We start from the raw sequence: 72,089 nt of genomic DNA on the forward strand, positions 1-72,089 counted from the left end.
CAAACTGCTGCGTTTTGGCTAGTGCCGTGACCGGGAAACATGGGCTGCTGATGAGTGGAGTCATGTTGTGTTCAACAATAAATTGTGTTTCCGCCCTACCCTGGATGTGTATTCTCGGCGGTCAGTGAGAGGTCCCAATCATCTAAAATTTTGGAGACGCACAGCGACGTTTCTCCTTGGGTCACTCTGATGACAATAGATGTTAAGTCCCATAGTGCTCAGAGCCTTGGGTCACTGTGTGTAGAATCAGCGGGTATTTGCTTATTTACTTAGCCCTTTGTTCATGTACAGTACAAATTAACATTGTGTACCACTTCAGGTCATAGCCGGCAGTAACTGAGGGAACTCTGATGTCACAACGACACGTCCCGGACATCTTGCGACCTCACATGTTACCTCTCATGCGACAGTGTCGTAGTGCCATTTTTCAATGGGGCAGCGCTGGTTCATACATGACGTGTCTCTCTGAACCGTCTAGGGGTTACTGGGATATTCCAGTGACCAGCTAGATCACCAGATCTGTCTCCAATCGAACATGTGTGAGATCAACCCTGATATCATCTCTGTTCCAGTACCAGCATCCAGGATACGTTAATGTAAATTCCTCCTCCAGGTCTTCATTTCAGGAACGATTACATTGCTTTCGTCTACAAGAAGTTCATGAATTTGGGAAAACATGCTTGAGAAGCACAACCTCATGCTGTAATATACTGTAGTTTCTTTTTCAGTATAACGATATTTCCCCCCCCCCCCCCCTGAACCATGGACCTTGCCGTTGATGGGGAGGCTTGCGTGCCTCAGCGATACAGATGGCCATACTGTAGGTGCAACCACAACGGAGGGGTTTCTGTTGAGAGGCCAGACAAACATGTGGTTCCTGAAGAGGGGCAGCAGCCTTTTCAGTAGTTGCAGGGGCAACAGTCTGGATGATTGACTGATCTGGCCTTGTAACATTAACAAAAACGGCCTTGCTGTGCTGGTACTGCGAACGGCTGAAAGCAAGGGGAAACTACAGACGTAATTTTTCCCGAGGACATGCAGCTCTACTGTATGATTAAATGATGATGGTGTCCTCTTGGGTAAAATATTCCGGAGGTAAAATAGTCCCCCATTTGGATCTCCGGGCGGGGACTACTCAAGAGGACGTCGTTATCAGGAGAAAGAAAACTGGCGTTCTACGCATCGGAGCGTGGAATGTCAGATCACTTAATCGGGCAGGTAGGATAGAAAATTTAAAAAGGGAGATGGATAGGTTCAAGTTAGATATAGTGGGAATTAGTGAAGTTCGGTGACAGGAGGAACAAGACTTTTGGTCAGGTGATTACAGGGTTATAAATACAAAATCAAATAGGGGCAATGCAGGAGTAGGTTTAATAATGAATAAAAAAAATAGGAGTGCGGGTTAGCTACTACAAACAGCATGGTGAACGCATTATTGTGGCCAAGATAGACACAAAGCCCATGCCTACTACAGTAGTACAAGTTTATATGCCAACTAGCTCTGCAGATGATGAAGAAATAGATGAAATGTATAACGAGATAAAAGAAATTATTCAGGTAGTGAAGGGAGGCAAAATTTAATAGTCATGGGTGACTGGAATTCGTCAGTAGGAAAAGGGAGAGAAGGAAACATAGTAGGTGAATATGGATTGGGGGGAAGGAATGAAAGAGGAAGCCGCCTTGTAGAATTTTGCACAGAGCATAACTTAATCATAGCTAACACTTCGTTCAAGAATCATGAAAGGAGGCTGTATACATGGAAGAAGCCTGGAGACACTAAAAGGTATCAGATAGATTATATAAAGGTAAGACAGAGATTTAAGAACCAGGTTTTAAATTGTAAGACATTTCCAGGGGCAGATGTGGACTCTGACACAATCTATTGGTTATGAACTGTAGATTAAAACAGAAGAAACTACAAAAAGGTGGGAATTTAAGGAGATGGGACATGGATAAACTGAAAGAACCAAAGGTTGTACAGAGTTTCAGGGAGAGCATAAGTGAACGACTGACAGGAATGGGGGAAAGAAATACAGTAGAAGAAGAATGGGTACCTCTGAGGAATAAATTAGTGAAGGCAGCAGAGAATGAAGTACGTAAGAGGACGAGGGCTAGTAGAAATCCTAGGAAAACAGAAGAAATATTGAACTAAATTGATGAAAGGAGAAAATACAAAAACGCAGTAAGTGAAGCTGGCAAACAGGAATACAAACGTCTCAAAAATGAGATCAACAAGAAGTGCAAAATGGCTAAGCAGGTATGGTTAGAGGACAAATGTAAGGATGTAGAGGCTTATCTCATGAGGGGTGAGATAGATACTGCCTACAGGAAAATTAAAGAGACCTTTAAAGAAAAGAGAACCACTTGCATGAATATCAAGAGCTCAGATGGAAACCCAGTTCTAAACAAAGAAGGGAAAGCAGAAACGTGAAAGGTGTATATAGGGGATCTATACAGGGGCGATGTTTTTGAGGACAATATTATGGAAACGGAAGAGGAGGATGATGAAGATGAAATGGGAGATATGATACTGCGTGAAGAGTTTGACAGAGCACTGAAAGACCTAAGCCGAAACAACGCCCCTGGAGTAGACAACATTCCATTGGATCTACTGACGGCCTTGGGAGAAATAGTCCTGACAAAACTCTACCATCTGGTGAGCAAGATGTATAGACTGGCGAAATTCCCTCAGACTTCATCAAGAATATAGTAATTCCAATCCCACAGAAAGCAGGTGTTCACAGATGTGAAAATTACCGAACTATACGTTTAATAAGTCACAGCTGCAAAATACTTTACAGACGAATGGAAAAACTGGTAGAAGCTGATCTTGGGGAAGATCAGTTTGGATACCGTAGAAATGTTGGAACACGTGAGGCAATACTGACCCTACGTCTAATCTTAGAAGAAAGATTAAGGAAAGGCAGATCTACGTTTCTAGCATTTGTAGATTTAGAGAAAGCTTTTGAAAATGTTGACTAGAATACTCTCTTTCAAATTCTGAAGGTGGCAGGGGTGAAATACAGGGAGCGAAAGGCTATTTACAATTTGCCCAGAAACCAGATTCAGTTGTAAGAGTCGAGGGACATGAAACGGAAGCAGTGGTTGGGAAGGGAGTGATACAAGGTTGCAGCCTCTCCCTGATGCTATTCAATCTGTATATTGAGCAAGCAGTAAAGGAAACAAAAGAAAAGTTCGGAGTAGGTATTAAAATCCATGGAGAAGAAATAAAAACTTTGAGGTTTGCCGATGACATTGTAATGCTGTCAGAGACAGCAAAGGACTTGGATGAGCATTTGAACGGAATGGAAAGTGTCTTGAAAGGAGGGTATAAGATTAACTTCAACCAAAGCAAAACGAGGATAATGGAATGTAGTCAAATTAAATCGGGTGATACTGAAGGAAATGAGACACTTAAAGTAGTAAAGGAGTTTTGCTATTTGGGGAGCAAAATAACTGATGATGGTCGAAGTAGAGAGGATATAAAATGTAGACTGGCAATGGCAAGGAAAGCGTTTCTGAAGAAGAGAAATTCGTTAACATCGAGTATAGATTTAAGTGTCAGTTAGTCATTTCTGAAAGTATTTGTATGGAGTGTAGTCATGTATGGAAGTGAAACATGGACGATAAATAGTTTAGACAAGAAGAGAATAGAAGCTTTCGAAATGTGGTGCTACAGAAGAATGCTGAAGATTGGATGGGTGGATCACATAAGTAATGAGGAGGTATTGAATAGAATTGGGGAGAAGAGGAGATTGTGGCACAACTTGACTCGAAGAAGGGATCGGTTGGTAGGACACGTTCTGAGGCATCAAGGGATCACCTATTTGGTACTGGAGGGCAGCGTGGAGGGTAAAAATCGTAGAGGGAGACCAAGAGACGAATACGCTAAGCAGATTCAGAAGGATGTAGGCTGCAGTAGGTACTGGGAGATGAAGAAGCTTGCACAGGATAGAGTAGCATGGAGAGCTGCATCAAACTAGTGTCAGGACTGAAGACCACAACAACAGCAACATTGCATCAGTACTATGCTCACCCAACAGAAATGCGCATATGTGGTGGCTAAGCTCTAAGCTTCCAACTTGGAGATAGGGAACATCCATCTCTGCAGAATTGCGCTGGCAGAGCGGCACAAGGAGCGGAACAAGCACGTACAACGCCACTGGGAAATAGCGCGACGAAGTTCTGAGGCAGTAATAGGAAATTTCCTGCGGCTAGACACCCGTGGTAGCCAGAAATGGAAATTCCGATCACAACCTGTTTCGGTGGACTTTATTTGGCGCGTGAGAAAAGTGGTACATGGGTAATCTAATGCAGTCTACAAGTTTTTAAGGTCCACCCACTGGCAGGATCATCTGTGGCTGACGAAGCAATGTCAGGAAACCCTTTGAGAAAAAGAACAATGTCTGGGGAATGCTCTGTGGGAGAATTCAGTTTGACTGGAGTCTTGGAGAAGAACACACATGCTGTTCCGCAGGAGTTTTGGAGGAGTCACGATGCTTCACTAGCCGTTGCTGCATTGAAATTGTAGCTTTGCCAATGTCCACTGCAACCTTCTCCCCACTGTGCTGCTCGTGGCATCGTAGATCTTTCTTCCAATGGAGAACTCGATGAGCTGCCTTTGTCAATGCGTCATGGACCTATCTCAACAATGGTGCTAATCCTTAGCCTTTTCGGAAGCTCGTCTACGTCGGCAGAGCTGTCCAGGCCAAAATTGCGCGAGCGAGCACCTTCCTCCATGAAAGACAGTCAATATTTATTTTTCTAAACTAGTAATTCCTTACAGAGATTTGATCATATCTTTCATGCCTAATTCTAGTGGTATATTACATGTAGCGGCGATGGATAAAAGGAATGGAAACACGGCGAGAAGTGCATACTTGAACATAAATGCCGGATGCTAACCAAACCTGCGATTTGCGCTGTTGTATTTCACCACGGAAGGCAGCTGTCCAATGTGATCAATTCGCTGCTAGTGTCAGTCGGTATCAGAACGGTGTTCTTTGTTGTTGTGAGTGCTGTATATTGTAGCACAGTGCATTCAAACATAATCAGTTGTAACGCCGGAAATGCATATCCTCCTATTTCCATCTATTGTACTATAAATTTGTTTTCCTTATTTTTGTTACCTGAATATATAACATTTCAGTGTCTTCGTATATTGTAATTGTTTTACTATTTGTGTATATATATTTATGCATTTTTGTCGATGTATAATTGGTTTGTTTCGTAAATATTATTTGTATTTTTACGCTGGGTCTTGCCTAGGGAAAACTGCTATCGAACGATTACATCGATAGGTCGTGTGAAGAACGAAAGTGTTTAGGATCTTTGGTAGTGTTAACTCTGCCGCGTGGAGCGTGGGCTGAGCAGAAGGAGTCTGGCTAGAGTAGCGAGTGGAGCAGGTGTGTTGTGTGACGCTCCCGCGAGTTGCCGCGCTTTCGGGGTTTGGCAGCGTGTAATTGCGCTCGACTTGCGGTGATAGTTTCTGACATGGTGTCGCGGACGGGAAGCATTAGCTGGCGCATATCAAGAGCCCGTTTCGTCTGGTGACCGTGTCGAGAAGAAGGCGCGCCAACATCCAGCTTCCGCAACAGCGACGGCCGACAATGAGTGACTGTCGCAGCCTCCTCGATCGACGGCTTCAAACATTCAATCAACCAACAAGGAAGACTGGACGCACGTAAAGTTTTAGAAGTGTATGGCAGACCTCAGCTTTTAAAACTGTAGAAATCACAAAATTACAGCAACGTAGCATGAACCTTTGTTGCTCATTGTCCCAGTTGCATTACCAAGCAGGGTCCTTTCCTTTTCCGAAATGAACCCGAGTGTCGTCGAAATTTAAACGCCAGCATTAAAGTAATATAGCTAATTCTATTTCACTGCTTTAATTTCAAAGTTGAGTTAAAGTATTCATAGCTGGCTGGCTACAATATTCAGATTACACAAGCACAAATTAAGAGTGCGAGTTTTTTTACCATATTTTAGCTTACCTGTGACTGCAGCTCAGCTTGGTATGTACTAAATTTTACTATTGTTAATTGTTCAGAATCATTTAATTCAAGTTCAAAGTTAAATCTCTTATTTCTAAATTGCGTAGATTCAAGTAGCTTTTGAAATGATTGTTGAGGTAGTCCAAGACTAACCGTATTTTACTGAATTTCGATGTGCTTCAGAAAGAAAGCTCACTATTAACCTCAGTCACTAAATTAACTTTCGATTTTCCGGTTTCATTAATTCTTTTGCTAAATTATGTCAGAGTTTAGCGAAATTTATTACTTCTGGTAAACTTTCAGTTTTCACACTACACGTGTAAACCTTCAGTTGCCACGCTTCTAGTGCTAATTATATGTGTAATAACCTTTCTTTTTCAGTTAATATAGTAATTGTCCTTAGGACTGGCGACCGTAATTTCCCACCAAATCTCAAATATCTAATTACCGCTAGTTAATTGTTGACGTAATGGCCGCGCATTTACTTTCTTTATTACCTTTACCCCTTTTCAAAATTAATTTCCACCAGTTTCATTTGCATTTTTCCTTTCAGTTAGATGTAACCCTTTCCTCCCTCTTTACCGACAGATTAACTTAGGTGACGATTGCTTTTCCCAAATTTCCATTAGGTACACGCGGTTTAATTTTTCACTGTCATTAAGGTCGATAAGTGAGGGGGAGGTTACACAGTCTGTTGGTGCCTGTATAGTGGATACTTCAGTAACAAAGGCAGCCGAAGTGTTTAGTATTTCAAGGGACACATCATCGCAGATTTGCACCGCAAACCTCGTCCGCTGTTCACGAGGTGGACGAAAATGCACGTTGAGTGATCGAAACTGGCGCTCATATGAAGACTGTAACCAAAAACTACACTCGGACAGCTGCAAAAGTGTCTTCAGAACTGAATGTCGCACTCGCGAACACTGTCAGCACCAAAGCAACAGAAAGGGAGCACACAACCGGTGAATTAGCTGGCGAGCTGGAATTCCAAGCCCGTCATCAGTGACGCAGATGCATGTAACAGGAATACGTAGTGCCGGAGCCATAACACCAAGCCCATGGAGCAGTGGAAAGGAGGTTATTTGGTTGGGTGAGTCTTGTTTCACACTGTTCCCAACTACTGGGCGAGCTTACGTCACAAGTGTGAAATATGGCTGGAGTTCTGTGATGGTTTTGGTAGCCACACTGGGGTAATCCATGCGCCGCATAGTTACTCTGCAAGGTCGCAATATTCGCAAGACCTATGTGACCATTTTGGCTGATCAGGTTCATCCCATGGTACAATGTGTGTTCCCCAATGAAGGCACTGTGATCCAAGACGAGAAGGGCCCTGTTAACAAAGCTCGCATCGTCCAAGGTTGGTTTCGCCATGATGAGAACGATTTGTCGCATCTTCGCTGGTCACCTGATCTCATTATTATTCAGCCTTCATGGTCTGCTCTGTAGAGAGGCGAAGAGTGATCTTATCCACCTCCATCATTGTCATCTTAACTTGCCACTATTTTGCAGAAATAACAGCCTAAAATTCCCTCGAAAACCGCACAGGACCAGCATTTACCCATTAAGAGACTACTGAAAGCTATTCTTAATGCCAACAGTTTTACTACACCCTATTATTCAAGGCAATGAAATCTGTTTTTAGTTTTTCCATGTTGTTGGCTACCCCTGTACTTTACAACGATAATACTTCATTTTCCAATATCTTTTATGTCACTGTCTGATTTCCAGTGTATTCTGTTTTAGAAATTCTGTACACTACAACATATTTTAATAAGCTTGTAGCATACAACTTTGCTCCCTGATCAGTGAATTAATTCAACCCCTTAACCATATGTAACTTCATGCATACTAATTATGCTGCAAATTCAAGCCTTATGTGCATTTAAGATGCAGAACTTTTGTGTCCATTAGGGGATAAGACACAGTATTTTGGCTTCCTGTATGGTCTTGAGAAAATATCCTGAACTTGAACGTAGGGTGAAACATAACAACGTCAAATCAACACCTTTAATTGGCAATTGTGTTCGTTTTGTTCCTGTTTTTTAGTGAAAATAAATATATTATTAGATTTACCTGTTCTGTATCACATCATATTCCAACTAGTAGAAATATTTAATAACTCAAAATATTACGCACTAATCATGGTAACTGCACAGTCTAATATATACAGTCGCGACACTCACTGCTGTGAAAGTTGTTACCATTTGACAGTTCAAGTGACACTAGTGCCCCTAGCGGCTAGATAGCTCGCCTTCCTCTGACGGCAGATGCGACGTAAAAATCATGTTTGTTTTTAATTCGTTTTGTGCGTAATTTACAAAATAGTTAGTATATTTTTGCGTCACAAGTGTTAGTAGAACAGCGAGAGACATAAATGATCGTGAAATATAAGTAAAAAGAGCACGAACTATTGAATGAAGTGACATAATGTGCAACATATTCTTGAAGAAATAATTAAGGAGTAGCATACAGTCGCACTTATTCCACTGAAAGTAAGAGAATACACAATGTATATCCCATATATGAAGTATAAAGATGCTCTTCCTTGTGTAAAAATGAAGCGACACATCACTTTTCATTACGTTCTGCTTTGCAGGAAGCCTATTTCCAAAAATACAATTTCCATCTTATTCTTTGTGGTATCAGGTTATCTCAATGAAAAGCATGACTGTCTTAAAACTTTCTTATATCCCATTGATACATTTAACGAAAATAAAATTAAATGAATGAGTCAGTCCTAACACTTTATCAACCCAAATGTGCCAGCTTCACCACTTTTTTCTTTCTTCTCTTCCTCCTACAGAGTAAGTCTCGATCCTGAATTTAATAATGGAAAAGAGTCTCACTTTCATAAACAGTCTTATTAACAGCAGCCTGGTTTCAGCACAGCACCCAGGTGGAAAACTGGGGATGTCCATCAACATGTTCACAAAGAAAGCACCACAATTTCTTATGTGAGCGTATTCATCAAAAGTAGAGGTCATCTTAGTCTCACAATGAGTTAAGAATTCTTTGACATCTTGTGTACAAATAAATAGGCTTCCAAAGTTGCCTTCATAACTTTTGAAATGACAATAAACTTTTTCATTTGCATCTAAGTCTTGGCTTTATTCTTACGATGGGCACTTTCCTAGTCACGTAGTAATTTTGTAAGAAGTCTAATGGTTTGCACGTTTTTACTATTTCACACGAGTTTCCACCACGCGAATAATTTCACGTAATCTGAACATTTCGTCTTCAAAAGATATCTGTGTTGCAGATTCTGCTGTTAGTGATTTTATATATGTCTCTCGTGTAGGAACACTTGTGGTAGCTGTTCCTTCTGTGTCAGGAGACAGTTTTATTGTATTCGCAGTAACACTTTCACGTTTGTATGGCAATTTTCTCTTCATCGTCACTAGTTATGGCTTTATTCGGCACGTCAAATAACATAGGAACTACATTCCATACCAATGTCTTTTTTTCCGCGCTCATGCACTAGTTTGACTCGGAATGTCATGCACAAAACTTCACGTTATTGTGCAAATCAACGACATATTTTTGCAGCAGGTCCTGTCTTCTACTATTTATTAACCATTTCTTACTCCTAAAAAAGACAAACAAATACAATTCAATACAGTTTAGAAAAAAAATCGTAAATAAAGAGCGCTCTAATGTGATGTTTGATACTTCTCATGGTTCTTAGGAAACCTGAAGAATGACAAATGTTTTGTCTTCTTCCTATAATTACTGCAGTTGATTGCGCTACATACGCTGCCTTTCGTAGAAACCATGTTAAAAATGAATATAAACGATACTGTTTACATTTACTGAATACCGCATTCAGCAGCGTAGCTTCTCCACCGCTTGGGGCGCTGTTGTCGCAGTGTATAACAAAAATCAGCGAGAGTGTCACGGCTGTATATATTAGACTGTGGTAACTGTTCGAATCCCGATGGATGTAAAGCCGTAGATCCGACAGAGCGCACTGTCTGCTGGGACACCAGCGCCGCGCTGCGTCCATCCCGCACAGGAAGCGGAAGCAGCGGCGGCCATGCATAATGCAGGGCTGCCAACGGCGCGCGCACAACGGACGGACGCCCTCTGACGCCTCCCTCCCTCCCTGGCCAGCAGCGTTCAATTACTCCACCGGCGCGTATAGGCCGGAGGGCGGTTGACTGAATGATGGCACGCTGGCGCCCTACCATTGTTCCTTTTCGCCCTTTTGTCCAGGTCAGTGGGCAGTTGCGTTCCTAAAACATTGCATGTTCTGACTCACAGATCGGACGCCCTAGCATAAAAGGACTGCTGAAGAGGAAGTTTAAAATTTGAAAGGCCTGAAAGATGATACACAGGCTGCTATGCATACTGGCTATAGTACAGGAGAGAGAAAGTACACTACAGAACAAAGTATCCAGTTGCCCATACATGAATGCCGGAAGTATACAGCTAAATGTACATGTGAAACGCCATACTGCAAAAGATTAAAAACGTATAGTTCGGCCGATGTATATTCACATTATGGATCTCTTGCAGCTATCAGCATACTGATTGAAAACAACAACGAGCCTAATGTATGGGATGTGAAACTTACAGTCCTCAAACTACTCACAAAGGGCAATCACAAGTAAACGCAAACACAGGCTTTTAGTTCACAAAGATTTATTACACATATCGCTAAAAACAGTTTTACCAAACCTTTTACAAAACCGGTCTTCCAATAGCCACCAATAACAAATATAATTAAAAGGTTTTTGCAGTCTTACAAAAGTATAAGGAATTAAACAGTTAAATAAAGATCCTTCCTTTTAAATAAATAACAAATAGCCCCAGATAAATGTAAATCACAAGCATAATTGCCCAAAAAACGTAACAGGAATTTACCGGGACCAAATCCCCATTGGTCAAACAAGCAACAGTACACAATATTAAATAACAAATTGTAAGTAAAAGAGCAAATTCCCAACGGGAACCTTAGACCAATAAACAGATCACAGAACAACGGAATTCCACGATCTATATAGTGATTTGTTCCACTGAACTCACTCGTGAAATCCCTTTCAAGTATACCAACAATATCTAGGCAGCAAAGACAGTTATCTCAATAGTCAATTTAATTTCCACGTAACAGCGGTCACAGCCCAACGGATGACCAATCTTAATACAAGAGGACCAAACTACTAGGAACAAGGGACGCACCTTTGCGCAGCCAGAACACATTAACGAGAGGAATCTCCAAACAATTACAAGAGAAAATACTCAACTTTCTGTCAACCACTAGGGCGAGCAGCGACTCTTGAGAGGATAAAGCCCCAGAGGCACAGATCATTGGGCTGAGATCGTCGTCAAATTCTGGTAGAATGGGGTGGTTCTGAGAACCTGTTCCAATTCATCAATACCTGGCCACTGGCTACCCGACCACTTAATTGGTTCTCCATCATGATGAAGTTGGTTCAAAGGACGAGCTAGTTGAAGAGAGTTCAGAATGGACTTAATGCAAAAGTTCACCGTGTCCACGGAACGCGCAGTTTACATCTTATGCTGAGGATATGAAGAACTGGTAGGTCATTATCGATCTTAATGCCAGAATCTCAGCACAGGCTAAATTAACTTTAGCTGGTTTGACAGCTAAACCACACATCCACGATACAGGTCAACACCTGTCGAATATGTTGCAGATGCTGATCAAAGGCCTTACTATGAACAACTGCACTGATAAGGTGATATTGGACACACCTGAATTGCACCTCATCGAAAACGGAATCTGGAAAATGTGATAAGACTTTGTTCTAGTTGATAAACCCAAAGGAAGTCTAATGAACTGAGGCAGTTGCAGTCTGCGCAAAAACAGTCAGAGGCTTCATTTCGTCCACTAGAGGTGCCTGGCGGTAAGCCTGATTCAGATCAAAAAACGTAAAAGAGCGCGAACCAGCAATTCAAATGGATCACATGTGAAAATCGGGCAAGAGCACCGACTACAACGTTATCTTCTGATCTAAGACTCTGTAGTCGACCGTGGGCCTACTCCCTTCACCAATGCCTTTGCGAATCAAGTACATTGGTGAGGGATACAGGGATATAGAACCCCTATTCACTCTTTCTAGCAACTTTTCGACGATCTTCAAATGGTTCAAATGGCTCTGAGCACTATGGGACTCAACTGCTGTGGTCATCAGGCCCCTAGAACTTAGAACTACTTAAACCTAACTAACCTAAGGACATCACACACACCCATGCCCGAGGCAGGATTCGAACCTGCGACCGTAGCAGCAGCGCGGCTCCGGCCTGGAGCGCCTAGAACCGCAATGCAACCGCGGCCGGCCGACAATCTTCCTTAACTCCTGGATCTTTGATGGCACAACAATTAAATGGAATAGCAGATTGGAATCTGGCCAGTGAGTTGGATCGAAACACATTTTTGTCAGCTGCATCCAACTGTTCTCTCAGAAAATCCGAAAATTGGCCTAACCAAGTTAATAACCTCTGGGCTTCACTCTCCCGCAAATGTTCGACGTCAAATGGGCAATACCTTCCCTAGCATTACTATAGCATGAAGTTGGCCATGACTACATAATGGATAATGCTTATTCAGATTAAACTTAAATGTAAACTGATTTCCCGATTTGTCTAAAACACACACCATTTTCTGTGTAAAATCACAGCCCAATAACAAATCGACAGATACATCTATGGCGAAGATGATTTTAATGCTAGTAGACCATGAGACTTTCTGAATTTTTAAGTTGGCTCATACCTCGCCTCACAAGGATAACAACAGGAATTAACAGCATGAAGCTGTTTTTTAAGTGGCTATGAAGCTGAAATTTACAAATATGCATGTTACTTAACTACAAAGAATAACTGAGCAAATAAATATTAGTTTGAGACTGGACCACTGTTAAGGGTGGCACAGATAAAAGGAAGGGAGGACTTACAAACTCTGCTTAACTTGCTCCAGGCCGCAGATGACCAACCTCCTCGTCTTATCCCAACCCAATTTCCGTAAATATCATCTGCCACTGCTCTCTTTACTGCCTACCGGACACCGCCGCGCGAAATGTCCTGGCTTTTCTACCTGAAATAAAAACCGCTAACTTGTCAAGGCTGGCTACTCCCGTGATATGGAGGGGAAGGGATATCTTGCAATCAACATTCTTGGACAGAAACCCCTCTTTTCAGATCAGCAAAAATGATACACTCTGTTTCTCGCACCATTGGACCATGTCAAGGAAACTACTAAGTCTATTACCAAAACCCAGTCACGTGCAGTATTCCAGCCACACTCCTTCAATTGTATTACCGACAGCCTTAGTTTTGCTGCACTCAAAACACAAAATTAACTGAGAACATCTAATACTGTCAAGGTAACTTATGAAGTGTCTTGTTTACCCTGTGCCCGGAAATAATGTTTGTTTTTTCTCAGTCCATCTGACAAACGTCGGTTAACAAACAATTCTGCTGCACAGCAAACTCAATGCAGCCCTTTTTGGAATAACCTGATCAACAACATCAACCATCCTGCCGCTGATAAGAGAGTAAATAGACAGAAGAACCATAAGTTCAGGACCCTCAAATACAGTAGTGTCCTGCTACAACTTAACAGATAAATAAAAATATTCTACAATTTGTTCACTAGTCTCCACTGACAACTTCTTAATCCATTTTATAATAGACATAATACACTTAGACTCCTGATTATCCACTACCATTTCTATTCGTCGTTGGAATTCTCTTTCCCTTGCAATGGGTTAACGCGTTGTTGAATTCAGTACTCTTTGATGCAGGTCTTCAATTTCTGCTTCCTGCTTAATATCAGTTTCACTCTTACGTAAAGAGTGTGCTCGATTACGTAAATGATCAAGACGTGCATCCACCGGAAATAACTGAGTCCGCGAAGAAAAACTATCCTAAAGCTGTGAGTACCGGGCGCGAGTCGTGTTTCGGTAGCTCAGATGGTAGAGCACTTGCCCGCGAAAGGCAAAGGTCCCGAGTTCGAGTCTCGGTCGGGCACACAGTTTTAATCTGCCAAGAAGTTTCTTATCCTAAAGGACTCGATGTTATTCTGCACACGGGCTAACGACTCCCGACGAAGCGTGCCTTGGCTTGTCCCTCCAAGAATAACGAGTGCAACCTGCTTCAGACAGCCGACCGGGCCCCCGAGACGATAGAACAACGCGTTAACGCTGCCTTCCAGCTACTCCCCGTGAATCTTTAACGCATGGAATAGATAATCGTTCTTAAGATTTCCGATTCCAAGCGCACCCGTGGCCTCCATAATAGCAAACGAAATCATCTGGGTAGTGTAAACATTCGAACAGTTTACATAACCAAACACACAAAAAGCAAAGAACTTTACAACCATAAATTTAATCACTTATGTCTTTTCTAGTATTACAATTCCGATATGTTCTCAGAACAATTTCCTGCCACCACTAAAAGAGCGTAGCTAGCGAGGAGCCTGAAGTAGCTTGGTGTTGGGTAAATAGACAAATAACATTTGTACCAGGATAAACATTTATTTATAAACACCAAATACAAACACCCACAACAAGTATGAGAGCTTTAATACGTGCAGTCACGTAGATAATAAAGTGTTGCAACTTTAAATTCTACAGTTTAACGTCAGGTGATTTAAACTAACCCTGACTGACTCTTTATTGGGCAAGCCATATGCACTGCAACCAAGAGGGAAGTATCTTCATTAGTAAATTACCTCCTAATGAAGCTAATACAAATGGACGTTTGGTCATCGGCTGAGACCACACATTGATCCACAGTTACCAATACTACAAGGACAGCAGCAATGATAAAACAAATACAAATAAAATTCACAACACAGCACCTAGTTATTTTCGTGACAAGTCATGGACACTAATAATTAACTTTAAACAAAAGAGAAGTGAAGGCAAAATGTATAAAGGTGCGCACTTACAATTAACTTGAACCAGTGCGCCCACTTAAACGCCCACCTGGTTTCACTGGCAAGCAATTAGCAACTGCAATTAATTTGAACTGAGCCCCACAAACTTCCAATTAACAGAAAACAGTATTAAATTAACTGGGCAGGTATAAGAGACATATCAATAATTCAGAAACACCCAACTGCCTTCCACCTAACCGAATATTTGTAACATAAACAAGTAAAACAGTTAGTAACGTATGCCAAACGCTCTCTTGACAATTTAATAAAGATATATAAACACAATTAATACCAGACCGCCATAATGGGCTCCATTGACCGTTTGAGTCCTAACCATGTAAAAAAAAAGTAATTTTAACAATTTTCACTAATTTGACCATTATCATCACAATAATCAACGAACACAAGGAGAAGTTGGCAAAAAGTTAACAATCAGTCGTTTTAACAGTGTAATTTCACTTTCGAGCCAATGGGACAATAGCCACTAATCATTTCATTAGATATGTTTGAAAGAAATTTCGCGTGTTTCTTTGACACAATCCCACATCTCGGAACGTCCAGTGTAGTGTAATATACATCAGTGAAAACTTTACGCTAAATAGTTTCACTTGAGACGCTAACTGAAAGAGTCAATGGACGCACATGAAAGAAATCAAAGCAAGTCTCAAGCTACTTACTGGACGTGCAACTAATGTAAATAACGAGTTAACCTCAAATAAGTGCTATGAAACACTGCATACATAAACTGATGCGAATCGAAACGATACCTTTATTGTAATATTAGCTGAATTATAATAATCACATTTGTAGATCATAGAGGATATGACACGTTTGGTTAAAAGCAATAATAACATTCGCTAGCAAAATACCAGTGGTAAGTACTCTTATCAACGAAACAAACCATTTTACTTGATTACTAAGAAGATTCGCGGGAATTTCCCGCTTTTACAATGTCGTCATTCAGATAGCCATGTTCCAGCTCCAATCTTGCTCCTCTTCATTTTTATGTGACACATGAAATGACTTTAATTACGTAGATCACTGAATCATATTTTTCTTGCTTCGATCACCGTATGGAAGAAAAGAAACATAAGTTTCCTAGAAATTTCTCAGCTGATATATGGACGCGGACTCGCAATATTTTTTTGGCTTAATACTTCCGGAGCGAGTTAAATGGCCAGTAAAACGCAGCAAATGTGTTGGAAAAGTAGCGAGAGCGGAGCAGCACGCGAGATAAATTAGGTTTATCTGTCACGTGACGGCTTCACCGAGGCCTGTGGCACCCACAAAGGAGATATGTGAGCCCGCTGCCAGCCCCAGACATGACACGGCACTCCACTGGGGTCGGATAGGTGGGTACCACCAAGCCGCACAGACCATCTGTTTGGCGTGAACGGAGATTCAAACATCATAGCCTGGATTCCACGCGGCGAGGATGTAGCAATTATTGCCGAGTTTCCTTATTACGAACACCACTTTTATTACTGATACGCCTACACCTCCGTTGCCAAAAACGGTATCAAGTGGTTGGCACAGGTCTCCGAAGTCGTCGCAGTTAACAGCCAAACGTTGTACCAAAAATCAGAGCACCAAATGCACAGCTTCAAAATAATTTGTAAATCTGTAGTTGTTTGAATCCACTAGTCCATCCCAGAAATTACTGGTACAAACGGAGAGAGAAGACTGGAATACATATAGAAGGAAACAGCGAGTATCGAAGCTTTTGAAAGGTCCTGTTACAGCGTAACTTTCAAAACTAAGTCTACTTTTGAGTTAAGAAATGAAGCTGTCTCTGCAGAATTGGAAAAGTAAAGAATATGCGGAAATAGCTAACTACAAAAATGGACATTGTGTGAAAACATCACGAAGTAACTTGCATGGTTCTATTGGAAGCCAGGAAGGGCAGGAATCGTCGGAGAAGGCATAGATTGGAATACGCACAACCAACAGTTGACGACGTTGGATGGGCGAGTAACTGTCGTTGGCGTGGATGAGGGGTTATGGTAGCTAGCATATACATATTAAAAAACTCCCTGGCTAAAATGATTCCACACCGCCAAGGTGTATTGATGGGTGAAAGACACGAGACTCATATCACAGCTTGTAACAGTTCTCTCTTATGACTGCACTGCTTCGTTATTAAGGGTATTTTGCTATACTGACCTGCATTAAGACTTCTTATTACTAACACACTTGTTTCCACTTTATATTAAACCACATACACTGACGCGAAAACGTCGGAATACCAAAAGGTAATTAATGTACAGAAATGAAATCACGGGAATACGTTTGTCTAGGTGACATATTGAAGTGGTAACACTGCAAGATCACAGCGAGAGATAATTCATTAAAAATGTGAAATTATGGTACTTTAATAGCCGGTGTAACCAGAGAATGTTGAATACCGACCGCGCGGAATTAGCCGAGCGGTCTTGGCGCTGCAGTCATGGACTGTGCGGCTGGTCCCGCCGCAGGTTCGATTCCTCCCTCGGTCATGGGTGTGTGTATTTGTCCTTAGGATAATTTAGGTTAAGTAGTGTGTAAGCTTAGGGACTGATGACCTTAGCAGTTAAGTCCCATAAGATTTCACACACATTTGAACATTTTCTTGAATACCAGTATGCAAACGTGCACACATTGTGTTGTACATGCGTCGAATGTGAGTTTGTGAAAGGGAGTTCCATGCCTGTTGCATTTCTTCGGTTAATACGTCGACTGTTAATGCTGTTTGTGGATGATGCAGAAGTTGAATGGTGGTATCCCATATATGCTCAATTGGAGACTGATGGGACGGTGGACTAGGCCAAGGCAACATGCCGACACTCTGTAGAGCATGTTGGGTTACAACAGCGGTGTATGAGCGAGCGGTATCCTGTTGGAAAACACCCTCTGGAATGCTGTTCACGAATGGTAACAAAACAGGTCAAATCACGAAATTTAAGTACAAATTTGCAGTCAGGGTGCGTGGGATAACCACGAAACTGCTCCCGCTGTCATAAAAAAATTCACTCCCGACCATAACTATACGTGTAACACCAATGTATCTAGCACGCAGACAGATTGTTTGTGGGCCTCCGATGGGCCCTCCTTCTATTCAACACACGGCCATCACTGGCGCCAAGGCAAAACGAGCTTTCAACAGAAATTAAACAGATCTCCACCCTGCCCTACAATGAGATCTTGTTTGACAACTCTAAGGTCGCAAATGGCGATGGTATAGGGTCCGTAGAATAAACTCTACATGTCATCTTTCCTTGAAGAAATCGATTTATAACAGTTCGTTGTGTCACTGGGTTGTCACATACTACACAGTTTGCTGCTGCAAATGCAATAGTATGCGTCAAATCCAAACGCCAAAAAGATGGTCTTCCCCCCTTGGTAGTGCCACGTGGCCGTACGGAGTCCAATGTTCTTCAACTTGTACACTGGCAGCACTCACGCACAGTGGCTAAATTCCTGCCGGGTCTTTCTGCAGTATCGCAGAAGCAACATCCAGCTTCTCGTAGCCCTAATACACTAGCTCGTTGCAAGTCAGTGAGCTTTTGATAAGGGCGTCTTTGTCGTCTTTAAGACGACATCAGCTCACCATGTCCAGTCTCAAGCGTCACTAACGCTCACGATCATTGCAGCCTGTATTAAAAGCAAACCTGATTTACATCCTTGTAGTGGCACTACTAGTACCACTCTTAAGCGACTGCCGCGGAATCTGAATACACATCATCATTTCAGATGTAGAACCACTCCAACCAACTTTCGTTTACATTGCACAACTCCTTCTTTGAGTTGCAATTTTTTTTTCATTAGGGTGTATGGTAGTTACGCGACTTTCACTCATTTTGTCTGAGTTTTGCTATCACGTGCTATTTTATTTTGTGTATACTCAAGGAACAGGGAGCTATTCACATACAAGTTGTTAACGTTCATTAGATGTATCTATTGAAGGAACGTTTGAAAATAACGTTTTACGTGTCACATTGCGAAGCATGGAATTTACGCGTTAGTCAGCGTGGCTACGGATAGTATTGCTTTCACAGTTAATGAAGACCTCAATTACGTGCATCATCTACTACATCGACTGTCCGTAATGTGCTTCATATTGCAAAATTTTAGAACTGGTTAACCGTGTCTGTAAATACCATTTTAGACTCGAGGGAAGGGTATCATACATCGTAAATAATATTATGGCCGTTTATCGAAGCTTTTCACCTTTACATATACTTCTTATTTGAAAACAGTTTCACTCACATCGTTACATAGATTTTGTGCAGTGCAGCACACACGTTCTGACACTGAACCCATTACACGTAGCGTTACAGATTCCACCTGATAACTTTGTCTTATCGGAAAATTAACCAAATCATTCTCCTCGGTGGAAAAGTTTGAATAACATAGTGAGACCAAGAGGAGAGGATTTGGAGATTTTGACGTTAGCCCAAGCAGTAGATCGAGCATGAACAGAAGTTTCCATCGCCTATTGTAAAGAAACGTTCGATGTTTCCAGTCGCCCGAGAGATTACTTGTTTTAGGTGTGAGAGGAGGCCATCATGCATAGAATTGCAGTATGGGGTGGAGAGACACATCAAGAAAAGAGCCGCCACCCTGCCCATTTGCTGTGGAGCAGAGAAATGGGCACCCCATCCTCCAACACCACCGAGAAGAATAAACTCTATGCAGAGAACATCACAGAGAATTTGCAAGCATGAAACCGACTGTGTGTAGTCAACGCGATCTTCAAGGCCATCCAGGACCACGTGATAAGGTGACCCACGTCATATATTACGTTTGTAAACAACCAGGACGCTTAGTCCGACAGCGTAATACTGATGCTACGCTAGCTATTACGAAACTCAGAAACGGGGAACCGAAAGGACGAACGAGTATGCGGTTCACCTGTGCTGCAAAGTACTCATAGACAGCAGGGGCATGAATGATTTCGTTAGTATATGTTACGCTGAGGACACTGGAGGAAGCACGAGTTTCATAATAGATATTGCCACTCAGGTCAGAGTAATAAAGGAATCAGCATTGAAGAATATGCTGGGCAGAAACCTTGACAAAATATTGAAACTTAGACGGATCAATAAAGAAGTACTAGCGAAGCCTGCAGCTGTGTAGTTAATGCTGAGGATACCCGACTATGTGTTTGTGTGTGTGGAACAGAAGTTTCATATAGTGGAGGACAGATGTCCCGTATGGAGGAATCTTAGGCAGAGACATCTGCGGGAGTTTAAAAACATTTATGGATTACGCAACAGATCTACTGGGCAAGGGAAGACCAGTATGGTTACAGAAGGAACAGGTGCCGAATGGTCGAACCAGCAGGCCAGGAGAGACTTATGAGGAGAGGAGTAGTTTCCCCGTCGAGTAACGCTGGGCAGCCGGTGGAGAGTGTTTGCGAGGGAAACTGCAGCGCTAGAGATATCGGTAGGAGTCCAGGTAGGATTGGAAAGAGATCTGAGAGAAAATAGAGACGTCCAGAATGAGGAGCGTGTACCGATCCAGATACACACAGCTAACAAAATTAGGACCTAACCTGCTACTCTATCTAGTTCAGTTATGAATCAAGCCATCTGAAGTGATCGTGACTCAGCACTGCCACTAAAATTTCGCCAAAAAAAAAAAAAAAAACACAAAACACAGAGTAAATGCTGCTCGTTGCAAATCTGATGTGGAAAAAAAATACTCTCTGATTTCTCTTAAAAAAAAATTTTAACGTTTTGCCTAACATTTATCTCAGCATACACAGTTAGGTACTGTACAACTGCATGCATATACTGTTATGATGATGTGCCAATAGGACATTTACTTCCAGGTGAACACACAGTGCTCAATCTGACACTTCTTATTACGTTTTCTCGCATCTGCGTTTATTGCACCAATTGGGTGAAAGCAGCTCTACTGTCATTGGCTGTTGCATTCAGCCTAATGGTGGACACAAAAATTCGAACAAATACAATGCTTCAATAATTGCACAATAAATTCGTTCACAGAAATTACGGTGCACACATATCTCACACTCACCAAAAGGTATTTAAAATAGTAGGCAGTGGCAACAGCGCTAAAATCATGAACGAAAGAAATAGGCATAGGATTGGAAACAACTACACTAATATAGGTCAGCAATGTTTACACTAATAAAAAAATTTTCTAACATGACTTTTCATTTAAAGAAGAAGCAAATTAAAGACTAGTTTCTTTGATCAAGTTCCAAATAGAAAGTTTAAAATTTTAGTAGTTGTTTTAGCCTTTGACGAGAACTACAACATCTACTCTTATCTGTTAAAACGAAGGCGGTGAGGTGCAATGTCGTTGTCAGCTTATCGTCACAGACGGGCTGTTGAAATCAGCTCCGTCGAGTGTAGATTCTGCAGAAGGATTATCTCAATTTGGAATTTTATTTTCCACTCGGCGACGATTTCATCAGTGGCGTATTATAGGCCACTGGATAGTTGGACGTTGTTGCTGTTGTTGCAAACACTCAGCTTTACACGAGCGATTTATTATGTCTCTCATGCACAACGATGAAGAAACTCTGTTCATTAGAGGGTTTTGAAGTTATTTCAGTCGTGGAATTAGTCTGTTAATTCACCACGCGAATAACGCAACCACGAACTCGCCACTGTTGGCGGTAACATGCACACACATAATAAACAGTTTTGCCGCCAGTTGTGGTCGAGCGGTTCTAGACGCTTCAGTCCGGTACCGAGCTGCTGCTACGGTCGCAGGTTCGAATCCTGTCTCGGGCATGGATGTATGTGATGTCATTTGGTTAGTTAGGTTTAAGTAGTTCTAAGTTCTAGGGGACTGATGACCTCAGATGTTAAGTCCTATAGTGCTCAGAGCCATTTGAGTAAACAGTTTCTACACCCCTGTGACACAGTTAACAATTAATGCACACGCTAGTCAGCAACGGCGCGAATATGCGTTGAAATTATAAAGTATTTACACAGCACATAGCATAGTCACAGTGAACACAGTTTTCTCCAGAACTCCGTAAGTACAGTGTCGTCTGTGCGTAGCATTATTCTCATAGTTACGCAGCACAGTTCGTTTGACTGTTTTACACAGTCCAACTTGTCTGTCCACTTTAATCATTTTTACATTCCATTACAGGAAGGAGCAGAAAGATATTTCATTGTTAATCAGTTTCGTTCGCACCGACTATCTCACGACACGACATAGTCACCATATTTTAACCTCCTTCCTCCTTCTCGGCAAGAACATTAGTGCTACACACTCTCTATTCACACTATTCGACCCTCAAATTCGATATTCTGATCGCTCTCGCTCTGCTTGTACAATATCTCAGTATACATTTAACCTTGGAAGCTCATTCCAATCCAAATTAATGTCAAAAATGATAAACGAAAAATCAAAATATTTTACATATTCAGTAGACAAGAAAACTTAATTACTAATTTCCAAAAAGGGAAATAATATCAGTTAGGGTATTAATATTTTCAACAAATAATTATTCATTACGTTATAGAACAAAATAAACACTGTGATATATCATCAGAAATTCACGTACAACTACGAAAAAAAAGAAATCAAGAAAGAAAACAAAAAAAAAACTCATATAGGTCGCTACTAGCGATGTCTTAACAGGCCGCAAGAAATAAGAAGCGTTGGGGGCCGCATCTAAGGGAGAGAAGGAACAAAAAGCAGCACGAAATGGAAAAGGAAGGTGAGGTTTTGTGAAGCTATTTGTATAGGCCCACAAGAAGAAAAGATTTTAAGTATTTAAATGCAGAACACCAATCTGACCGAAGGAATAATGGGGAAGCATCAGTTGCGAACAGGAATATACAGGGTGATAATGAAACCGACAAACTGCAGGGACAGATTCGTGATTGGAAATGGAAGAAAAAAGGTCCTATGAAAATGTGTCCGGATTGCATCGTTGCCACGTTATACGTGGCTGACGAATGACAGTTCCCATGACCAAGTGCCGAGTGTTCCCTGTGTGTTGCAGGTGGTATTATTGATATAGCGTACTTTAAGCGGGAGAATGGTCCGGCATTCGTGCCGAAAACATGGAGAGATGGGGTTTGTGTACGATCAAGCAGATGGAAACTGTCGAGAGACAGAGTGGCTATACCTAAACAAGTACACTCACAGATACCAGACACATCAAACAACATTTCAGTCCCTTTTTGGACGTTTGTGTGATCGAGGATCCATTCAGACATACGAACGCGCAAGGAGGCAGCGGACTGTGCGTACACCATATTTAGAGGACAGGGTTCTATAGGATATCGAGGTAAACTCTAGTACAAGCTGCAGGCAAGTAGCGCGCCAACATCGTGTGAGCCAAAATACAGTTATGTGGGTCCAGCTTGATATTGCATCCCATGGAAGCCACTCTGAACAGGTATTGTGACGTGGACGCGCTGCAGCTCAATCTTTGTTCCAGGACGATTTGTTGACGTTGCGTGCACACCGTCCATTTCCAGATGCATGTTCATAGGACCTCTCTCCCTCCATTTCCAGTGAGGAATTCGTCCCTGCAGTTCGTCGGTTTTATTAATGTTCACTTTATTTTCGCCAGCAGCCTTTGTGATCGTACACAAAACTCTTGCGCCACGGGTATTCAGACTACCGCAGAAGTAGTAGTTCTATAGGTTATATAGGAATGTCCCAAAGTGAAGATACCTGTCATGTGAGAAGGCGTTGGTCGCAACATGTGTAATATAGTTTCGGTGGATCAAGAGACAAGGTCGCAAATTAGATTAAAGAAAATGCTTCGAGTTAGACAACACAATGAAGAAAGGACTTAGATTACTGAATAATGTGTATTGCATATCTTCATGTTTTTCACCTGCCTTGACGAAGATTAACGTGCAATGAGATAGTGAAACCGAAAAGTTAAGTTGAAACTAGAGACGCAAGCAAAGACGATAAATATCCGGAATTATCGACTACCAGAAGTTCAAAAGGAAGCCATCCAAAATGAGACAGATACAGTGTTAAGGGAAGATATCGTTATGCAGAGCACAGATGGGAGTAATTTACTGTTATCTTTGATTAGAAAGGAAATGGACGCTTCATGGAAGTGCAACTGGGAAGTAGTTGCGGACCACTGAGAGTTGAATGAGAACTGTACTAGCACTGTAATTCTGCTACCTGGCATTCATGAGATTTTATATAGTTTAGAAAAAGTCAAGTACCTCGCCAGTTGAGACTATACAAATTGTTGATACCAGATGCTGCCGAATGACGATGGCAAAGATAAAACAGAAGGCCATTACAAATCAAAAGTTTACCGATGCCAACGACAGAAAGCGGAGCCATCTTTTCTGAGACTAATGAACACAGTGCTAACCCTAATTCATGGCACAAGATGTTCATATACAAATACAGATGACGTGGCTGTGTTCAGAGCTATGTTGAAAGAGCTGGAGACGCGTTTCAGGTGTTCTGATGGAACATTTAAAAGTGCGGGTTGACAAGTGTGAGTTCCATCTGTGCTTCAGTAACCACCACTACCCTCGTAATCGTAGTAGTGGGCTTAGACATCTCAGACGCAGCATCCAGGGTAGAAAGTCGGAACAAGAAAAGTACCTTGACCATCTGTGTGTGAAATGTGATCCAGCTCATGGGAAAATCTCACAAGATGTGCACCTCGTAAAGCGAAATTATTTTTGAACCCTGTGCTTCATCACCAGTTACAAAGGATCGCAGATGGAGGTTGGAAAATGTGTGATTAGCTTATTGTACATATTTGCGTCACAAGGTATAAATTAATTTGTGTATGTGTATTTATGTGTTAAAAGACAACAGAAGTACATGTATCTATAAATGCATTTGTACATACCAATAGAACTTCTACAAGTAAGAGATGTATAATTAGTGTACATTATTTGAGGAAAAGTCTTCTTCCAGTATGTGAGGTGTAATGAATCATGAAGGGTTTCCGGAAAGAAAAGCAAAATCATCTAAATATGAATGTTAGCACTAAGCCTTACAACTTACACAGAAACGTACACTGGAAGCCGCTCCCGTCAGCCCAATAAGAGCTCTTACGCGCTGAGAAACCGCTGATATCAGGCTCAGTGATCGTGCATTGGAAGTAAAAAGCGATACAGTCGCTTACCATGTGTAAGCAAACAGCTCCAAATGCCGTATATAGACACTCTCGAACATCAGAATTTCAGTGAAGAAGAGTTCCAGACAAACAAGCCTGCAGAAAGTAAGTGCGTACACTAAGAGGCATTTACAAATCTTGCCTGTTCATACCTCTCAACTAGGATTATTTCTTTCTATCATACGTTTTTCTACTTGTTGCTGCATCTGTATGTGACTTTCATTGTGACCAGTACATGAACCTAGTGGTTCAGTTAGAACAACAGAATCTGGCATTTCCTAGATTCGTATTCTGTAGTAGTCTTAGCAAAGTTATAGTCTGGGGTGGCTATTCGTTCCGGTAATTAATTGGAGAACTCTATAAGCCTCACCTATGTTTTACACTTACTGAAGTTATAAGTTCAGGTCTGTGCTTTCTGTATTTGTAGTCTTAGTGAACTTGAAGTGTATCTCGTCATTCCTTAGTACTTCCATATCCCACTTCCTTGCGTATTGATCCTTCCTGACTAATCTCTTGAAGTTCAGCCTACTCTTCACAACTACTACATTGTGATCTGAGTCTTTATCTGCTCCTGGCTACGCCTTAGAATCCAGTGTCTTATTTCGGGATCTCCGTCTCACCATAATGTAGTCTAACTGAAATCTTCCCGTATCACCGGGCCTTTTCCATGTACACGTCCTTGTATTGTGATTCTTAAATAGAGCATTCGCTGTTACTAGCTGAAATTTATTACGGAACTGAATTATACTCACTGCCATCTCATTCCTTGTCCCAAGTCCATTTCTCCTGTAAACATTTGTTCTGCTCCTTCCCCTGCAACTGCATTCCAGTCCCCCATAAGTATTATCTTTCCATCTTCCTTTACATACGGTATTACCCTATCAGTATCCACATATACTTTCTCCATCTTCAGCTTGCGACTTCGGCATGAATGCCTCAGCTATCGTTGTCAATGTTGGTTAGGTGTCGCTTCAGATAAGGACAACCCTGTCACTGAACTGTTCATAGTAACACACTTTCTGTCGTACCTCCCTATTCATAACGAATCCTACTCCCGTTATACCGTTTTCTCCTGCTGTCGATATTACCACATACTCATCTAACTGGAAATCCTTTTCTTCTTTCCATTTCACTTCACTGACCCCTACTGTATCTACAATGAGGCTTTGCGTTTCCCTTTTCAGATTTTCCAGCTTCCCCACATCATTAAAGTTTTTGACATTCCACCTCTGACTCGTAGAACATCATACTTTCGTTAGTTATTCAATTATTTTCTCATGGTCACATCCCCTTTGCCATTCCTGTCACAGAAATCAGAATGGGGGACTGTTCCGGATTTTTTTGCCAATGGAGAGATCATCTTGACACTTTTTCAATTACAGACCATTTGTCCTGTGAATACACGTTAGGGGTGTGTCTTTAATGCAGTGGTTTCCATTGCCTTCTACATGCTCTTGCCGTTGATCATTACTGATTCTTCCGCCTTTAGGGGCAGTATCCCATCCGAAGGGCAGGGGAGTGCCCCGAACCTCTGTCCGCTCCGCCGCCCTCTTTGACAAGGCCGTTGGCAGAATGAGGGTGACTTCTTATGCCCGAAGTCTTCGGCTGCGAATGTTGATTATTAACCGAAATTTAAGCGGTGGCAGCCTGGAACATGGGGCGGAGGATGTTTTGATTACTAATCAAAGACGCTAGCCATAGACCACGATTCTCTATAAAAGACAAAATTCTGCGTTATCTTGATCTGGGAATGAGGTTTTGAGTACGTTGCGATGCATTTCGGGTTACGATATGATTTTTCAAATTCTCCATTAATATCGCTGACATCTATGACTGAGGTCTGGAGCTTTATATGTTGTCTTCATAACGTGATGGACAGATATGGTTCCATAAATCTAGTTTTGAAAATGGTAGACGGCTTTACTGCGTCCTGTACAGTACTGTACATCAAGTTCTCTCGGCGGGTTTTCTGGGGAGGGGACAAAACACCAAACAACAAGAGCACGGTCCCCATTGGATGGGGAAGGAAATCGGCCGTGCCCTTTCAAAGGAAACATCCCAGCATTTGGCTGGAGTGACTTAGAGAAATCACGGAAAACCTAAATCAGAATGACCGGACGCACGTTTGGACCGTCGACCTCCCGAATGCGCGTCCAGTCTGTTTCCACTATGCCACCTCGCTCGGTCGAGTACTCTTATTGCATTGATGTACTGTTATGTCGGTTCTCGGAAGAATATATTATATGTTACGAATGAAACACACAACATTTATATTTTACGATACTGTAGAATATTAAATCAGTGCTGCGTATCTTTTAGTTATATTTCTGATATCATCATCACTCACCAAGTGAGATGGCGCAGCGGCTAGCACCCCCCATTGGCATTCGGGAGGACGACGGTTCAATCCCGCCTCCGACCATCCTGATTCAGGTTTTCCGTGATTTCGCTAAATCGCTCCTGGCAAATGCCGGGGTGGTTCCTTTGAAAGGGCACGGCCGACTTCCTTCCCCGTTCTTTCCTAATCCGATAAGACCGATGACCTCGCTGTCTGCTCTCCTCCCCCAAACAACCCAACCAACCCTTGATGATGATCATTATCACTCCACGTACATCTACATCTACATGACTACTATACAATGCACAATTAAGTTCTTGACAGAGGGTTCATCGATCAGCCTTCAAGTTATTGCTCTATCCCTCACTGTCGAACAGCGCGGGAAAAGCGAGCAGTTAAGTCTTTCCGTCGAGCTCTGATTTCTTTTATTTTATGACAATGATCATTTCTCCTCACGTACGTTGGTGCCAGCGAAATATTTTCGCATTTGGAGGAGGAAGTTTGTGATCGAAATTACATGAGAAGATCCCGCTGCATCGCAATATGGCTTTGTTTTTGTGTTTGCCACCACAATACTGTGATATTCTCTCCCCTGTTTCGCACTCATACAAAACTACCTGCCCCTCTGTTGTGTACATAGTTCCGCGTAGTCAGCGCGTACACAACTTTCCCACTAGAGCGCGCCCCGCTAAGCACAACAGCGCTTTCCCGGCGGGGTCATGCCTCGTGATGACTGGGTGTTGTGTGCTGTCCTTAGGTTAGTTAGGTTTAAGTAGTTCTAAGTTCTAGGGGACTGATGGCCATAGATGTTAAGTCCCATAGTGCTCAGAGCCACAACAGCGCAGGCGCAGCTCTCGTCCGTCTCCGCACTACGACGATCCGCGTATTAATATGTAACGCAGCCAATGAGATTGCTGCTAACGTAGAACCTTTTCTCCTCGCGGATCACACCCGCGCAGTGATACCTGAACGCGCGAGGTGGTATAACGAGTGTACAGACCCCCGATTAGTCAGTCTGCATTAGTCTGCATTAGTCTGCACCAGTCTGCATTAGTCTGTACCAGTCTACATTTGCCTGTACCAGTCTATAGTCAAGTTTCAGTCTGGGCCTAATAAGATTATCACATTCCTGTACATAGCCATGAAGAGAAATGTATAGACACTTTGTCAAGTATCAGAGATATGTGAGAATAAGATTAACGTACCAAGACCAAAGGAACTTCAGATTGTCAATTGTAAACAGCATCCTGAATCAAGTAAAGTAATTTCTATGCTTTTTATTATTTTAATAAATGTGTGTGAAAATAAGTTCTGTTTAAAGTTGGTCACCGTCAATCTGCTACTCTAAGCGTGCAAGTGGCATTTCTATCGTCTGACCTAACGGCAGAAGATAAACACGCCACGATAAGATCACGAGACATATTGCTGACACTCGCCTACTTCGTTAGAGCGACAAGTCAAATAATCTGATGGGTTGTGTACCGAGGGTCTTACAGTACGCACACCACACCTTCTTTGGACTTTTTTGATGTCCTTTATCAATCCTACCTGATACGTACCCCACATCGTGTAGCACACTTCAGATGAAAAAGGACAAACGTAGTGTAGGCAGTCTCTTTAGTAGCTCTGTATATCATCCATCACGTTCTATCAATAAACGTGAGGTTCACTTTTCCCAGAATGTTATCTATGTGTTCGTCCCAATGTACCAGGACTTAAAGATTTTCTACAATGAAGACATGTTTTGAAATAAATGTAAAGTATTTATAAGGGCATAGAGAATACATTATCTATAACATTAAGAAAAAATTAGTACAAAATTTTTGGACATTTCTGGTAATTAGTACTGAATGTAGGCCAGCACAGGTGAGGTTGTAGCTACAGGAAGCTACTATATAACTTTGTTGCTTCTCGTCTGACTTTACATTTTCCCATGACACTCTTATAAATTTGGGGCATAAAAGTAAACAGCTGATCACCCACAAATGAGGGTCACAAATTCAAGGCATATCAGATGGTCACCTTTTCTTTTTCGTAATGGCTCCGATGTTTTGTAATTTAATAGCACAGGACACAGTGCAGTCGAAAATGCTCGCCATTCATCTCAGTCAGAGCGGTAATGCGGCTTCTCTGTCACTGTCACAGGACTGACATCGACCAGCAAAGGTGAGTCCCCGCAGTACGTGAGCCGACAAAACTCTCCAGTCCAAACACGTGGGTCCACGTGCAGAAATACGTTCCTCCCACTGCACAATAGCGATACTTGGTAAAAGTACAAGGCAGGAAGTAGACTCTGGCAGAAATGGTGTCCAACAACGTTCACGAAAATAGCAACATCATGAAGATATGCCAAAATGAAACGAAGTTTACAGAACTGATTACGTGGGTAACTGCGCACATTTGATTAAGATTACAGGACTCAATATGATCTCTGGCTTGGTGTATTTAGTATTGAATAATAATATTACTAATCATGATCATCATCATTAGCATTAGATGTTGTATATCTACTGTTCGACAGAGTCTTCCCCTACACTTCACCATTCGTTACGGTGTTGAGCATAAGCAATCATTGAGGCTACTCACGGTTCCTGCCCTCTATCTTTCACACATTGGGTACACTTTCCTAAGAATTTTGTTGCAATACAACAATATAATGACTTCTGCAGTACACGATCGCTGAAGTTAATTTTCCTTAGAATACAAATTACGACTTCAACCTCAGTCTTTGTTAATCATTTCGCTTGTTTCCCTCTGCCTCCCAGCAACTCCACACATGTATCTCTCCATTGCTCCCAAAGAAATCATCAGCATGTTTTCGCCTTAAAAATTCCATGTTATCAAAGCCATAAAACAAAAAACGTTATATTTGTTGTAAACTTTCTGTTTCAGACATACTAGAGCTTTCTGTATGTTTCCGAATTCTTTCACACCATTATTAACCTTCAGTATGAGGTTTTTCATCTGTTTTTCATCTGTTCATCCAGTCGTAGCATTCAGCTACCTAACATGTGAAAACTGAACAACTTCCTCTGTGACTTCATTGTTAACTTGTATAATTTCCTTCCAGTTTCTCATTTAAATTATTTTAAATTTATTGTGATTGTTTAGCAAGTCCATCCTTATACAAACAGGGTGTAACAAAATAGTACCTTTCAACTTTGACGGATTAGAGAGCAGGGGTATCCTACCCTCTCCTCTGATAGAAGACTTAGAGAAGCCACAAATCACTGATGAAAGAAATTATTTAACTTGAAGGTTAATAAAAAGTTTTAAAAAATGAGGAAACTTCTTTTATTCATTGATCACTTCAATTTCCAAACGTAGCTTATAAGTAGAAATCGTAATAAAATTTAAAAGAAAAAGTAATTAGTAGCGGGAAAATGTAGAAAATTGCCCCCTGTTAGTGTTCTTTCGCAGAACACTTATTCATTCCCGCAGTACACCAGTGGTCAGGAGAATACTATTTGGGAAACTTTGTTACAGAGGGTATCTTGAAGAACATATTGCGCTCAAGGTAGAGAACGACGTATAACGACGCTGCACGGAAGTTGTAGTGCAAATGCCTGCAGATGGAGCATTGTTTTAGCAGTGTAGGTGAATTTGTGTGCTATATAGTGTTGTTGCGACAGACGTGGCCGCTGATGAATGGCGTCAGGGTCATTGCCAGAGGTCTCGCTTACGATCCGTTGGCATACAAGTGCATGTTAGATACCATAAGGATGCCTTACTGGCAGTTGTTAATAGTTATGCCTTCGGCGGTCTGTAGCGTCGTTAGATGTGTAATCTCTCCCACTACTACCCAGTTAATGCAATAATATGACCGTGATCGTGTATGCCCAAGAATTTGATTTTGGACAAGGCTATTGTCTCCGAAAAATATTTGACCAGTCAGTGGAAAGGAGCGTGCAAGTTATTCTAATGAACAACCTATTTTACTGCAAATCTTTCTACTTATATGGATTTCGTACAGTACTTAAAACAGTGTCGTCACTCACGTAAAGTACGAGACAAAAATGGGTACCATATGAGTCAAAGAGTCCACAGCAAATCAAGTTGAAATAATGCAGATATTAATTAATATGGTCTCCAGCCCGATTGGGTACTGTCTGATCAATATGTAAGCGATAATTCGGACAGCAATGAAAACGAAACTGTTTAACAGAACGTGTGACAACAAAAGGTTGACATACTTTCTTGACAAGCACAACATCTCACGAACTAATAACTAACAAAGATATTCAGATTTGTTAATTCGGAAGAGATATTCAAACAAAAGGTAAAAGACTGACTTGTGTATCTCTTGTTTGCGACAGTAATTTACTTAACGTCAGATTTACTTTTTCTTACATTCACTATATTTCTGGATAGTGCAAGCTACTTACTTTGATTGGATTGGAATTTATGTTAACGTTTACTGGCCTGAATAAGCAAATGTTGGCTTTCAACAGATTCGCAACGCCGAAATACGAACCGAGTCAGCACACAACAGTATTATTACAACAGACACAGAGATGAAATCTGTAAACTTAACTTATTCTTTTCTTCAATTTGAGATTCTCGTAATTACTTCATCTTTAGTTGCTCTACTTGATTTTATCTTTATTTAACTGACAAGACTAACTTTACTTCTGAATATTAATAAAAAACATAGATAATGTATTGATGCTTCACTATCAGTTACTTTCAGTTATCCTCATAGCACGCAGACAAAGCTGGGAACGATAGTCTTTTAATAATCTTCTTTTAGCTTCAATCAATGATGCTGGCGTACTCAATAGCTGGAAAGGAACGGGACTCTAAGAAAGCGAAAATAGTGGGACAATGATAATATAAGGCATCTAGGCCACTCATTAATGCCTCACAAAGTTCTAAATGTGAATGAAAATTAAACGATATTACAAATCGTTGTAGATGTTAAGCCGGCGTCTTCGTGTTTGTCGACAATGCCCCTGTTGCTCCACGTAATATTTCGAGCGCACCTTGATCAGCAATGACGAATAATGGGGGAGGACCTTGATGTTATTGGAGCCTGTTACATCCAGCCTGCCATGTTCTTGGTGACCTGAAAGTAACAATTCCGGCTCACGTACGCCCCACTTTCCACAGTGCACCTAACTTGATGAGTTCACTCTCACGTCTCACAGCCAACTCAGTCACCTGCACGTTCAGCTCTGACGTCACACTCGCGTCCAAAGACAGTGAGTGCTCCTATGCAAGTTCCCTAACGGTATTAACGCAGAATAATTACGTCATAATACAGAATAATTTAGACAGGTTGCAATGTATATGATATTTCTAATTAACACATAGTATATAAAGGTTTACAGAATAAAACAATTGCATCATATTTACAAGAGGCATAACTTCCAAAATGTTAGGTAGCACATTTGAATTATCGTATCTCAGTTGATATCGATGGGGATCCGGGGGTCGGTTTTTGTCATCAACTATTTCTTCATAATACTGTCAATAGTCCATCGAGAGTTAATTGTATCATTTTCGCACAGAGGCAAAGAGTAATAACCCTCCACCCATGGGAACAACACACTAAAGTCAAGTGGAACAACTTCCAACCTTTATAACTATCATTAGTATAGCTACCAGCTATCTGGCACACTCTGACTTTCAAATGGTTCAAATGGATCTGAGCACTATGGGACTTAACAGCTGTGGTCATCAGTCCCCTAGAAATTAAACCTAACTAACCTAAGGACATCACACACATCCATGCCCGAGGCAGGATTCGAACCTGCGACCGTAGCAGTCGCGCGGTTCCGGACTGCGCGCCTAGAACCACTAGACCACCGCGGCCCGCCTCTGACTTTCATTTCAGCTTCAAGGAAATAAGGCAGTTGTCACATGATCATGACATTCATGCATGATGTCATCAACAACCTTGTCACATGCTTGCATCACATCATCAAGCCAACGTCTCCACCCCTCTCCCTCACTTCCTCTCCTTCCCCTCCAACTGCCTTGGGTCTCTGATTTTTATACTACACTGTTGTGAGCTGGAGAGGAGGAAGGGGATGAGGTTTTTTCTTTTTCTAATATTCCCACTGGGCTAATTATATGATATTGGAGTCTGATTAGTTGTTTCATTTTAGCACTACATTGTGATCGGCTGGAGATGCTTGGGAGGGAGGAGAAGTGGTGGAGAGGAGATGGGAGTGGGTGTGGGTGTTGCTTGATGAAGTCACAGATGCATGCGTCAAGGTCATTGGTGATGTCATGACCATGAAGGGATCACGTGATGAGCTTCAAGGTTAACTGAAGGTCAAAGTGTGCCAGGGAGTTGGTACCCTTACTACTACTGTCTCATTTTGAAAGGAAGAGACTCTACTAGCTTCTTCAAATATACAGTTTAAAATGGAAACAGCTATATTAATAATTAGATCAAGGTGACTGCCAAATTGCATGGATGTTGACTGCTACATTTCACCTGCTGTTGCAAAACATTCCAGAAGGAGAGATCCCCAGTGGTGTGACCCACTTTTTGAAACCATGTGTACAGTGATGTAGGTTAAGATCCCCGCTATCATACCTTGTAGCTATTCAGGCCGCTGAGCTCCTGTTTGCTATTTATTGACAAAAAGTGGAATCATACTGGCTGCAGAAACCTGTCCTAACACCCAACATAAACAGGTTAGATTGGCGTTTGCTGAACGCTTTATGTCATGTACATGAGAACAGGATAAAGTGACCTCCCGTGATTAGAAGTTGAATTTAGATAATCTATATGGAGTTCACTACGACTAACATGATCTGAGAACAGAGCAGCAGGTAAGAATGGGCAGACATTTTGGAACTGGAAATGTTATCAATTGAGCAGCCTTCTGCACTAAAGGTAAATCACGCATTTCTTGGGTGAAAACTAGCATGAACTCTAGCATCTACACTAAGATACTAGAGACATAATGGTTTAAAATGTATGAGGGCCTACGCGACGAAAGTCTAATGCTCCATCAAAATAATGCATCGATACACGTTTCTGCTACAACAGAAAAGTGGTTTGAAGATACAGGTATCGATGTTTTGCCCTGGACGGCACGTAGCCTGGAAAACCTTTGGAGAGTTCTTACAAGATGTGTTTATGGCACTTAAAAGCAGTTTGAGCCCGTATGTGAGATGAAAAGCACGATACGACAAGATTGGGCTATAATTTCGTTGCAAGAACTACAAACCCTAACAAAATGGATACAGAAGAGAATTTCTTAGGTAATTAGGAAGAACGGAGGTTGGAAGAAGTGCTAACAATGCAATTACAGAACAGGACAGCGAGTTCCTTTATACCAGTTTCCATGGAGGAAATGCAAACGCCTGATTTTGTTTCACATGTTGTCAAACAAACTATGTAATTCCGTTATGACTGTTTATGTCTTACATGGCTCTACTTTTTTCACAATAAATTCGATACATGGATATTTGGAAATTTATGGTGGGGGGGGGGTCTTATGGGACCAAACTGCTGAGGTCATCTGTCCCTAAGCCTACACACTATTTAATCTAACGTAAACTAAATTACGCTACGGACGTCACACACACCCAAGCCGAGGGAGGACGCGAACCTGAGACGGGGGAAGCCGCGCGAACCGTGACAAGATGCCTCAGACCACGCGGTACCCTACGTGGCTTCGATACATGTATGTTTCAGACATTGTGTATTACTTTCGTAGGAATCCTGCCGTTATACTAATTTCCACTACTGCACACACCATTTATCTGCCAGCGTCAGTGGTGAAGCGTACTGTGACTGTAAGGTACCTGGTAGAGACCATCAACAGCAATCCCAAACTGCGAGTGTGCTCTTTTACTTTTGCTGACCGCCTCATTGAGAAATCTTTACCACACCATTCTATAATAATTGTGCCTCGGAGTTAAATGAGCACCGACGCTGAAACAGCATGGGGAGCCGCACAGTCCAGCAAAGTCAGCACTGTGCAGGACCCTAGCAACAAACATTTTTCCACACTGTAACCGTATTTCTCCGTTCGTTTCTCTAGAAAAATTGCATTGGATTTAAGAGGCAAATTATAACACTAATTACGAAACGATGTAAAGTAGGCTCTGACCACTATGGGACTTAATTTCTGAGGTCATCAGTCCCCTAGAACTTAGAACTACGTAAACCTAACTAACCTAAGGACATCACACAAATCCATGCCCGAGGCTGCATTCGAACCTGCGACCGTAGCGGTCGCGCGATTCCACATTGTATTTTTATTTACTTATTTATTTATTTATTGTTCCGTGGGACCAAATTAAGGAGAAGTCTCCATGGTCATGGAACGAGTCAATACATGAAATTATAACACGATATTAGAAACAGATAAAATGAAATATAAAAAAAACATATTCAGGTGACAAGTCTTAAGTTTAAATGAAGAAAATCAAAAATGTAACACTGGAATTTGCTTAATTTTTCAGCTCTCCTAGGCGCTCCTCGACAGAATGGAAGGAGTGATCCATGAGGAAACTCTTCAGTATAGACTTAAAAGAGTTTGGGCTACTGCTAAGATTTTTGAGTTCTTGTGGTAGCTTATTGAAAATGGATGCAGCAGAATACTGCACTCCTTTCTGCACAAGAGTCAAGGAAGTGCATTCTACATGCAGATTTGATTTCTGCCTAGTATTAACTGAGTGAAAGCTGCTAACTCTTGGGAATAGGCTAATATTGCTAACAACAAACGACATTAAGGAAAATATATACTGTGAGGGCAATGTCAGAATTCCCAGATTTTTGAATAGGGTCGACAAGAGTTTCTCGAACTTACACCACATATAGCTCGAACAGCTCGTTTTTGAGCCAAAAATACCCTTTTTGAATCAGAAGAATTAACCCAAAAAATAATACCATACGACATAAGCGTATGAAAATATGCGAAGTAGCCTACTTTTCGTGTTGAAGTGTCACTTATTTCAGATACTGTTCTAATGGTAAATAAAGCAGCATTTAGCTTCTGAACAAGATCCTGGACATGGGCTTTCCACAACAGCTTACTATCTATCCGAACGCCTAGGAATTTGAACTGTTCCGTCTCGCTTATAATATGCCCATTCTGTCTGATCAAAATATCGGTTCTTGTTGAATTGAGAGATAGAAACTGTAAAAACTGAGTCTTACTGTGATTTAGCATCAAATTATTTTCCACAAACCACGAACTTATTTCATGAATTACATTATTTATTACTGTTTCAATATTACACACAAGATCCTTCACTACCAAGCTGGTGTCATCAGCAAAGCAGCGCCTAGTGTGACGCTACAACGCAGCCCTTGCTATGAATTTTTTCGCTTACTTAACACAGGAAGCTGTTTGTATACGATGTATTGTCTAGTGTAAATATGTGTCCTAAATGCTATCTTTAAATTATGTAATTAATAACACTGGCAAAGTCAGGGCATATTTAGTTGACGTTGAAGTCAGAGAGGTTGTTTTGTCGTGTCGCTGGGCGCGGGATCGCGCCAGCGGGCAGTAGTAGCAGTGACGCCGTGCTCGGAGTAAGACGTACAGTCGAGTGTTGCTAGTCCTACCTGTGTTACATCTAACGGCTAGTGTATGGATCTAAGTACGACGGGAAAGTAACGGTCGGCATATCTGGAAGCATGGCCGGGCAAGTTATTATGGATTAATGGGCACAGTGCTGAAGAAATGAGGACTTAAATGTGAAGCGCATTGTGGGCCCAAGTTGCAACAGTAAATGTCCTCTGCCACTATGTGTCGTTGCCGTGAACTTCCGTTGATACACCGACAACGAGGGAAGTAAGATCTACGTAACTTTCGTAGGAGAAAATTGTAGAAGGCTTGCCAGTGACTGTGCTTGAACAAGTTGAACAATTAATAACAAGCACTTTATAATCGAAGTGTTGCAGTTACATTCCACCCGACAATAACACCAAGTAGGTTCCTTCCGATCCTTACCTTATTCAACCGAGTGTGTCACGCCATCATCAAGATAAAATATGTTAATTATCAAATTATTTTCATAGACGGTGAAGAGTAAATTTTAGACAGGTTATCGTAGTTAATTGTACGCCAACCGTAGTAACTTAATAATAGACTGAAGTAATAAATTTGATTATTAAGATTTATTTCAATGCATATTCAGCTGAAGTTAGTTCAAGGATATTTCATGAAACTATAAAGCTTATTCCACCGGACAATGCCCCAATTAATGAATTCTTATAATTCAAAACATAGTTAATCAATTATTGGCAATATATTTCATTATCAGTAGATTAAACTGTGAAAAGTACCTAATTTTCAAGACAGAATGACAGTCCATTACTCAAAATTTTGACAGATAATTATCTGTGTTGTTAGCATTGCACTTAGCTGACAAATTGTGAACAAAATAATTATTAAAATACTTATTGAAAGTTAACCATTAATGTTCAACTGTAGTTAGATGGGTATGACATTGTTTCATATGACTACTGAGCCTGACACAGCACTTACGTAAAAGTTCCCGTTCCACCTGCTGCGCTACAAACAGGTAAACTTTATTTTTGACACCATTATTCACGTACTTAACAGTACTGTCGCTCATCAGTTGAGCTGGCGACCGATTTTCTAATTGCTTTTACAACTTGTTCGGCAAAATTTCCACTGGTAAAATTTATTTCCATTATTTCATTTACCGATAGTTACTGAATGAAATTACTCATTCAATAACGATCAAGTTATAATGTTTCCTGTTTCCCGCGGAATAATAATTATTTACTTCGGACTCGGATGCCTTATCAAAATTCATAACTCACGGTCATTGTCAACTAGTAATTTCGCAAATCCCGGGAATTAGGGGGGTTTTATACTAGAACCGCTCGGCCACCCCGGCCGGCGATGTAAAGTAAAAAGCAACTTTTTCAGCTGCCCGCTTACTGATAAAAACAAATTATTTTCATACTGATAGTCACAAAAATTTTGTAATCGCTTGTGAGGCGGTTTCTGAGGGCGCGTCTACCGCAGACTGGTCCCCACACGGCCACGCGAGCGCTCGGCGATCCCTCAGACAGCCAGAGTGGGGTGAGCCGCGGCATAATTGACGCTGCCGACGCGTCGCCGTGTTTGGTAAACAGACCGCAATCAGCAGTGTAAACGCCCCTGCGAGCGCGGGTTTTACTGCGGAAGCGGCGGCAGGTAAATACGGAAGCGTGTGAGGGGGAGGGAGGCAGTGGTGGAGGAGGAGGAGGAGGAGGAGGAGGGAGGCGTCAGACAAAGAACTGTGGCGACAAATGAGGCGCGAGGGAGCACCGCCGTCCCGGGATAGGGCGCCAGGCGGGCGGTGTGAGCAGTCGGTTTGTTCAGAGAGCCGAGTCGGCTGCCTGCGGGGAATTTCATTTCAATTAAAGCAACGACGCGACGAGCAATTACGAGGTGTGTGCGCTCTTTCAGATTGTGCGTATAATGCGTCATCCGCATATCCTGCGGAACAACTTTATTCCTGCACTCAGTGTGCTTTTAATGTAGCAGGTCTTTTACCGCCTTATGCGACGTTTGCTTTTTAGGGAAAATACATCTTCGAAACTGTCGAGCATGAATGAATTACAGATTACCTACATCTAAATTTATACTCCGCAAGCCACCCAGCGGTGTGTGGTAAAGGGCACTTTATGTGCCACTGTCATTACCTCCCTTTCTTGTTCCAGTCGTGTATGAGCTGGCGGAAAGCCTCCGTGCGCGCTCGAAACTCTCAGATTTTACATTCGTGATCTCCTCGGGAGGTATAAGTAGCGGGAAGCAATGTATTCGATACCTCAGCCAGAAACGCACCCTCTCGAAACCTGGACAGCAAGTTACACCACGATGCAGAGCGCCTCTCTTGCAGAGTCTGCCACTTGAGTTTGTTAAACATCTCCGTAACGCTATCACGCTTACCAAATAACCCTGTGACGAAACGCGCCGCTCTTCTTTGGATCTTCTCTATCTCCTCCGTCAACCAGACCTGGTACGGATCCCACACTGATGAGCAATACTCAAGTATAGGTCGAACGAGCATTTTGTAAGCCAACCGAGTGCTTTGTTGATGGACTACATTTTCTAAGGACTCTCCCAATAAATCTCAACCTGGCACCCGCCTTACCAACAATTAATTTTATATGACCATTCCACTTCAAATCGTTCCGCACGCATACTCCCAGATATTTTACAGAAGTAACTGCTACCAGTGTTTGTTCCGCTATCATATAATCATACAATAAAGGATCCTTCTTTCTATGTACTCGCAATACATTACATTTGTCTATGTTAAGGGTCAGTTGCCACTCCCTGCACCAAGTGCCTATCCGCTGCAGATCTTCCTGCATTTCGCTGCAATTTCCTAATGCTGCAACTTCTCTGTATACTACAGCATCATCAGTCAAAAGCCGCAAGCAAGGAACTTCCGACACCATCTACTAGGTCATTTATATATATTGTGAAAAGCAATGGTCCCATAACACTCCCCTGTGGCACGCCAGAGGTTACTTTAACGTCTGTAGACGTCTCTCCATTGATAATAACATGCTGTGTTCTGTTTGCTAAAAACTTTTCAATCCAGCCACACAGCTGGTCTGATATTACGTAGGCTCTTACTTTGTTTATCAGGCGACAATGCGGAACTGTATCAAACGCCTTCTGGAAGTCAAGGAAAATGGCATCTACCTGGGAGCCTGTATCTAATATTTTCTGGGTCTCATGAACAAATAAAGCGAGTTGGGTCTCACACGATCGCTGTTTCCGCAATCCATGTTGATTCCTACAGAGTAGATTCTTGGTTTCCAGAAATGACATGATACGCGAGCAAAACACATGTTCTAAAATTCTACAACAGATCGATGTCAGAGATATAGGCCTATAGTTTTGCGCATCTGCTCGACGACTCTTCTTGAAAACTGGAACTACCTGTGCTCTTTTCCAGTCATTTGGGACGTTCCGTTCCTCTAGAGACTTGCGGTACACGGCTGTTAGAAGGGGGTCAAGTTCTTTCGCGTACTCTGTGTAGAATCGAATTGGTATCCAGTCAGGTATAGTGGACTTTCCTCTGTTGAGTGATTTCAGTTGCTTTTCTATTCCTTGGACACTTATTTCGATGTCAGCCACTTTTTCGTTCGTGCGAGGATTTAGAGAAGGAACTGCAGTGCGGTCTTCCTCTGTGAAACAGCTTTGGAGAAAGGTGTTTAGTACCTCAGCTTTAAGCGTGTCATCCTCTGTTTCAATGCCATTATCATCCCAGAGTGTCTGTATATGCTGTTTCAATCCACTTACTGATTTAACGTAAGACCAGAACTTCCTAGGATTTTCTGTCATGTCAGTACGTAGAATTGTACTTTCGAATTCACTAAACGCTTCACACATAGCCCTCATTACGCTAACTTTGACATCGTTTAGCTTCTGTTTGTCAGAGAGGTTTTGGCTGCGTTTAGATTTGCCGAAACTATTGGATATTATTTCGGGTAAGACGTTGAAAACGTCCTGGAAATATCCGTATGAGCTTACAAGGGAGTTTTACATTTTGTCTACCATACGGAACCCTTACAAAAGTGAGAAAGTTTTTGATAAAATGTACTCATTATAAATTTTCGCTTACTGGTTTCTTTTAGTACTTTGTATCTGTCGTTCTTGTTTGTTGTCCTAAAAAACACATAAAGCTGCTTTAAACACAGAGGTTGGTTTAAAGGTGAGCCGTGTATCGACTCGTTCTGCACCTCGTGTTTAGATTGCATTGGTTTTCCTTTCTTCCCCTGTCATGTTTGTTTAATATGTTGTCTGTCATTAAGTGGCTGCTTGGTTGTCTTTTCCCTCTGCTATCGATATCTGCGTTTTTGCTTCCGGGAAACTGCTATGGAGGATGTGAGATTTTTGACTGGTTGTAACTTCGTGTGGTGGCGCGGAAGTAGGGGCGTTGCGCTCAGAGAGTCTGGTGGACACGGGAGGGCAGTGTGGCTCTCCAGCGCGGACCAGACGTGGTCGGTTGTACCGAGTCGCCACGTGATGTACGTCGGTTGTGTGTAACGAGCGGGTCGAGTTGACGGAAGAGCTCCCCGCGTGTTGGTTGTATACAGAATCGCCCCACGAGTAGTTGCTGTTCATTTCGCCTTCGTGGGACGTAAACAAGCTTCTTTAAATCCTCCGTTTCAACACTGGACTTTCAAAGGAGACAACTAACATGAAGGAGGGTTCACAACCCGTCAACGTGGCAGAGAAGATGTGAACTCCGGTGACAGAGCATGTTGTCGCGTGACCGTGGCGTGTTGGGTACGCTGGCGACGCGTGCGCGGTCGGATGTGTGGATCCTTGCCATCGGAGGTCGTGAACTGCCTGTTCGAGCATAATTGAAAGTTAAGTTCGTGCAAGGTCTAATCATTAAGTAATAATTTTATGTAACCAGCGTCTCTTCTGCCTTTTGGCCTCCGGCGACCGGGTTTCCTGTCCCTGGCACCGGTGTATTTGAAGACAGTGATCTTTCCTCCTCCTCTCGTTACTGTCCGATGGGAGGTGTAGTTACGGCAGTTTAATTGTTTCGCTTTTCTGTCGTGGGTTATGAGTAAATTCATGCTTCTTGTTGGTTGATCATGTGGTCGCTCATTCAGATTGGCTTGTTTGGGGGAAAAGACCAAACAGCGAGGTCATCGGACTCATCGGATTAGGGAAGGACGGGGAAGAAAGTCGGCCGTGCTCTTTCAAAGGAACCATCCCGGCTTTTGCCTGGAGTGATTTAGGGAAATCACGGAAAACCTAAATCAGGTTGGCCGGACGCGGGATTGAACCGCCGTCCACCCGAATGTGAGTCCAGTGTACTAACCACTGCGCCACCTCGCTCGGTCGCTCATTCAGGACTGTGTGGTGTAATGTTTACTTGCACGAGGTTAGCTCTAATTGTGTCAGAAAGTTAAGCCATCTTATAACAAGTTTTCGCTGGCTAAAAGTCGGTGCAGTGACCAGCCTGAGAGTGGCAGTTGTGTTTACGGGCGTATTTAAATTGGTCAGTATTCTGTCTAGCCTGAGCATCCCTGAGTGGCTGATTTGTGGCCGCCTTACACGGGTCCGTCATATCTGTTATGTTCTAATGATATTCCAGGACACTTTTGTTTAAAAACTTTTTTTAAATTCCTCCAAGTTCGTACATTCCTTTTATTGCCATTAATCGTGTGTTTGCTGAGACCTGCTTAATTTTTTAATGACGTTGTTAGTAGCTTCACTACCTCACCGTACTTTATTAACAAAGTTCTGTAATTACTTTAGTAGCCTGTTTACTAATGTTCTTTAAATTTTTTAAAATTGTTGTATTGCTATAAATTACTTGATTGCCGTTAGCGGCGTGTTTAAAAGGCTGTTTATTGCCGTACTGCTAGTTTCTGTAAGATACGAATAAAACATTTGTGAAAATCTCTATTCGACAGTAAACTACTAGAAATTTGGCCCCGTTTCCCAACTTATGGTGTGGCTTGTAGTAACCGTAACCACTGTGTGTCTCAAAAGGCACCGTGCTTTGCTTGGCATATTCCTATGGCAGTGTTATATCCTTGCCTTCACCCACTCTTCGAACCGGTTTAAGTACCCAGCTGTAGAGAGATTGCTACAGGGTCCAATAAAACATATTCATTTGATTCTTCCTTGTATTCACTGCACTTATCAACAAAATGTATTGTTCAAAGTGTTCAAATGTGTGTGAAATCTTATGGGACTTAACTGCGAAGGTCATCAGTCCCTAAGCTTACACACTACTTAACCTAAATTATCCTAAGGACAAGCACACACACCCATGCCCGAGGGAGGACTCGAACCTCCGCCGGGACCAGCCACACAGTCCGTGACTGCAGCGCCTGAGACCGCTCGGCTATTCCCGCGCGGCCAAAACGTATTATCTGAAGCCTTGTGACATCCCCCAATGCTTTTCACATTTCCATCCGGCACCACTCACTACTAACCCTGACTCTGCTTGAGTAACTGGCACTTTTTAGTGCTGGCGACAAAGACGAAATCTGGCAAATATTCCCCATTGCCAGTAGCCTGCCCCGAGGCGATATAGCGGGTATTACACTATCATATTTCTTTGGCAAAGTAATATGATCAAATATTTGTCAAATTTCTTTGATAAAAATATTTGACTTTGAGGTGAAAAGGGACATTGCACTGTTGTCATATTTTTTGTCAAATTTCAATATCGAGGATGACAATTTGTTATTATGTGCTGCATTTGCTAGTACCACAACTGGATTATGTGTGTATGTGGAAGAAATGCGACGGAAGAAAGGAAACATACTTGGATTAAGTCCTAGGTATTACGTCGACATAATATAAGCATTCAGCAAAATTTGTTACGAGAGCTGCAAGTGGTCAAGTCCTAGTACATAAATTACTTACGAATAGATGAGATTGTATTTCAGTATTTGCTCAGTAAACTGGCTTCTCATATTACGACACAGAACACTCTCGGGAGAAATTCTGTATGTGCAGAAGACAGGCAAATTTTAACGGCGATTTCTTGATACATGAGACAACTACTCTAGTTTACAACACATCACTCGAATATCACATTGCACATTAACCAGAATTATTCCAGAAACGTGTGAAGCGATTTATAAAGCATTGAAGAGGGGATATGTGAAAGTAAACAAATGTTTATGACACTATATAGACAATAAGGACTATTTTTAATTTTGAATAATTTAATTCACGGAAATGAGTTTTCCGACAACCAAAAAATTAATATAAGTATGAAACAGATGAAACACTTTTTAACTTTTGGCATCCGAAGTTCAAGGACAGACAACGTAGAATAAAAGCTAAGAAATAATTTTCTATTTTAGAGTATGACCACAGTTTCTATTCCGACTTGCTGAAAAACTGCCTGGGTGCTACCAGATGTAGAGGTGGATGGCTGTAGCTGTAATTGAGGAATGAAGACGCCTGCAACTCAAAATAAAAAGCCCCTTGCTCACCCCTACCCTAGTCGGAGCAAGTTCATTGAAACAAATAGTGCCGGCCGGAGTGGTCGAGCGGTTCTAGGCGCTTCAGTCTGGAACCGCGCGACCACATGTTCGAATCCTGTGTCGGGCATGGATGTTTGTGCTGTCCTTAGGTTAGTTAGGTTTAAGTAGTTCCAAGTTCTAGGGGACTGATGACCTAAGATGTTAAGTCCCATAGTGCTCAGAGCCATTTGAACCATTTTGAAACAAAGAGTCGAAGGAACAAACCAACTTTGAAACTTCTTTTACATACAGTACAGAGACGTCAAGTAGCTGAAGCGGCTACATTTCACATTGCAGTGAACAGAAGACGAACGACTTTCATGAGCAAATCTATGGAGAGGCCCTGTATTTGATCACATTTATTTGAAGACAGGCGAGATTTGACAACATTCCTTATTACACCATCAAATTTCTTTGACATAAATATTTGATGTATCAACTTTGAGAAAGAAATATGATAGTGTAATACCGGCCTATGTTAGTGAAATGACATTTCCGGCAAACGACTATCTAAAGTGTGCCAGCAAATGTATTATGGTTTCGTCCCAATTTTCAAGTGCTTTTGCGATTCCGTGACAATTACTACACGAATGTAAAAGAAAACTGCTCAACGAACGAACAGATTTACATCACAAAAGATCTCTGGACGATTTTATTGCCGAACATCAGTTGTGGATTTCGTTAGCACACAACGTTTTGACGTTGAACTTTTGTTCCTAAGGACATTAAACTGAGACGGATGGTGCTGTCCTGTAGTGTGCCATGGATTGGCGTATCGCTTGCAATCTTCACCCTGACCTGCATCTTTTCAACCCTTGACGGAAACAGAGGTGTGCTATTAGTTTAACATGTGTATCTACCTGTATGTAACTGTGTATCTGTGTGTGGCTTCTTAATATTTTTAAGGAGATTTAATAAGGATAGTTATTAGATGTGTTCAGTGAAACTCGGTTCAGCCATTTCAATTTCATCGGGTAAATTGCATAAAAATGTTACCTGCCAGCAAGCACTGTCGATATACGCCACGTAATACGTGAGAGTTGGTAAGAAAAAAAATGGTTCAAATGGCTCTGAGCACTATGGGACTCAACTGTTGTGGTCATAAGTCCCCTAGAACTTTGAACTACTTAAACCTAACTAACCTAAGGACAGCACACGACACCCAGCCATCACGAGGCAGAGAAAATCTCTGACCCCGCCGGGAATCGAGCCCGGGAACCCGGGCGTGGGAAGCGAGAACGCTACTGCACGACCACGAGATGCGGACAGTTGGTAAGAGTGACATCAAGGAACGTGGTATTAGATTCTAGAGCTCAAAAAGATCTAAATTGAAGACCACGAGAACATATGTTTATCTTTCACGACCTACCAACAATGATGAATTTAGTCCTTCGAAGTTGCCCATTTCAGCACCCATAAACCAAAAAAGGGAGACTGTCAATCAACTGTGAAAGACAAACATATACTCAGACATTTTTGTAGTTCTTACTGAGGTCTACAGTTCTGTATTAAATCAAATGATTGTGCCCTAATAGTTTAGGCAGCCTATTGCAAAAACAGCACAATAGCAGCCCACTTTCTTCCGAGTTGATTTCGAAGTATCCCCACTGCTTACTGCTAATGTACCTAATTTAGCTAAATATATAATGAAACATATTAATGAATATAAGTGTGAGAAAGATTAGGTCACCCCTTTCCGACACGTCGCGCCAACAAATTATGGCCGAAAACACGCGTTTCTGAGAGCATATTCATCTTACGTCCAGCCCATCTTCGGTACTTGACATTTATTTACGTGTCGTGAAAATTGTTTCTTTACTGTACCCGCGCGGGGTAGCCGCGCGGTCTAAGGGCATACTGTCACGGTTAGCGTGGCTACTCCCGTAGGAGGTTGGAGACCTCCCTCGGGCATGGGTGTGTGTGTGTCGTCCTTAGCGTAAGTTAGATTAAGTAGTGTGTAAGCTTAGGGACCGATGACCTCAACAGTTTGGTCCCATTAGATCTTAGCACAAATATAAAAAAAAAAAAAAAAATTGTCTCTACTGTAGATTGGACGTGTTGCAAAAGCTGTCTTAAAATCTCCCGTCAGAAAATTCTGCAACGCCGTCAGTACCGAAACAATATTCACAATATGTAAATAAATGTAAACATCTTCAAAACGGGATGCCACGCGTTATGAAATTTAATCATGGAAAAATAGATACCTACGAAAGCAACTGGTTGCTGTTAACTCATTATAAATTACCTTCATTGTCAATAGCTGGAGTGTTCTAACACGTCCACAACAGACAAGAAAGAGTAGAAGAACAAAATACTTCACTGAGATACCCAATCCCAGTCGACAAGCATTTAGGACTAACTCTTCGATTTTTGGCCACGGGCAGGTCAATCGAGTTTTGTTCCAGACCGGCGGTGGCAAAAATTTCATTGGTCTGTGCCATGAAACGCAAACACGAAGTGATCCGAGCATCAGCGAAAATACCCGTAAATGCGTGCTGGGTGAGTGGAATGCTCTGTCCCACGAATTTCTCGGCGGGTCGGACTGAAACCAACCACGGCCTAGATCCTGTCAGAGGACCACTGCTCCTCAACCTGTGCTCCAGCTGATTGTAAAGTCCTATTCCATCTTAAACTGACTGAAACTCGCTGCAATTTTATAAATACTACAAATGTGTCATGATTATTCATTACTTTTCTTCCCCTGATGAGCATGAAGTCAAAAATATTACTCGAATATGGTTACCAAGTGTGATTCAAAACACGCCATCACCCAACGCGCTTTCAGTTTCTCTTTTTCTGTTCTGTGCATCACTCTGCTCATTGGGCTGCAGCTGTGAGATGTCGAACTGCCTGTCTCATAGTTATCCAATGAGTTGTGACTTCGCAGCTAATATGATGATATTTTTCATCTTTAAATTTGTTATTAGTCTCTTATTTTATGGATTCTTATCCCAATAATTTTAGTAGTACTAAAGGGATTCCACAGTATCTGGCTGACTTCTTTCAGCCCACATGATTCCTCGCTGTGCCAGAATATCACCGAATACTGTTGTATTGTTATTTTCTTATTTCGCCTCTCTCTCTCTCTCTTGCGTTTCGCAGCCTCTCCTCTCTACAGTAAGTTATTCAGTGCAGCTCTGTCAACCATCTTCGCTTCTTCTGCAACTGACACAGATTATTAATTTCCACATAGTAGTTCAACTTATTCAACCGAAATTTTGGTGAAACTGCGTGTTACGTTCTTTTTTAAGTAAACTGTGTTGCTGCTTTCTTATCCTGTGCTTCCACATTGACATATTCCCTTTTAATCTCTAAGCAAGAAACATTTCTGAGCTGTTTTATTTTCACAAGTCCGTCTTGATCGCATATACTGTATTTCTTTGCACTTTATTACCAGTTTCGGCTTATCGCCGTCTCTTCAGATCTGTTGTAAATATAAATACTGTGTAAGCGATCAGGTTCAATTAGTTAAGATCAAATCTATACAAGTCTTTGATATCCATGAAATATAAAGCCTACCAGGACCATCCGACCGCCGTGTCATCCTGAGTGGAGGATGTGGATAGGAGGGGCGTGTGGTCTGCACACCGCTCTCCCTGTCGTTATGACGGTATTCTTGACCGTAGCCGCTACTATTCGGTCGAGTAGCTCCTCAATTGGCATCACGAGGCTGAGTGCACCACGAAAAATGGCAACAGCGCATGGCGGCCCGGATGGTTACCCATCCAAGCACCGACCACGCCCGACAGCGCTTAACTTCGGTGACCTCAGGGGAACCGGTGTAGCCACTGCGGCAAGGCCGTTGCCGATGCATGAAATATAAAGTATAAAATATTTATACCCATGTATGGCAGTCATACATACCGTTAAAATATTCTGATACAAATCATAGCCAAGTTAAACATGTGAATGATAATACTCAGATTGCGTCAGGCGGGCACTTTAGCCAGAGTACGTATTAGATCAGTGTCGTAAATACAAAGATTAAAATGCGGTATGCACTGTCTTTAGTTTAAAAAAATTTTCCCCTTGCCTAAACGAGCTTCTGTCATTAAAAACACACACTGATACAGTATCTGTGAAATTAGACTCATACTTGAAATCCATAAAAAGTACAAATAATATACATTACAGCCCTTAGCCTGGTTAGGTAACATACGAATTATATGCATGCCAGTAAAAAAGTATAAAATAATAAACCGATGAAATTGAGCAGTATCAGCGAAGGAACAGCTTGCGCTTGTTCTGGGTAGCTGAGAACGATCGTGAAAACACCGACGACCTGGCCATTAGCCTCGTGCGTGAGAAACTTGGCGTGCAGATCGACGTGACCGACATTGACAGAAGCCACCGTGTTGGGCGCAGGATACCAGGTGCCATGAAACCCAGGCCCATAATAATTAAATTTGTGTCATACCGGAAGAGAGCTGAAGTGTTTGCCCAGAAAAGAAAACTCGCCAAGAGTGGGGTTACCCTGAGGGAAGATCTGACGCGCGAAAGACTAAAAGTTTTGAACACTGCGATCACACAGTTCGGCCTTCAAAATGTATGGACCCAGGATGGCAGGATCGTAGTCAAGACGGAAGGAGGGAGGAAAACGGTGACGAACATGTCCGAACTGAAAGTCTGAGCGAAATATCGCGAGACACAAAGTCTCATATTGTACTCTGTCTAATTTAAGTTAATTTTTATTCTTTTTTCATTTTTTACGTAGATATTGCTTTGTTATTTCTATAAGCACCATAAGTACTCTCTTTAAAATCAGTCAATTGTTTCACATAAATATTGCTTCTTTATTTGTCTATCATAAGTGCTCATGCATATTCATATTATCAGTCAAACGGGAATTAACATTGTCCATTAACAGGAATCTCCTTAAAACCGCCTTTCTATATCTGTCATTTTCATCCTCGTCACTACCACTACTACTACTATTATCTTTTTCGTAACCACTACTGCCACTTTCCATCTTTCTTTTTGCTCCTTTCTCCGATACCTCCAGCTTGTCTTTCACCTTTAGCTCACAGACGCTTGAGTCAGTCACGACCTTGGACACACCTGTAAATATGTCTTCCCCCGCGAAATCCAGCTTTTGTCCCTCTTCCGGCCAGCAGGTAGACGGAGCGCACTCGGTCCTACAGGCGGCCACAATGGGACGGACCGGTTCCGGCGACGGGCTCTTTGTGGCCCACGCGAACGCGCAGTCGCTAACGGCTCACTTCGACGAGTTCTGTGACCTGTTCTGCCAATCGCTGTTCCATGTTATCCTCGTCTCTGAAACTTGGTTGAAACCAAACATTTCTTCCGACTAGAGGTGGGCCAAACGGTTATTCTGGAGTAACCATTATCACAGTTCCAGTTATTCTTTGATAACCGTTATCGTTAACCGTTATTAATAACTGCCAAGTTATTTTTCGCTAGCGAATACCGATAACTCCGACAGTTAAATAACGACATAGTTGGAATCCATCAGTTTAGTTATCAGTATAACTGCGAGTAGTGTGAAATAGCAGGAATGTCGTATGAATCGTGTCATAACCTTAGCTTATTAACTCCGGGTACATTTTAGTTGATGTTAGAACGATTATTAGTGTTTCATATTATATGTTTGTAGGTTATCGGTCGCTATTAGAAATATTATCTTCGCAGCTGCGACAGAAAGTACGCGGAACTTCGCCAAAGCACTGTTTAAGTAAAATGTTAACAACGTGCGTTTTTAAGTATGAAGTAATATGTAAACTGAGTACTGTAGGTTAAATTCGAAGCTTAATTTCTTGTGCTGCTCACATAACAGAATAAAGTGTACAGCCTTATAATACAACAAAAAATATACGTAATGTGACAGATTCGTTTACTCCTGTGCTGTAAAAGCTAGTCCTATTGGGGAAAGTGTGAGTACGCTAATCCAAGTTTTATGTCAGATTTGCAAACTGCTCGATTTCTCCAGCGACAGCATGTTCATAACATATGAAGACATGCAGATCGAAAAGGTTGACAGTGTTACATTTCTGGGACTACAACTCGATAATAAATTCAGTTGGGAAGGGCATACCACATTTTTTCATTCTGTTATTTCATAAGGGAGCATATTCTGTGGGAACTTATCAAACGTAGCAAAAGTTTTTCGCATGTAAAAGCGTGTAATAAAAATCGTTTGTGGTATCAATTCAAGAACATCATGTAGGAACCTGTTCAAGGAACTTTGTATTCTAAACACTGCTTCCTAGTGTATTAATTCCTTTATGAAATTTGTTACAAGTATTTCCAACCAATAGCTTAATACATAATATCAGTACTAGAAATGGGAACAGCAATCTACATAAAGACCTAAAATTACTTACCTTGGTCCAAAAGGGGTCCAATATTCAGGAACATGCATTTTCAATAAACTGCCAGCAAATCAGCAACCATTAAAAACTTGGTTTCAGATAAGGCACGGTTTACAGTGTGTTTGAAAGACTATTTGATACAGAAGTGTCTGATTCCACCCCTCATCAATATGCCGGAAATGGCTATTTTAAGTGTGTGTATGACGTCACTACATACACATGGCAACAAAAACGAAGATACATATAAATAATACAATAACATTTCCCACCAAAAATACAATCAAACAAATGGGACAACTGCGGGAAGTTGGGGGTTTTAGGGTGAGGACAAGCTAGTAAAAAAACACACCATGATCCCAAAACACAAAATGAAGAACAAAAGGAAAAAAAAATTACAGCATTCTGCTACACCAACAAAAATCTGCAGGAATCGGACACTTCCCTTGAACAATATAGGTCAACTATAGGTGACCATACCAAAACACCAATACCCACAACTAAAAGTACGAAAATTGGAACCAGACATTTCCCTTGACCTATATAGGTCAACCTCAGATGACGATACTAAAACATCAACACACACAACTATGAAAATGGGAATCGGTCATTTCCGGTGACCTATATAGGTCCACCACAGCTACTGATGCCAAAAAACCAACACCTACAACTGCGAAAAATAAAACCACAATCCCAAAAGTCCACAAATCAGTCATCCCTACATAAATTAAATCACATTCAATACATCATAAATACACAAAACATCACAGCTAGAAAAAAAAAAAATTTAATTACCACCAGCAAATTCCGGCACTTCAACCGAGATCGACAGCCCCCCCCCCCCCCCCACACACACACAAACTAACTCATAAACACCGTGCCGTAATGACATTCACACACCACAACACCTTTACGTCGAAGCAGGCGGGTGGAATCAGACGCTTCCATCGACCCCTCCTTCCACTCTGTAGATGAATATCGTAACACAGACTGATAGACCAGCTTAGGTAAAAATTCTGCTATATTTCAGTTTTGACAGCACTTGGTTGCAACAGTCAAGATCGGGTATTCTGTGTACGATAAATTTATTAAAAGTACGTAACTGTGTTTTATTCTGTCAGTGTACCAATTCTGTAAATATTAGCAGTTACTGTGATATATTCACATATTTTGACAATCTCCTGACAAATGATGAGGATAATAATTATTATATTCCACTGTATTATGTTATACTTTCTGACATGTTATTTATCATTCGCGATTGCCAGCGGCTATTTCCGTAGCAGTACGAAAATATTTGTTCGCTCGAGTTACTATCCTCTCTGGAAATATCACCTGGAACTACGACCTTTAACTGGAGTCACCGAGTCAGGAACGTCTAGACACACAGTTATTCCGTTACCAGCTTCCAGGTTATCTGTGGTGGTAGCCCGATAACTACCAGAGAACTAGAACTACGAGCCAATAACGATAACTGCCAGAGGAGAATACAGGTCTCTGACAGTTATTTCCATAGTCGCTCGAATTCCTAAGTAAATTTCCTTCTACTACCCGTCCAAGCTAAATTAACACGTAAGGCGGTGGCTTAAGGCAACGACCGTACTTGTTAATGCCTGTACTGCAGCTCCTATCAGCCACGGCTCGGACATTATCTTTATTTAATTGTTTATGCTAAAAGTAACGAAGGCCCACGAAATAGTACACAGTTCTTATCAACAGATGGCGCGCAGTCTCACAGTTATTCCCATGGTCTATAGAACGCCTTCCAAATGCGCAGTACGATCTTCGGTCAACAGATGGCGCGAGGCACTGTTGACACTAAACAGTTATTGAAATAACTGCCAGAATCAGAGGAACGGTTATCGCAGTAACCGTTACTTCTCAGTAACCGGTTATTTCTATCAGTTACGTTATTTTTTGCCACCTCTACTTCCGACGCTATCCGAATCAATGGTTACTCTCTCCTAAGAGCAGATCGTGAAACACGACGCGGAGGTGGTGTGGGTGCCTATGTTCGCTCTGATCTCAGACCTACTGTACTATGCACATCGGATGCAAAGGGCGAAGGAGAAGCAGAGTTCTTGTTTTTCGAAATAAACACATCAAATCAGAAACTGCTAATTGGAGTAATCTATAAACCTCCAAACGTCGGTGCTATGTCCTCCTTTCAGTCTGCCCTGTCCTCGCTCGTGACACTGTATGAACACATAATCATTATGGGCGACACAAACATCGACTTACAGTTAAAATCTCCCTCTGCAGAAAAACTAAGGAGACTGTTCCACTCCAATGATATTAGTTTAACACCGCTGGACCCAACTCATCACACGCCACACAGCCATACACTCATAGATATAATAGCAACAAAGCGACCAGATAAAATAATTCGCGCCAATCAGACATCCGCTCCAGGACTCTCTGCTCACGACGTGATATTCTTAAATTACTCAGTGCATACTACCAAAGAAAAATCTCACCTGGTAACCTACAGAAACCTAAAAAATGTTAACCATGACGCTCTTCAAAAGGATTGCTCAGACATCCCATGGCATGATATAAGCAATGAACCGACTTTAGACGGAAAAATTCGGGAATTATGTCGCAAAATTATTACACTGTATGATAAACATGCTCCTCAACGCACTGTCAAGGTAAAGAGAGCTCCCGCTCCGTGGCTCACCACTGCATTACGCCAGTTAATGAATAAACGTGATGCTGCACATAGGGCCTTCAAGCGTAACCCAACTCCCGAGGCGTACGAAGCTTATAGGAAACTCCGAAATAGAACCAAGCAAAGCGTGAGGAATGCCAAAATCAGACATGCCCGCTCTGTCGTATGCGGTATAACAAAACCTGCTGCACTGCGGAAAAAGCTGCGCAGTTTCGGTATAGGGAAGCGAAGATCTGACGCTGTTTATCAAGCGTCTGCAGAAGAATTCAATGATTTCTTCTCAACAGCTATAAACTGCCACGCAGCGACAAATTACCAGCCCCAAGATATCAATCTCTCGAGAGACAAGTTTTACCTAAAACATGTAACTACTGGCACAGTACACAAGGCAATTATGAGAATCTCTTCCGAGGCAGTAGGAAATGATGGAGTGAGCATTGGCATGATTAAGAACGTCGTAGACACTATTACTCCAGTTATCATAGACATCTTCAACCTGTCTCTTGTCAGTAGTACATATCCTACTGAGTGGAAGCAAAGTTTAATTCAACCTATACCCAAGACTGACAACCCTAAGTCGCCAGGTGATTACAGGCCGATCAGCATACTACCTGCAATATCTAAAGCCCTAGAATACATCGTCCATGAACAGCTGACGGATTACCTCAAAACTCATAACATCCACAACAAATATCAGTCAGGCTTTCGAAAGCACCATAGTACAGCAACAGCATTAATCAAAGTAACTGATGACATTAAACATGCTATGGACAGACGTGAAGCTACCATCCTAACACTGCTTGACTTTAGCAAGGCTTTTGATACAGTTGACTTTGATATATTACTAATTAAAATGAAACAGCTGAATTTCTCAAACAGCGCTATACACTGGTTCGACAGCTACCTCAAAAACAGAAGTCAACAAGTCATTTGTGGGTCGGAAAAGTCTTCATGGAAAAACGTGCGCTCTGGAGTTCCCCAAGGCTCCGTCCTTGGTCCATTACTCTTCTCACTGTACATTAATGATATTTCTTCAGTGATTCACTCCTGCAACTACCATCTATATGCCGACGACATCCAACTGTACATAAGTGCAAGCCCCAAGAACATTGCTGACGCAGTAGCGAGTATGAACGCAGATCTTTGCTCTGTTTCTCGATGGGCACAGAACCTAGGTCTGAAACTAAACCCCAAGAAATCCCAGGTCATACTTATATCTCATCCAAAGTTAATCAGTCGATACTTTCGCAAAACAGTCCCTCAAATACTCCTCAATGGTACCCAACTACCATACCAAAAAACAGTAAAAGACCTTGGAATAATCTTGGATGAACACCTAAACTGGGAAGAACAAACAGTCACAGCTTGCCGGAAATCGCTCTCCTCCCTACATGCAATTCAAAAATTTAGAAAAATATTTCCAACCCATGTTAAACAAAAATTAGTCCAAACACTAGTCTTGCCTAATCTTTACTACTGTGATGTAGTTCAACACGGCACAAATAGTGAAAATTCGAGATGCCTCGAGCTAGTGATGAATGCTTGCGTTAGATACGTATGCAATATACGGTTGTATGATCATATCAGTCCTTCATACTCCCAGCTAGGTTGGATACGCCCACATAAGGCACGCGATCTCCACAAGATGTGCTTACTTCAACGATTTCTTAGCCACTGGTGCCCCCAATACTTATCTTCTCACATTAAACACCTATCATCATTCCACCACCGCAATACCAGATCGGATACATCTAGCATCTTGGCTGTACCTTTACATAACACAAAATCTTCCTCTGTGTCATTCTCCATCTCAGCCATACGACTATGGAACGCGCTCCCCTGTGATCTACGTCTTATCCAGAACCACTTAACATTCAAGAGGGAACTCAAGACTTACATATTAGGGACGGTATAGCCACCATTGTCGTGCCCCTCTCATCTTTTTCTTTCTCCTCTCCATTGAAAGGGTCCTGTAGCCACCTTTCATTGCCAACTCTCGTTGTGGTCAAGTCGGCAAAGAGGTTTCCGCTACTTGGGAGAAATCCACCTGCGTTAGGTTGGTGGCGGAAATGGCATCCTGGGGTTTTCCGGTCCACGCGGAGCGTGGAAGAGGCTGGAGAAGCGGGAGGCAGTCTGCCGCCGGTACGGGAAGCGTACACAGCTGTGCTCCAGTTGAAGAAGGGTGAGTTGGACTGACCGCGTGGCGCGTTGTCACATAGAGAGGGGAGCTTTTAGCTTTTGGTCACGAATTTCGTCTTATAAAGATTTACTTGCTGGGTTGCAGCAGGGAATGCAAGGCTTTTGTAGACATTCAGTTTGATTCCCAATGCAGTCTTGACTTTGATCCGTGAGAGGAACGCGGCACAAAGGAGTTGCATATGTTGAAGTGCCCTCGGTTCAGTGTGAATGTTTATGTGCCTACAACTGTGTGTGTATGCTTCTAGTCTTTTCCAGATCTTGGTAAATTTTGTGTATTTATGAATTTTCTTTGTCTCATGTGATTAAAATTTGGCCACGGTCCATAGAAATTGTCTCCACGGACCGAGTGGGCACGCGAGTCTGTTATGAAGCGTGTAGTATTTCACAAGCAATTGTACATAGTTAGCATGCAACAGCAGTCTATAGATGCACTACATCAATGTTTTAAGGAATAAATAATTTTGCCTTCAATCTTATCTTGTGTACCGATGTTACGTCGCCGTTACCTTATAGTTTTCCTTGTTGGCCCACCTATAGCGTTTCCATGTGCTCAGGTGTAGTGATTAGTGTCCCTTTTTTTATCTGAAACAAATGCTCTGGAATAGATCGTGTTTTCACGAATCTTGCTGCAGGCTGCACTTACGCATGGTGTTCACGCCCTCTTTACTCAATATTGAATTCACGGGAAGAATGCCTGGATCATATTAATAACTTCATCCCATTCTTTATCAATGACTTTACAATGAATGTTCTTTTGTGAGTTTTCTTATTAATAAATTAAGTAATTTTCCGACTCAGTGCTACCTCTTCTTGTCGTGTGGCTAGAGTCGGTGGCGACCCTATCTTTTATATTGATTTCAGTGTCAAGTAGCATTTTCTTATTCAAAGTGCGCGTGGCTCTTTTAGCTATCAGGATACATTCGAAGGGCGCTTCATGCTTCTTGCACATAGCGTCCTTATATTCACGCTACTTATATTCACGATACTTACACCATCATAGCTTCGAATTTTACCATTCTATTTCTCCTCCTCTGACTTATCTACCTTTTCTATATCTCTTTCACCCCATTCTATCGTCTTATGTCTCTGCTTGATGAGAATAACTCACAAGCTGCAAGAATTTAACGAGAAAATTCCCAACTAGCAATAGGACTGACATTCATAAAAGAAAAAATATGTTCACTTTCCTATGCATAGTCATTACTATTATTATTATTCTTGATTATTATAATTACTTTTTGATTGTTATAATTATCATTGTAGTACTTTTATAATCTTTAATTTTTTTCTGTAACATTAATACTGTATAACATGTTATATGTCCTTAATGTTCTGTAGAAACTGAAATTTGTTGAATCTGAGTATGCCTGGTTAGGTGTAAGAGAGGGCCTGAAGGCCCTAATCTTGCCAGGTAAAATAAATGCATAAATAAATAAATAAATAAATATATAACTAATGAATTACAAAATCTTCTATCCTCAGATCAGTTAATAGTGAAAGAAATCATAATGCAATTAATAAATTAGTTACCCTTAGTTAAAAATAGAAAATTGATAATCGATATTAGAGTGCAGTATCGATGGCGAACATGTCGTGGCTTCTCTGCATGACTTCCTTGTTTTCCTGCGTCTGAGGACGGCCCAGTCTCCCCGTCGCCGGCGGCCGGCACACACCAATCCGCTGGTGTAAGCGGCAGTTACAGCATCCTGTTAACCATAGCTCTGACGTACGCCCATTTATGCTTACTTGGATGACAGGACCTTGTATTTGTAATAGTGTCAGTGGCCGTTGTCTTCCTAAATATGCTAATTTTATGTCTTCCATCTCTTTTAGTTAACCTAAGATCCAAAAAAACGTAGCCGGCCGGGGTGGCCGAGCGGTTCTAGGCGCTACGGTCTGGAACCGAGCGACCGCTACGGTCGCAGGTTCGAATCCTGCCTCGGGCATGGATGTGTGTGATGTCTTTAGGTTACTTAGATTTAAGTAGTTCTAGGGGACTGATGACCTCAGAAGTTAAGTCCCATAGTGCCCAGAGCCATTTGAACCATCTTGAACCAAAAAACGTATACTTCCTTCTTCTTCCAATTCCACAGTCTATTTAGTTTTTTCGTGCATCTCACTCATCCTTCCTGCTATCCCGTGGAGATTTATGTGCACAGAAAACAACAACCGGAATTACTGCTTGATGAACAGTACGAGTTTAACCTGAAGGCTTACTTTAATATATTCAGAGACCTACTAGTTTGAGTAGCGTGGAGCTCCCCAGCGGATTGGTGTGTGCCGGCCGCCGGCGACGGGGAGACTGGGCCGTCCTCCGTCAGCTCAGCCGCAGGGAAACAAGGAAGTCATGCAGGGAAGCCACGACATGTTCGCCATCGATACTGCACTCTAGTATCGATTATCAACTTTCTATTTTTAATTAAGGGTAACTAATTGAAACTTCTTGGCAGATTAAAACTGTGTGCCCGACCGAGACTCGAACTCGGGACCTTTGCCTTTCGCGGGCAAGTGCTCTACCATCTGAGCTACCGAAGCACGACTCACGCCCGGTCTCACAGCCTCACTTCTGCCAGTACCTCGTCTCCTACCTTCCAAACTTCACAGAAGCTCTCCTGCGAACCTTGCAGAACTAGCACTCCTGAAAGAAAGGATACTGCGGAGACATGGCTTAGCCACAGCCTGGGGGATGTTTCCAGAATGAGATTTTCACTCTGCAGAGGAGTGTGCGCTGATATGAAACTTCCTGGCAGATTAAAACTGTGTGCCCGACCGAGACCCGAACTCGGGACCTTTGCCTTTCGCAGGCAAGTGCTCTACCATCTGCTAGTTCTGCAAGGTTCGCAGGAGAGCTTCTGTGAAGTTTGGAAGGTAGGAGACGAGATACTGGCAGCAGTAAAGCTGTGAGTAGCGGGCGTGAGTCGTGCTTCGGTAGCTCAGATGGTAGAGCACTTGCCCGCGAAAGGCAAAGGTCCCGATTTCGAGTCTCGGTCGAGCACACAGTTTTAATCTGCCAGGAAGTTTCATATCAGCGCTCACTCCGCTGCAGAGTGAAAATCTCATTCTGCAAGGGTAACTAATTTATTAATTGTATTGTGATTTCGTTCACTGTTAACTGGTCTTAGATAGAAGATTTTGTAATTATTTATTTTTATATTTTTTTTATTTTATACTTTTTTACTGGCATTCATAAAAGTTGTATGTTACCTAACCAGGCTAAGGGCAGTAATCTATATTATCTGTACTTTTTATGGATTTCAAGTATGAGTCTAATTTCACAGATAGTATATCAGTATATGTTTTTAATGACAGAAGCTCGTTTAGCCAAGGGGAAGTTTTTTTTTTTTTTTTTTTTTTTTTTTTTAACTGAAGGCAATGCATTACGCATTTTAATCTTTGTATTGGCGACACTGATCTAGTATGTACTCTGGCAAAAGTGCCCTCTGCTGGCATTAGGTTTTTGTATAAATACTTACGCAATCTGAGTACTGGCATGCACATGTCTGACTTGACGATGATTTGTATCAGAATATTTTAAAGGTACGTATGACTGCCATACTTGGCTATAAATATTTTATATTCTATATTTCATGCATCACTAACACTTGTATAGATTTAATGTTAATTAATTGAACCGGGTCGCATACACAATATTTATATTTATAACAGATCTGAAGATGACGATATGCCGAAACCGGTCATAAAGTGTAAAGAAATCTGTGTGATCAAGACGGACTTGTGAAAATAAAAGTGCTCAAAACAAAATGATCGCTGATTCATATACAGGCTTTATGTCTTCAGTTGGTAAATTTCTGAGCTATACGCGGTGTTTTCACTTTGACGCTCTACTTGTAGCCGGCCATGTGATATTGATAGTTGACTGTGATTTTAGTCTCTGTCTGTATCTGCAGAAAGTCGGCGGTATCCCAAGGAGGCGTATTTGATGTAGAGAGATGACGCTCGCAGGAAACGGTTTTGGAACTCCCTGAAGGTCTTTCCACTTTGCTGTTATCCGCCCTGTCTTGGGAGAGCTCTTTACTGAATTAAACTCATATTTCATGCAGCAAGTCTTCCATCACCTTAAGTCAATATTATTTTCTAAAATTTAAGAAGCTGTTGGTACCTTTAGATGAGGAACGATCGACAGACAGAACCAAGTTTATTTTTCTATAAATAAGGATTACGGATCACTCCTCATTGATAAGCATGTTCAGATTTGATCAATATAAAAGTGCTGCGCACTATTTCGATATTATAATCCTGTCTGTAATTGTATCACCTAAATCATGTATCCGAAAAATGTTCCAAATAAAAAATGTAACTATTGCTGGTTAGGTGGCCACACTCTTGAGCAGTATTTATTCTGCATCACTGTGATTTGATAGTGGCGGCTGTACGAGCAGTGTTCGAAAATTAAATTACTTATTCGCTGTACGTGCCCGGCACCTATATGGAATATCACAGAAGATTCTCATTGCAACCACATTTCACAATTTCTGAGGATGTCCTCAAAGGTAGTTTTAAAAGTGCACAAAGAGAAAACAGAACGCTAGTGTTTGGCGGAGTATAAAACAAAATGCCAACTCCGGTCCATCCCTGTGTTTGTTTTTCTATTCCTACCGCTGCAGCACCACTCCGGATCTCACTTCCAACAGTGTCGGAGACTGGGCGATGTAACGATGCATACTGTATTGGCGAAACGTTCCTCGTTGTAATGTGAGTGTTATCTACTGTTAATTTCTGCGCTCGACGGTCATAATCCAGAATAAGGTCATGCTGCTCGTGTCCTTCACTCAAAACGGTTTAATTTCTCCGTTATTACGTAATCAACAGAACAGATAATTGAGTCGTGAACGCAAAGATACTGAGTTCCGGTAATAACTATACGTGATTAGCCGTCGTTCGTATACGTCGGTCACATATCACCATAGCTGGTCACCAAACACTGAAGGGCATTCAGCTGTTTGAGGTTCAATTTCCGTTACGACATTAGCTGTGGCAAATTATAGCTGGCATCGAATGTCCGCATTTTCGTATTGACAATGAAAGCATACGCAACGTATTCGCTACTGCTGCAGTCGCAAAATGACAGACACAAAATATCTAGAAGCGTAGGCAGTGAGGATATTTGTCAGAAACATGTTAATTCGGTACAGTCTAGGAGACCAATGTATTTAAATTTTCCTCGTCGTCTTACCATAACAACCTATTATGGACAAAATATTTTTAAATGGCTGTGGTAAAGAATATAGAGATTATTGTAATGCTACCCTTATGAAAATAGTGTTAAGAACATTTTTCATATAGATTACTTTATGTGATAGTGGAATGGGGCGATCTGTATTAATTACGTGAGAGAAGTTGAACGTCTTAGCCAAAATCGCATGTAAACAACGCTTATTGTTCATTACCGGTTTCGATAAGCATGGTTACCATCTTCAGATCTCGATTAAAGGTTATTACACGTCTTCTACACTAGATGAAGATGGTAACAATGCTTACAAAAACCGATAACACATGCCAACGACAGAAAAACTTTTTTGCTGAATATACCTTATTCTTATGTTTTTTAGGGTGGGAAATCCAAATATGGTACTTAAAAACTGTGTCACCCATCATTTCTTCACATTTTACAGTTAAATTTATTAAAATAGGCGATTACTTAAAGATTTTAACAGCTTTTATACAGTTAAAATAATTTAAAAAGGAGGTGTAATGAATGTAGATGATGTTGGTAGCACTGTTGACTAACATTTGCTAGCAAAGAAAGGTCGATTCTTTTTTTGTATTAACAGATGTTGCTTTGTTTACTGTGAATCTAACCTCATTTTCCCGTATCCTGTACATGTGCTCAGTAAAATGGCTAATCGTAGTTGTAAGAACTCGGCTGACAGTTTTTGTTATATTTGTGGTGAATTTGTGATTAAAAAATACCAAAGAAACATTACAGGCTCTGTGAAAAAGGTTTATCTATCATACTTTAGTTCGAAACTTGGTGATCAAGATAAAGCATGGGCACTGCAGCAGGTGTGTTACGTGTGTGTTGAAGATTTGAGAAAATGGTTCAGAAAGGAGAAAAAAGCCTTTATATTATTTTGCTGTTCCTATGATATGGAGGGAGCCAAGAAATCATTCTGATGATTCCTACTTTTGCAGTGTTGATATTACTGGTCATAATTCGAAAAACAAGAAGGTAATAAGATACCCTAACCTTCCGTCCACCATCTGACCAGTAGGGCATGGTGTAGATTTGCCAGTTCCTGAACCACCACATGATTTAAATTCTATTCCAACAGAAGTATTTTCTGATGAACAGTGTGATTTAGATGAACCAGATGATGATGAATTACATTGTAATACAGGAAGTCTACAGCCCTAATTGTTTACTCAGACCGAGCTTAACGATTTGGTTTGGGATCTGGGCTTTATTTATTGGCAGATGGAGCCTGCATATGTATGTATAGAAAGAGAGAGCGGCAATTTTCCAAGCTTTTTCAACAAGAAGATGATTTAGTGTATTGCTCAGACATTCCTGGTCTGATGGATGAGTTTGGTATTGAATACAAAAAGAAAGACTGGAGGCTGTTGATTGATTCATCCAAAACTAGTTTAAAGGCTCTTCTATTACACAATGGCAACATGTATGCATCTATTCCTGTTGGGCATTCTGTACATACGAGAGAAACCTATGAAAACCTGGAAATAGTGCTAAATAAAGTATGATGTGTGGAGATCTAAAAGTAACCTGGCTGTTCCTTGGTCAGCAATGTGGTTTTACGAAATTTCTATGTTTCTTGTGTGAATGGGACAGTAGGGCTAGGGGTCCACAATGGTGCAGAAAGAACAGGGAGTCTTTAAAATCTGGTGAGAAGAACATTCTATGCAGAAACCATGTAGATCCAAAAAACGTACTTCTACCACCTCTACATATTAAGTTAGCCTATTGAAACAGTTTGTAAAGGCTTTGCCTAAAGATGGACCATGTTTTAGGTATCTCTGCCACAAGATTAGACGTTAGAAAATTGATGTTTGACGTTAACTTTGGGTCCACAATGACCTTAAATGAAAAAAGCATGGGTATCATTCAAGCAAGTCGTTACAAAGTTCTTTTGACATCAAAAAGACCTAGAATATGTTTCTATTATAGGTACAATGTTAAAGAAATTTAAAACATTTGAATGTTTAATGAGCCTGAAAATTCACTTTTTGAACAGTCACCTTGATTACTTTCCAGACAATACAGGAGATGTTAGTGAGGAGCAAGGAGAGCGTTTTTACCAGGACATTAAAGTGATGGCAAAACGCTACCAAGGCCGCTGGAACAGCAACATGATGAGGGTCTACTGTTGGACACTTCACCGAGAAGTTCAACAAGCGACTCATGGTAGAAAAAGCTACACAAGAAGCTTCAAAGAAAAAAGGGAAAGAAAATTGGGTCAAATGGTTCAAATGGCTCTGAGCACTATGCGACTTAACTTCTTAGGTCATGAGTCGCCAGGAACTTAGAACTAATTAAACCTAACTAACCTAAGGACATCACACACATCCATGCCCGAGGCAGGATTCGAACCTGTGACCGTAGCGGTCGCTCGGTTCCAGACTGTAGCGCCTAGAACCGCACGGCCACTCCGGCCGGCAGAAAGAAAATTCAGACCAGTTCCAGCTGATAAGTGAAACCTATATTAACACATTTCATTGTTTTATGTAGTTTACTGTAAATACAAACCATGTTTATAATGTAACAAAGCGTTTAATTAATTTCCCCGTTTACTGTATAACATATGACTTTTATACTATATGATGAAAAGCATATTGCTCGAAATCTATGGTTCATACAAAAAAACTAAGAGTAGATTTGGATTCAGCTCATAAAAATCTATATAGGTCAGCTATCAAAGTAAAAATTAAAAAAAAGTTTTCGTTGGCCTGTGTAATCAGTACATATTATAAAAGTAAGAGTACAATGTGCGTGTCACTAAGATTCGGAAACGATTTCCGGTATAATCAAGGGAGTTAAATTGTGTGGTAGAATCCATAAAGAAATTACCCTTTTTGACCTCAAGCGGCGTGTCTTGGAGATATAAGGGCTGGGATGTTTCGTGCTCTACAAATTTAGAAATTTCTAGAACATTGCAGAGTATTTGAGACTATTCCCTATCGTTCGAGAGAATTCGAGAGCATTCCACAACATTCCAGAATGTTCCGGAATGTCCACAATCATCCTGGGTGTTATGAAATGTTCGGGAATAGAATAGAACATTCTGTAAGATTTCAGCATGTTCGAGAACATCCCAGATCATTGCAGAAAATTGCAAAACACTGTTCAATGTTGTGGAATGTTCTGTTACATTATGGACCATTCGAACATTTTGGTATGTTCCGGAATTTAGCACTGGTGGGGCTACCCTTTGGTACAGGAATATGAAGCAAGGCCCACCGTGCGTTCTAACGTCTTTTCTTATCCGTAACGAAGGAAGAAACTGAAAAAGTAGTGCAGTGATTGAATAAAAACAAAGAGTAAACTTTGGGTAGTAAGAGTGATTCAGTGATTGAATATAAATCGAAAATAAAGTGTCAAGGGTGCGTATAGTGTAATTAGTGTATCTGTTAGTAAAAAGTTGATTTTATTTATATTTTAGACAATTCCCAAGTGAAAGACGAGGAGATCTTGCCAGTTCTGAAGCAAAATGGCGTAAAGAAAAAGAACAAAGAAAAAACAAAACAAATTAAGAGCACGAAGCACTTTTAAGTTCCCAACGATCGACAATGAGTACCATGATAAGCAGAGAAACCGAAGAACAATGAAATGAACGAACTGAAGAATCAAGAATTGCGACACAGTCTTATAATAAAAGACTGCGATCTTACGCCAGACATGAAAATATCATCCTAAGAAAAACGCGGAACAGTATAACCTAACAAATGAAGCAAACCATTACCAGCCGACGAAAGTATATAACAAACACGAACACATCGTAATCGGAAAAATGGATAACATGTGCCAAATTCGCAACGCGAAAAAATTCAGTAGAGAAACACCAGCATTCTGTTGCATGATTGGAAAAATTCGATTATCACCACTGGAAGCATCTACGCAGGAATTTTTCGATTACGTGAACGGGGGAACTCCAGAATCAAAACAATTGCTTCAAAATATAACAACGTACAACGAGTGCTTCTAAATGAGTTCATTTCGTGTCCCTTCGATCAACACTAACACAGATGAAATCAATTATTTTCTTCCATCTCACAACAAATCCATCACAACATGGGATGATTACCATCAATATCCAACGAAAAGCATAAAATTCCCTAAGTATGTTTCTTCGGAAATGAAGAAACAGAAATTGATCAACAATGGACAAATATTAGTGGATCGAGACGGAAAGTAGTCCAAGACGTACAGAAGATATCATGTAAATTCACATATTCAAAACAGCACCAGAACGAATGACTTCGGATGACTATAAAGTTACAGTTAAAGCTGACAAAAGACCACCTGGAGTATACGAACGTCTTGTAATGTATGCCACATAGACGCAGTCCCCATCGTAATTGTGGACATTTAAAACACGAGCCGTCACATAACTGTATTACGAAGAAGTGAAGAACCACAACGCATTGCAGAGACACACAGTTCATATGATGTCCTCCGACATCCACTAACATTTCTGCATAGAGACGACGGGCATCATTTTAACTGAAAGAAATCCGACCTGAAACAGGCACAGAAACAAACAAAAAAGTTAATTTCAAGGTGTTCTGTGCTTAACGATGAAAGACAATGAAAAATACAATCACGTTCTCAACACTCGCCGTTTTGTAGATATGTAAGCAAAAACAGAAGCGGAACAGACGCCTTACATAACACTGAATTACGAGGAAGTACGAACGGAAGAATACATCCACCTTCAAGACGCACTCATAAATGACGGAGACATTGATTACATGGGTGGAATGGTAATCTTACCCTCACCAAGACACATGCAAGAAAACAATCAAGATGTTGCTACACGAAATACGGGGACCAACAAGTTTCACAGATGTGAATACTGTTAACGGTTATCTATGACAAACTTACAGGGAAGCATGCCAACGCTTAAGACTACTGGAAAACGACAACCATTGCGAATTAACACTACAATAATCCCTACTGACAGCCTCAGCTGAATAATGGATACTTATTGGCCATAATTGTAACCCATAGAATCCAAAACCGCAATGAGACTCCTACAAAGAGATTATGAGTGATAACATACTGTACCCAATCAGACAAGCTCATGTTCAATTGACCATCGAAGTAAACGAAAACATCTTCAATGAAACACTTATAAGCCTGGAAGATAAATGTTTAACAATAAACAACTATACCTTAGTACAACTTGAGATGCAAGCACCACAAAAATATGCTATCAGTCTGCTAAACTTGTAAATTACACAGGAATAAAGCTACAACATCAACGAACTACGCCAGTACATTGCTCACAACAAACTACACATCATTGACGATTAAAAGGAAATTTACAACGTTACCATGGACGGGATCGACAACAATTAATTACCTGGACGCACCAAGCGGCCCTGCGGAAACGTTTCTAATAAATGTGTTGCTGGCGGACATACGGGCTGAACAACACATCCCACTTGCACTGGCATCATCCGACGTTGCAGCCATACGTATGGAAGGAGGACGATGTGTCCACTCTGCCCTTCAACTATCGTTTAATATAGCGGAAGAACAATTCACGGTATAGAATGAAATTTTCACTCTGCAGCGGAGTGTGCGCTGATATGAAACTTCCTGGCAGATTAAAACTGTGTGCCCGACCGAGACTCGAACTCGGGACCTTTGCCTTTCGCGGGCAAGTGCTCTACCAATTGAGCTACCGAAGCACGACTCACGTCCGGTACTCACAGCAAAGGTCCCGAGTTCGAGTCTCGGTCGGGCACACAGTTTTAATCTACCAGGAAGTTTCAATTCCCGGTATGTAAAATCTGAAGAGCATCTGGACGAGAAGATCTTCTAAAGCAAGCTAAAATTACCTTCTGGGACGAAAGCTCAATGGCACATAAAAATCACTCGAAGAAATGGACAGAAAATTAGAAGACTTGCGAGGAAACTCTGAAGTGATGGGGGTAGCTCTACTCATACTCTCAAAAGATTTTCGACAAACACTTCCAGCTATCCCCAAGTCAACACCAACGGACGTGATCAATGCATGCTTTAAAAAATCACATATCTGGCCATACATACAAATACTGCGACCAAGAAAAAAGATGTGATTTGAACTATCGAAAGACGAAACATCAATACAGTTTGCTCAGCAGCTTTACAAGTAGGCGAAAGCGCATATCCTACTGACCAGGCGACCAGTCTCATTGAACTCTGATTTCTGCGACAAAGCAACTAGCAAGAACGTACTCGTCGATCGAATTTATACAAACATTGTTCGCAAATGTCGATGAAGAGAGAATATCCAAACCTATCCACACGATCATAAACGTTGAAGGAAGTGTGAACATCCCTATAGGTTTTCCAAAATATTTGCACGTACCAGGAATGTCGTTACATTACCCTCGACTTAAAACTGGATTTCGATCATGTTAGTCAGGAATCTGAACTCACCAAAACTGGATAATGGAACAAGCATCATTGTCAATCAGGTATTGAATAACATCATCGAAGACGAAATTACGACAAAGGACGCACACCATTTTATCACAAGAATACCACTGATCTCTACTGAACTGCCGTTCTAATTTAAAAGACTACAGTTTCCAGTCAAATTTGCATACAGTTTTGCAATTGACAAAGCGCAGGGGCAAACTTAAAAATATTGCGGCATCAGCCTCAAAGACTCATGCTTCAGTCAATCACACGTAACTTGCCCTCGAGTAGGAGATTCGAAAAATTTGTGCCTATATACACCGAAATGAAGAATTTTGTCTATAAACAAGTATTTTAAACAGTTAGAACACGTTTTCAATAAAAATTACCTTTTATACTTTAAAAAGTGTTGTAAATAGTTAGAATATCTTTCAAATAATATTTTTTACCTCTTATACTTTACATTTTTATTCCAAGTACCAGACAGTGTCTTAGCAACTCCCTGTGGGAACCTGTGTACCCAACTAGTCTACGATAAACGTTGTTTCCAAGCGATCTTGACTAAGACGTTCACCGTCTCTCAAGTAATTTATCATGAAATAATATTAGTACTCAACAGGAGAAACGATATACTGACGGAAATGCGTAGCACTAATACAGATAGAATCAAATCTGTAGTAGTTAAGTGGTCTGGGGAAGAGCAAGAAATAATAGTGTAAAGTTAACAGATGTGATGTCCATGTCTATTCATTTCTACGTAACTACTACAACATACTTTCTCTTAAACTTGTTTATTTTTTCAAGCTTTCACCTCCCTCGACAATTTTTAACTCCACCTCCCCCAACACCCTCACACTTCTCTCCATTATCCGATCAATTATTCCTTAAGAGCTCTGTAAGTGTCCTATCAACCTACTACTTCTCTTACCCAAGTTGTAGCCACGCAAGTTGTTCTGAGCGAACGTTTCTTTTAGGATAGCTTGCTGTAGATAACTTCGGGGGCTGAAATTTAGCGGCCTACCAGGGAGACACGCGTGCATGTATTACTGCCTGCCGTGGGAAAGCTATCCAATGTTTCTTACTCAACGCCTACATTCACCACCTATAAGAATCTAAATAAAGGATAGTAGTTTTTGTGTAGCCGCTTTCAAAATCTGTATAATGCACTTTGTTATTAATAGAAAGGTGGTGTGAAAATTTCAGCTTTCTAGCGGGCATATTTTCGGAGACAGAAAAATTTAATTTAAGGTTGGAAAAACTACATTTAAGAAAGGAAATTCACCTGGGAACATTTATGACTTGTTTTTGGTTCTTAATTGAAATACTCACCTGAAGTATCATGGTATACATTTATTAAATTGAAACTTAATTCAAAAATTTCAAATACCATACAATTTTCGTAGTATGAAATCTAGAATAACTTCAGAAAGAACTATTAAAATCAATATTTATTTTATTATGTGTTATGTGAGCCTGTGAGTAAATGAGAGTGTGTATGTGGGACATTCGTCAAATTTCAATATTGCGTTATCTACCGTCTTAAGTAACATGAAAAAGCCTGTGGTGGGAAAATGATCCTAAGGGATACCCACTCTGCTGATGACGTATTTCTAGGTGTGATTGCTATTGTAACACAGCAGCCAGTAAGTCAGCTGGAGTAAAATCTATATCTAAAGAATATTTACATAATTATTGCCTTTCGTTTTCGTTTATTAAGCATTACTATGATATTTGTATGTCAGACTGACGCAAATGCGCCTGTGTATAAGGATTGGTGCAGACCAGTTTTGGCTCGAGTATGATCACGAGCGAGTATTCTGATTGGCAGTCAGTATGGTCATCCAAACAGAACTGAGACGGCTCCCGCTCGTCACCTGATAGATATACCGGGAGCGAGGCTGGAAGAAGGAAGTCGCTCGTTAGCTTTGAACGCGGATGTTCACGGTACTAGTGGCAGTAAAAATAATGTTTAATATGAAGAATTACTTAGTGTTTGAGTTATTGGTGAGCTCAGTCAATAGCAGTTGTTGACTGCTTGGCGAAATTTCAGAAGTTTTGACTAAATCTGTTGTACAGATATTCGCGTGTGAAATATTGGCCTTCATAGAATCTGCGTGGCATGTTTCAGTATTCAACTACTGAGAATTTTTGGCGAGCAGTTCCTTTTTTAGAAATCCACAAGAGGGACCGAATGTAATAACTCAGTGGTGAAATTAATGACTGTGAAAACGTTGTTTGATTTGGGTCGGGATTGGACAGATTTCTGGCTGCTGTGCTTATGAAATGTGTGCATGAATCGTGAACTGGAAGGAAATAGCCTACAGTTTCAATGTGGACTGAATAGTAACTTTTCTTTGGCTATAAGGACAAAATCAACATTATTATGTGCAAATTTCGGACATTATTTTCCAGAAGCCAATCCATCTTCTTACTGCCCTATAAAATTGGATGACAGTATTTCTACAGAACTTTCTTTCACAACTAAAGTTGCGCTGCCTCAGTAATTATGGATATTAGGTGGCGTTTTTTATCAATGCTGCTTTTACATCATCTTGTAAGTATCTACGCTACCGAGTGAAGGGATATTGAGCAGACGCCGTTCTGAGGTGGGTGAATTTTAATTTGCAGCCTGGACAGTGACAACGACGAATAGATAAGACACGAGAAATTAAACCCCGACTCACAGCAAAGTTACTCCGTAAACCTCTTTCCTCTGCAATTCATTAGGAACTGTTAAAACTAGTTGACATATTCGTAAAAATAACTGGAAGTCTTAAAAACTCAAAAATGTAATTAACGAACTTCGGACGTTATTTAGGCCGTTGCAATTGTAGAATCAGTTTAGAGAAATCAGTAGTTTTTATACATGTGAACAGTATTCATGAGGTCATACTCATACACAACAGCAAACTTCTGAAACAAAAATACAATGAAGCATTTGAGGGTGTAGGGGTGATAAAAGAAATTACATATTACCACCAGAAAACTTTCAGGAGTTTGTTGTTGTTGTTGTGGTCTTCAGACCTGAGACTGGTTTGATGCAGCTCTCCATGCTACTCTATCCTGTGTAAGCTTCTTCATCTCCCAGTAGCTACTGCAACCTACATCCTTTTGAATCTGCTTAGTGTATTCATCTCTTGGTTTCCCTCTACGATTTTTACCCTCCACGCTGCCCTCCAATACTAAATTGGTGATCCCTTGATGCCTCAACACATGTCCTACCAACCGATCCCTTCTTCTAGTCAAGCTGTGCCACAAACTTCTCTTCTCCCCAATCCTATTCAATACTTCCTCGTTAGTTATGTGAACTATCCATCTACTCTTCAGTACTCTTCTGAAGCACCACAGTTCAAAAGCTTCTATTCTCTTCTTGTCCAAACTATTTATCGTCCATGTTTCACTTCCATACATGGCTACACTCCATACAAATACTTTCAGAAATGAATTTCTGACACTTAAATCAATACTTGATGTTAACAAATTTCTGTTCTTCAGAAACGCTTTCCTTGCCATCGCCAGTCTACATTTTATATCCTCTCTACTTCGACCATCATCAGTTCAGGAGTTTAGGACTACTACATTATATACCACACAACAACGAAGTGTTTGGTTATATAACAGTTGAGACATTATTGGTATAAATCCTACTCATAAAAATATCACAACCTTTCCCTTATAAATGAGGTCCCTGGCCTAAGTTGTTAATTTGTCAGTATAAGCAGCACAATTAGTAAACATTATCAGTTCGCAATAAAAAGAAATTTAGTAATTAATAAATACAAATCACCCAAATTTAGGAGGAATGTGCATTATTTCAGTTGATTAGCTATACTTAGTGCCTCAGACAACAATGCTGAAATTACATAATAACTATGTATTTCTCTCTCATCGCTTGAAAGTTTCTACTCTATAAAATTTATCACCAATACTGCATAAAACAAACCAAGAATAGAAAGATAATTGAAACAGTTACAACTGAAAGAAAACAGCGCGCGGTCACTATTTTTAACGAATTAACCGGGTTTCAACACTGCTAGGAGTGTATTCCTCAGAATTTAAAGCAAAGAGTGGTCTATAACATGGTCGCAGAATTATGAATGAAAACGTATGATACAGAGTATAAGTACAGAATCCTTGTGAAACAGTGGCAGTACTTATATGTTATTTACAAAATAATAAACATGCCGAAAGGGCATTAGTCACAAAGATATTTAAGATAAAAAATTGCGATGGCGAGTCACTAAGGGCTGCTCGTTACTTGCGCGGTTACAGGATGCAAACGGACCGTTTGCGCGAGACTGGTAGATATAATAATAAAACTTATTTCATCGAAAACACATGATTGTCTAACGCAATGAAAAAGATACTGATAATGTCTGCCAGACGCAAGACTCGAACGCTGAGCCCCGCACGCAAAAGACACGCTCCTGGGCCCAGAACCACACCGAAGGGAACGCTCGACTTTCGTGGGGATAAGCAGTTGCCTCAGACCGACAGGCTTAGCGGCGAGGTACGTTCTATGGTGACGTCACATTTTCAATGATTGTCATCCACTTTTCGGTTATTTTCCAACATTTGCAACCACATCTCTCTTATATTAAATTAATTGTCTCAGCGTCATCTACATCCCCTTGGAGATTCTTAAACGTTAAAAAGAATCTTCGTGTTAGCTTCAAAAAGTTTTTTACCTTTATCTTTGAATATTTTATTTTCTTTGTTGGTTTAAAGATTTTATTTACGTCGTTAGTGTAAGTTGTTCTCCTCGGTTATATGTTTTTTCGTGTGTGTATGTGTGTGTGTGTGTGTGTGTGTGTGTGCGTGCCAGCGCGCGTGACTGTGTGTGTGTGTGTGTGTGTGTGCGTGCGTGTAGGCGAGTGAATGTGGATTTTATTGTCATGTCCCTGGTTGCGGCTAGCATACGAGCGCAGCGTACTCCATTGCGTAGCTCGGCACTGACTTGTTCAACAGCGACACACAGTGTTGGAAAACAGACGTTGAGCGAATGAAGGCACAA

Source organism: Schistocerca cancellata, chromosome 1 (genome assembly GCF_023864275.1).
Source record: "Schistocerca cancellata isolate TAMUIC-IGC-003103 chromosome 1, iqSchCanc2.1, whole genome shotgun sequence".
NCBI lineage: Eukaryota > Metazoa > Arthropoda > Insecta > Orthoptera > Acrididae > Schistocerca > Schistocerca cancellata.